The sequence below is a fragment of the Ylistrum balloti genome, unplaced genomic scaffold (genome assembly GCF_031769215.1).
Source record: "Ylistrum balloti isolate Yb309-2 unplaced genomic scaffold, AGI_CSIRO_Ybal_v1 Utg370894, whole genome shotgun sequence".
In the NCBI taxonomy this organism is placed as follows: Eukaryota; Metazoa; Mollusca; class Bivalvia; order Pectinida; family Pectinidae; genus Ylistrum; species Ylistrum balloti.
The window spans coordinates 40244-112332 of NW_026782508.1; the positions used below are offsets into that span (position 1 = coordinate 40244).

General features: G+C 34.4%; 5 protein-coding genes across 6 annotated transcripts; 3 read left to right on the forward strand and 2 right to left on the reverse strand.

Moving 5' to 3' along the window:
* Positions 1–921: 921 nt before the first annotated feature.
* On the reverse strand, positions 922–4157 carry LOC132559360 (small ribosomal subunit protein bS21m-like). The gene is made up of 2 exons (XM_060223970.1): positions 4069–4157; positions 922–1354 (listed from the first exon to the last, which is right to left on the reverse strand). Exons 1-2 carry the CDS (start codon positions 4155–4157, stop codon positions 1174–1176), a joined length of 270 nt encoding a protein of 89 aa, XP_060079953.1. The 3' UTR covers positions 922–1173.
* A 5041-nt stretch (positions 4158–9198) lies between these two features.
* Positions 9199–20367, reverse strand: LOC132559354 (serine-rich adhesin for platelets-like). Its single transcript, XM_060223963.1, has 3 exons — positions 20328–20367; positions 19820–19915; positions 9199–11501 (listed from the first exon to the last, which is right to left on the reverse strand). Exons 1-3 carry the CDS (start codon positions 20365–20367, stop codon positions 9199–9201), a joined length of 2439 nt encoding a protein of 812 aa, XP_060079946.1.
* Positions 20368–25404: 5037 nt separating this feature from the next.
* Positions 25405–34901, forward strand: LOC132559358 (integrator complex subunit 12-like). The gene is made up of 8 exons (XM_060223968.1): positions 25405–25446; positions 27569–27712; positions 28709–28816; positions 29362–29657; positions 29870–29936; positions 30416–30508; positions 32049–32234; positions 34159–34901. Exons 2-8 carry the CDS (start codon positions 27584–27586, stop codon positions 34630–34632), a joined length of 1353 nt encoding a protein of 450 aa, XP_060079951.1. The 5' UTR covers positions 25405–25446; positions 27569–27583; the 3' UTR covers positions 34633–34901.
* Positions 34902–36459: 1558 nt separating this feature from the next.
* On the forward strand, positions 36460–51260 carry LOC132559351 (uncharacterized). Of its 2 annotated transcripts, XM_060223960.1 has the most exons (7): positions 36460–36479; positions 44306–44327; positions 44809–45302; positions 47204–47251; positions 48230–48295; positions 49678–50336; positions 50969–51260. In XM_060223960.1, the coding sequence occupies exons 2-7, from the start codon at positions 44320–44322 to the stop codon at positions 51161–51163; spliced, it is 1470 nt and encodes a 489-aa protein (XP_060079943.1). In that variant the 5' UTR covers positions 36460–36479; positions 44306–44319; the 3' UTR covers positions 51164–51260. The 2 variants fall into 2 exon arrangements, with proteins under 2 accessions (XP_060079943.1, XP_060079944.1); XM_060223961.1 differs by lacking the exon at positions 47204–47251.
* A 9577-nt stretch (positions 51261–60837) lies between these two features.
* Positions 60838–62757, forward strand: LOC132559355 (uncharacterized protein K02A2.6-like). The gene is made up of 3 exons (XM_060223964.1): positions 60838–60940; positions 61016–61189; positions 61823–62757. Exons 1-3 carry the CDS (start codon positions 60838–60840, stop codon positions 62755–62757), a joined length of 1212 nt encoding a protein of 403 aa, XP_060079947.1.
* Positions 62758–72089: the final 9332 nt, after the last annotated feature.

A 72089-nucleotide genomic window follows, 5' to 3' on the forward strand; every position in this document is an offset into this window, starting at 1 on the left:
AAAAAATTTCAAATTCATGAGAAGGGAGATCATTCTAAGAATTAGCTGAAAATATATAGAAATCATCTAGTAATTAGTATATGGCTTAGTTCCCTACTTAACAGGAGGTAGCATTTTTTTTCCAATTATTACTTTACAAACAAATACTAATCATGGTTTATTGCTGATAGGTATAGGTTGATTATTACTGAATTATCTATTTTCATGAAGAAAAAGAAATATATACAAAAGTATTTTGAGACTTTAGAGTAAAAGGTATAATTCTATCCAAATATCTGTTGTCCTTATATCAGGTTAAACAAATCTTGCTTTCTTGTTCCAGGCACTGCATGGAGTATATTTTGGGTTTATTTTTTAGCACTAATAGCAGGCATGAATTTTCAATTTATTTTATCTGGGGTCAATGTATGTAACATTTTTGTTATCAGTGAATTCTGTCGCACAAATCTGACTTTTAAAGATACAATATAGACTGTCAACAGATAATCCCCAGGTTGTGTATAGGGGCGATTCCACTATCCAGACTATACAGTCATACATGTATACCTCTGTTGTATATTTTTAAGACGTATGCCAACCCAGAATGGATTTTTTTTATTATTATTATAATGTAGTATTTTATGATGTTTTTATACTTAAGGCCCACCTCCAGGGTCAAATTTGTCAATTAAAAGATAAGTGTTATTCAAATATTCTGTGTTCCTTTTTTTATTTATTTTTAATGGTTTTTAGCAGTTTTAAATGATTTCAACACCCATAGGAGGTAACACACAGGTTACAGGACATGCTATACACAAAAGTATTACATGAATGTATTAACTGAATAACAAGCCCATCAAGTAATGACTATTGATGTTATAAAGTTAATACAAAGATTATTTATTCATATCTTGGCTAAATAACAGAGAGAAATGTCTGAACTTTATTTCTAAATTTATTTTACACATTTCATCTACACAATCACCATACACGCATGTAATTCATTACTAGACAATATCCAATATATTTTTTGTCCTATCAGTTATTCTTCACAATTGTCCTGGCTCTTGATGTTACACCATACAATAATGCACTTCATTTCTCCCAAACACATGTGTCCATTGTTGATTTCACAAATCAAGCTAGACATTTCTTCTCCAGTTTGTCAAGTAGAAGTATAATGTTGATTTGGTGTCACCGTAGCCATGGATTTGGGCGATTCTTTTTTAATACAAGTTTTACTTTCCTCTCCATTTCTGCATTGTAAAGTCGCTTACATTTCTCATAGCTTAGTCTCTGTCGTTTCATACATGGTGGCTCGAAACCATTCTGCCTGTATCTGATCTGTTCCATCACTTTGTCCTCTCGCATTATCCTAAAACAAGAAGAAATTGAAAAAATTAATTTTTTATTTTTCATTTCCTGAAATAGAACCTTACTGTAATTTTTTTATATTGCATTTCCTAAGATTTTAAGAACAGAAAAATAGATTGTATTCATTGTTATCAAGTAAAGCACACATTTAAATATGTATCTGCGTCTTTGTGCAACATTTTAACAACAAATTGAGTAAAAAAAACAAAATAAAGAATACAAGTGATGAAGGAGTATATAATGAAGATTTCAGACGCACTGGTAGGAGACTTCAATAGAAAACAAAATTAGTCATAAAATATTTTATTGTACATATAACAAACTGCAGGTCCAAATTTAGCAATGATGATAAAAAAGTAAATCAATGTTTTATTTTCCTCAATAGTACTTAAACAATAACAGAAATAAGACCTGTCACAGTAAGGAGTGCAGGGTTTTCCATAATTTTGTTAGTAGTAGGCTGTGTAGTGAAAATAGGAGGCTGGCCTGCCGTGTACGTGTAGTCGTGTACAGAACATTATTAAGGAACTGGACTGGTGTAGACGGCCAAATGATCAAAGTAGCCGGTCAAATTGGCCGGCGACCGGCTCTTATGGAAAACCCTGGGAGGGATGTAGAAAAACTGGTACAAAAAGGAGAGATTTAGAAAAACTTGTACAGTAAGGAGAGATGTAGAAAAACTGGTACACTAAGGAGTGATGTAGTAAAACTGGTACAGTAAGGAGTGATGCAGAACTGTTACAGTAAAGAGTAATACAATGTGATTATTGAGGCATTACTGTTGTACATGTGTGAAACCAGAGATGAAAATGATATTGTACCAGCCAGGCCAACATAATATTGGTCTGTATGTGGCTAGCGGTATTGTAAAAGTAAAGTGACTTATCTCATACAACCATTGGAGAAAGAAAATGATAAAATTATCACCATAACTGAACATGAATGGGTGGACTGAATCACATACAGTTGTGTGACATATGATATGCAACTCTGATGATATCATTACCAGTACTACAAAGCTGACTCCGACAAATTTGACTGTCATCTGACTTTTTGGGGTGGTAACTTTATCAATACATTTACATACATTTAATATTCAAAGTTACTGCTGATAACCTTTGTAATGCCCTTTATCATTATACATGCTCATTCTTTTACACACTGAATATTTATGCATTTTAAAATGACTCTTTATTTTTTTATTGGTCCTTATGCCATTTTTTTCAAATTTTGAGTTTTTTTTAAACAGAATTTCAATAGAAAAAAACATAAGAATTTTGTACTTAGCAAATGATAAATGAATATTGAAAAAATTACTGAAGCAATAGGCTGTACCATGAAGCTAGTATGTAGGCAGACAAACTGAATATAGTTGTTACTTTTGTGTCTGTAAACTTTGAAATGGATAAGAAAAGCAACTGAATTTTTATAATGAAAAACTTCATATACAAGGATTTATTTTCTATTTTGTTTAGATAGTTAGGGATAGCGACAATTGAATTTAAATAAATTGAAAAACTGTCAAATGTAAAATTTACCGTAGTGCAATTTTAGTTATCACCCTGATAAACCTAAACAAAACAGAAAGCTAATCTTTAGACAAACTAAAACAAAGCAGAGATTGAAACATTGGCATTTCAACTTATTGTCTATGTACATTGTTAGTAGGTATTCTCTGATGTCATACTTTTAACAGGAGATAAACATGCAAATGATTTTCTGAAGTATACTGTTGACTTCATCTTATACACAACCTGTAACCTGACATGCTCAATATCCAAACATTATCAATAATCAGTAACTATTTTTAACAACTTATTTGTTACAGGTCAGTTCCAGTAAAATTCAAGGTTTAACATATTTGATAACTATATATTTCCAGAGTTATTTTTCCTTTGATTTTGATCAACATTGTACAATGTGTACATACTAGACCTAACAACCACTTGGATCAATGTTAACATTATTGTTTCATTCATTTATGAAACTGTTCCCATCTGGTTACAGCACCTGTTATATACCTCAATTTTGATCACCAAGCACTGTATGAAGTTGTATAAATATGTATTAATTTACTGTCAATACATTAAAAACTTTAAAAATATTCTAAGTTCAAGCATCTGGGTGACTGAGATTGATTTACCTCCCTTACATAAACACCTTGCTTTTCCTTGATTATGACAAGTTAAGAGTTACAACTTCATTAACAGATGTAAGAATCTTACATAATTTAAAGAATATTTTTATGGTTTACAGAATATATGAAGCCAATTTTGTTCCAAATCTGTAAAAGATTTTTAAACACTTCACGTGTTTTTTTTTTTTTTACTGAGAATGACCCTGCATTTAAGTAATTAACTGATTCCTCAAAGCAGTAACTATCCCTCAAATGCAGGACTTTTCTATTCCTGCACGTGTGAAATTAAAATATAGCACAGTATATTTCTATGCCCTGCGTCAATTTAATGCTTATGTTTCGGTAACCATCAAGTTCTTATTTAGGCGTTGCCTTTTTATATTATCATTATATTTCAATATTTATATAACTTTAGTGTTTAACGGCATGTGCAACATGCCTAAAGTGTAGGCTACAGTATTCTCACTGATGTACTGAAGTATCTTAAAATCATTTCTTTAACGGAAAGTTTTGTCTTTGCTGTTTAAAATTTTGTTTACGTCAAGTCAATTGCCTGAAATTAAATGTTATAGCCATACCTATGTAGAAGCAGTAAAGCAGTGTCTATGTCATTGTTTTTAACCAATACGGTCCTTGATATAAACTTGAAATGCTTTCCAGCCGACATGTTTGCTGTAACTCGGAATACATCTAAATTTTACTTCCTGCAGGGTCAGCTTTTAGGATTTATCGGTAGTTTCGTATTTTTACCTCGATTGCGCAGCTCACTTCCGTATGCAAAATTGATATGCCGCGAATTTTGAACCGAATGCAGTCAAATATTCTCTGTTGATGACCGTGGTAATGCATTTATTACAACGCTATGCTATTGCCAAATTCACGTTTTGCCTTATTTTATACACCTCATATTGTGTTTGATATTTTTCCACCAATGAAACGCGCCCACCCACATTTATTTGAATCTGGCATACATTTCGTCTTAGTTTTACCAGGGACGTATATACGTCTCTGGTTTTACTGTTTGACAGCACTGAAAATACATAGAATTTGGTTTCCATGAAAGGTGTTCTATACTGAACGTAATGGTATACCATACTGGAGCATGCCATTCTCACAATTTTCTACTTACTTGGTGTTTATCCACTTTAGCAGGTCGTTATTTTTTTCAGAATCTGATATACCCAACTTGTCCCAAGTCAGTGGTTTAGCATGCAAGTAAGTGACTCGATCAGTTTAGTCAAATGTAATCCTATTTAAGGTACTCTATCCACTTGTAAGATCGACACTTTGACTTAAAAATATTAAGAGAATGTTTTCTTGCATTGTATTTATTTCACCTTTTTTTGTTCGTCCTTAGACCTTATGTAACCCATGTGGTTTACGGAATCTGTATACATATTCCGGGCCTATACATACATCGTACCGATGTACCTGTGATGTCATAAAGTAATCGTGTCAAGTGATGTCCTGTGTACATGTGTATGTTTGGGAAATATATACGACGTAACCTATGACACTGACGACTAGTCATCACCAACGCACCCGGCATGCGTGTCACAGGCATTCCCGCCACTTATCCCCTAATACCACCCGGTCCCTAAACAACCTGTCGCTCGAGCTCTGACCATGCTAGCGAATGTGTTTACCATTGTATACCCCTGCAAAGGGAACTTGGATAGCGACTGCGGTGGGAGGTCTGGTAAGTGATATGTATGTGTGTGCTTGAACGTTGGGAGCGAGGTGCGTGAATCGATTTGGTGTGCCAGATGTTGTATGGTCCGTTTTGGTATCGTGATGTCTTTGTTTTGCCTTTGTAGGTTCCATCCTTATATATGATATAACGAACTGAAAACAAGAACCTCAGCGTGTGTTGTCTTTAACGACCCCGATGACATTTATTTCAGTTATCCATAGTGTTCATCCTGCCTGGAACCATCATGACCATGGATGACCATTTATTCTTTGGTAAAAAAAAAAAAAAAAACCACAATGGAAACAAACTTGTAGTAGTGTTATATCATTGTGACAAGTGAGCTGGCTGGTACCATTGACATGACTAAATTTATTAGAGATTCTGCATGGATAGCCTGATTGTGTGTATTTCATGTTTCTGTGTCACATATATATAATAATAATAAAATGGAGGAAACCCTATTTCATAACAATGGTATGTTAATTATATTCAAATTATTTTAGACACTCTACGATGTGTACATTCTATGTTATAAGGAAAGGGCATTATTAATACATACTTGTCTTTTGACAAGGAAATATTTAAACTGGAAAATGGAAAGGTCAACTGTGAAAAATTAAGATATCAAAGAATTTCTTAACTGCATTTTTGAGAATACATAGCAATCTTACACAATTCATGTATTTAATTAATAAAGATGCATAAACACTCTTATAAGTTCCATATTACCGACCACAGGTGTTGACATCCTGGGGTTAATAAGAGAGCCTATAAGACTTGCTCATGTCAAATATTTGTATACTTTTGCAAATAGAAGAGAAATTTTGAAAAGGTTTATATTTACTTTCCCTATAGTATTGGTCCCCAGCCGCCTGACTATTGATGGATGGATGGATGATTGACACTATGCCTTGGCACCAGATGAGCCAAATGTGTTAAAAATACATGTACTTTCACAATAGAAAATCTGCTTGTAAAAAGGGCCAACACATATATAACACATCAAAGCTACCTTAATTTTATAATCTTTATAACCATGCTACAAGTCCAATGTTTATGTTTTGAGTTTGAAAATAATCTTGAAACAATAAAACCATGTCCTAACAAATTGCTCTGGTAGACGTTTCTTTAAACTTAAATGTCAGTAGTTTAGTTGATATCAGGAAATTTATGAATTTATATATTTATATTTTAATGTACAGTCTCGGAGGATTTGCCTGCAGGCATCTGATTTTCAAGACCCGGATACGAATTCTGTTACAGCACCTTTGGTAAGATAACATTGTGTACTTGCATTAATAATTTAATAAAGCTGTCTTTAGGAATTCCAGTAGATACAATTTTGGATGAAATTGAAAATAACATTGGAAATATGGTGACAAGTACAAATGATATAAAATTTTATGCCCTCGGATCAAAAGAACGGGGGCATAGTTTTTGTGCTGTCTGTTGTAAGTTTTAATCTTAACTATTACTCTATAAAACGTAGGGTTTTCATATTCGGCATGTGTGTTTCTTGTGACTTTATGTTTACCGTGTGGCCTTAACCGAGATCATGTTTGAAGAGTTAATTTCGGAGTAAATAACAAAAATAAATAAATAAAATAAAAAAACAAATAATCTATGAGAGATGTTAAGTGTATGATTTAATATCTCATTGCATGTAAAAGTTTGCAGTATCGTCATAATAATAAACAGAGAAACAATAGCTATTTTTAACATTGCCATGGAAACAGGTAGATGTTAATGACGAAAGACCAAAAGGTATTTAATTTGTGTCCGATTGAGAAATATCACATATACTGCATCATACATCCTCGGACTCGACAGTGATGTTCAGGGCCTAAATTTTAAAACCAATACGGCATCTGAGGGCAACCAAAAATGATCGAAAGAAATATCAAAATCTAGATGGGGAGGTGTCTTAGCCCCATAATTCAAATTTTCAAAGTTATATGTCTTTACAAAAACTACCACTGTATTAACACAATTTTTAAATGTGAACCAGCTGTAAGAACTAGATCATCGAAAGTGAACGTCACTGTCTAAAATTTGATAGAATAGTACAAACGGTAAGGAAAACGCATTATGATAATAATTTCACATGAAACTAAATTAGCGTGGTTAAAGCTAATGATATATAAATGTTTACGTAATCTAACTTTTGAATATATTATACATTCTGTTTCTTTCAAAACGTTGTCGATAATAATGCTTATCTAGTAAAAGTTTATAATCCTAAAATAATTCGTAATGTCAACAAGTAAACATCAACAAAAATAACAACAAGGAAACAAGCAATGTAATTAAACAATATCACGAAACGGGTATACGTTGTTTTCTAACAAAATAAATCGAGAGATATGAAATGCTTAAACTCTTGTACATGATATTCAACATGGCATCCATATTAAATAAACAAACAACTAAGTGTAGAACAAACGGGAAAAGAAATAGTTACCGAGAAAAGTGTTGTTGTATATAGAACACTCCATGTCAAAATGCTATAAAAAGCCGTAAGACGTTTGAAAATAAGCATTCAGACAATATTAATAATGATGACATTGATATAATACAGATATATACTTAAAATGGTATTTATCAAACTACGATTGTAAATGAAAAACAACAAAAGTTAATTAAATATTTCTAGCAAGGTATCTAAACATTTATCACGGGGTATACCGACCATTTCCGTATTATCTAAGCATTTATCACGTATGTCACGAGCTACCTTTGTATGTTTATCTTAGTTTTACAATTCAGTCGTGGTAAGAAATAAAACCAAAATTTCGTTTCAACGTCGTGTCATTAATTCAGATTAGTTTGATTCAATTTTCCATTTGCTTGTTAGAAGATCCGGTGTGTACAAATTAATCCTTGATTATCAGTTTGTATTTGATAAATATATGAAAAAAGTTCTGCGACGTTAGCTCCACGCATCCATCAGAATTTATTTCCTGGAACAAATCCGACAGATTCTAACGTCATGCACAAATTCCGTTAACTGGCGTTGAAAGTAACGTATCAGAAATTATTTCCATCGAGGATACGTCATCCTAATTATCCAGAGTTACTGCCCTTCGTTTCACTCTGTATGGTTGACAGTCGATAGGAGCCGAGAATGGGGGGTAGTTTTTCCATGTATCCACCAGAATTTAGTTTCCGGAATGAATCCTTCAGATTCTAACTTAATGGACTTACACATACGAAAAAAGTTCTGTGACGTTAGTCCCACGCTTCCACCAGAATTCAATAAAATGACACTGAATGAATCTAACAGAAGTTAGCTCTATCGAGTGATGCTGGTAACATGTATTCGGAAACGGTTATCATTGTAGATTTGTCTATAGCCGAGAGAACGTCTTTGGGAACTCAGTGTTTTAGATGTTTTCTCTAATGTGTGTCATTTAAAATTAGTTTCACAATTTAGAATGAGAAGTATCCGACAGTTTAATAGTCCAGTACTTTGGTATCGTGACGTCATCAACCAGTTGGGAACCTTACCACTTCAACGCATACGTCAGCATCGCCATGGAAATCGATGTTACCATATGACGGACGAATACGAAGCTGCATAAGGGAGATGCTGTAACAAAGCAAACGATAAGAGTAAATGTTAAACCAAACACAGCATTAGAACTATTGTAGGTATTATAGTCATTTCTGTACGTATATAACAATCTCACAAAGATTGAATGAGTATCACGCCAGTGTTTTCCACTAAAGTTATAAAAAAATGCCTGCACCAGAGAAATAATGATGAAAGATTTACAATATATTGTCAGAAGAAAAGTTCGGAGATTAGAGGTTTATAGCATAATCTGTTTGAATAGTGTTTTTTAAACGGCACATGCAAGTAATTTGAGTACACATTTGTTTGAATATATCTCCTATTTCATAACCCTCGTCCCTTTTGCCGCTTCTTGTATTGTATTGCGAAACGTCTCGTGTTTTATCATCATTTCAGCATGATTTTTTTCCTTTGTTGTAACGTTACTTAATATTTCCCAGACTAGTTATGAGACGTACCTCCAGCTCCCAGCGAGTCATCTTGGAGGAAGCAACTTCCGCTACCGTTCACGCATGCGGTATTATCTACATTATCGATAGCGGTTGTTGTCGTTGGCGTTGTTGTTGTTGATGTTGTTGTTGTTGTTGTTGTTGCTTGCTGGTTTGTGGTCACAGAACTCGTTGTTGTTGCTTGTGATGACGTGGTAGAGTTGCTTACCAAAGTTGTTGAAGTCAACGTTGGTTGTGTGCTACTTCCGATAGAGCTTATTTGTGTGCTACCACTTGATGAACTTGAGCTAATTTGTTGGGCACTGCCGGTGGATTGAGTAGAGCCTATATATTGTGTACTACTGTCTGTAGATGTAGAGCCTATGTATTGTGTACTACTATCGGTCGAAGCAGAGCCGATGTATTGTGTACTACTGTCTGTTGACGAAGAACCCATGTATTGTGTACTACTGGCTGTTGACGAAGAACCCATGTATTGTGTACTGCTGTCTGTAGACGAAGAACTCGGGTCTTGTGTACTACTGTCTGTCGAAGCAGAGCTCGTGTATTGTGTACTACTGTCTGTCGAAGCAGAGCCCATGTATTGTGTACTACTGTCTGTCGAAGCAGAGCCCGTGTATTGTGTACTACTGTCTGTTGACGAAGAACCCATGTATTGTGTACTACTGTCTGTCGAAGCAGAACTCATGTATTGTGTACTACTGTCTGTCGAAGCAGAGCCCGTGTATTGTGTACTACTGTCTGTTGACGAAGAACCCATGTATTGTGTACTACTGTCTGTCGAAGCAGAGCCCGTGTATTGTGTACTACTGTCGGTCGAAGCAGAACTCATGTATTGTGCACTACTGTCTGTCGAAGCAGAGCCCGTGTATTGTGTACTGCTGTCTGTCGAAGCAGAGCCCATGTATTGTGTACTACTGTCAGTCGAAGCAGAGCCCGTGTATTGTGTACTACTGTCTGTCGAAGCAGAGCCCGTGTATTGTGTACTACTGTCAGTCGAAGCAGAGCCCGTGTATTGTGTACTACTGTCAGTCGAAGCAGAGCCCGGGTATTGTGTACTACTGTCTGTCGAAGCAGAGCCCGCGTATTGTGTACTACTGCCTGTCGAAGCAGAGCCCGCGTATTGTGTACTACTGTCAGTCGAAGCAGAGCCCGTGTATTGTGTACTACTGTCTGTCGAAGCAGAGCCCGTGTATTGTGTACTACTGTCAGTCGAAGCAGAGCCCGTGTATTGTGTACTACTGTCAGTCGAAGCAGAGCCCGTGTATTGTGTACTACTGTCAGTCGAAGCAGAGCCCGTGTATTGTGTACTAATGTCTGTCGAAGCAGAGCCCGTGTATTGTGTACTGCTATCTGTCGAAGCAGAGCCCGTGTATTGTGTACTGCTGTCTGTCGAAGCAGAGCCGATGTATTGTGTACTGCTGTCTGTCGAAGCAGAGCCCATGTATTGTGTACTACTGTCTGTTGACGAAGAACCCATGTATTGTGTACTACTGTCTGTCGAAGCAGAGCCCGTGTATTGTGTACTACTGTCTGTCGAAGCAGAGCCCGTGTATTGTGTACTATTTTCTGTCGAAGCAGAGCCCATGTATTGTGTACTACTGTCAGTCGAAGCAGAGCCCGTGTATTGTGTACTACTGTCTGTCGAAGCAGAGCTCGTGTATTGTGTACTACTGTCTGTCGAAGCAGAGCCCATATATTGTGTACTACTGTCAGTCGAAGCAGAGCCCGTGTATTGTGTACTGCTATCTGTCGAAGCAGAGCCCGTGTATTGTGTACTGCTGTCTGTCGAAGCAGAGCCCGTGTATTGTGTACTACTGTCTGTCGAAGCAGAGCCCGTGTATTGTGTACTACTGTCAGTCGAAGCAGAGCCCATGTATTGTGTACTACTGTCAGTCGAAGCAGAGCCCGTGTATTGTGTACTACTGTCAGTCGAAGCAGAGCCCGTGTATTGTGTACTACTGTCAGTCGAAGCAGAGCCCGTGTATTGTGTACTACTGTCTGTTGACGAAGAACCCATGTTTTGTGTACTACTGTCTGTCGAAGCAGAGCCCGTGTATTGTGTACTACTGTCAGTCGAAGCAGAGCCCGTGTATTGTGTACTACTGTCAGTCGAAGCAGAGCCCGTGTATTGTGTACTACTGTCAGTCGAAGCAGAGCCCGTGTATTGTGTACTACTGTCAGTCGAAGCAGAGCCCATGTATTGTGTACTGCTGTCAGTCGAAGCAGAGTCTATATATTGTGTGCTACTGTCAGTCGAAGCAGTGACTGATCCAGAAGTTGTAGAACCATAAACTAAAGTAAGAAAATATAAATATTATAGACGAAATTATACAGGAGAGAAAACAAACAGTTTATTGTTAAGGAAATGATACTTTGAAAAATCAATTTGTGGTAAAGTTGTATTGATAAAATACCAAATAACGAATTAATTTTTTTAACTGCCGAGATCAGATAACGACAAAGAATAACACGGTTTTCATGTCAGTAAGTCGTATTATGTTTTTCTTAACCACACAAACTAGTCGGAACAACTTACAGACATGTTAACAGAAAAGTGATTCAAACTTGAATATTTGCAAGAGCAGTGAAGAAGTATAAAGATAACAAATCTGAAAACAAAGGGTAACTGGGATCCTCCTCGTCGATGATACCTGACATGCCAGGTTAAAATAATGTCACGTTCTCAAAATAAGTACATGGAAATCCTGGAGAAGTATAAAGAAAACGAATTTAAAAGAAATGGAAAATGGTTTAATCGGAATAAAATCACATGCGTAGTGATTTACCAACAGTATCTTGATCTATGAACCAGTGATACCATATGTTTAGGTAAGTGGATATAACGGTGAAATCTACACTTATAATTACTATCCGTGAGAAATAATGGTGAAATCTACACTTATAATTAATATCCGTGAGAAATAATGGTGAAATATACACTTATTATTCATATCGGTGAGAAATAATGGTGAAATCTACACTTACAATTAATATCTGTGAGAAATAATGGTGAAATCTACACTTATAATTAATATCCGTGAGAAATAATGGTGATATCTACACTTATAATTAATATCCGTGAGAAATAATGGTGAAATCTACACTTATAATTAATATCCGTGAGAAATGATGGTGAAATCTACACTTATAATTAATATCCGTGAGAAATGATGGTGATATATACACTTATAATTAATATCCGTGAGAAATGATGGTGAAATCTACACTTATAATTAATATCTGTGAGAAATAATGGTGAAATCTGCACTTATAATTAATATCCGTGAGAAATAATGGTGAAATCTACACTTATAATTAATATCCGTGAGAAATAATGGTGAAATCTACACTTATAATTAATATCCGTGAGAAATAATAGTGAAATCTACACTTATAATTAATATCCGTGAGAAATAATGGTGAAATCTACACTTATTTATTCATATCGGTGAGAAATAATGGTGAAATCTACACTTATAATTTATATCTGTGAGAAGTAATGGTGAAATCTACATTTATGATTGATATCCCTGAGAAATAATGGTGATATCTACACTTATAATTTATATCTGTGAGAAATAATGGTGAAATCTACACTTATAATTAATATCCGTGAGAAATAATGGTGAAATCTACACTTATAATTAATATCCGTGAGAAATAATGGTGAAATCTACACTTATAATTTATATCTGTGAGAAGTAATGGTGAAATCTACATTTATGATTGATATCCCTGAGAAATAATGGTGATATCTACACTTATAATTTAGATCTGTGAGAAATAATGGTGAAATCTACACTTATAATTAATATCCGTGAGAAATAATGGTGAAATCTACACTTATAATTAATATCCGTGAGAAATAATGGTGAAATCTACACTTATAATTAATATCCGTGAGAAATAATGGTGAAATCTACACTTATAATTTATATCTGTGAGAAGTAATGGTGAAATCTACATTTATGATTGATATCCCTGAGAAATAATGGTGATATCTACACTTATAATTTAGATCTGTGAGAAATAATGGTGAAATCTACACTTATAATTAATATCCGTGAGAAATAATGGTGAAATCTACACTTATAATTAATATCCGTGAGAAATAATGGTGAAATCTACACTTATAATTTATATCTGTGAGAAGTAATGGTGAAATCTACACTTATAATTAATATCCGTGAGAAATAATGGTGATATCTACACTTATAATTTATATCTGTGAGAAATAATGGTGAAATCTACACTTATAATTAATATCCGTGAGAAATAATGGTGAAATCTACACTTATAATTAATATCCGTGAGAAATAATGGTGAAATCTACACTTATAATTTATATCTGTGAGAAGTAATGGTGAAATCTACATTTATGATTGATATCCCCGAGAAATAATGGTGATATCTACACTTATAATTAATATCCGTGAGAAATAATGGTGAAATCTACACTTATAATTTATATCTGTGAGAAGTAATGGTGAAATCTACATTTATGATTGATATCCCTGAGAAATAATGGTGATATCTACACTTATAATTTATATCTGTGAGAAATAATGGTGAAATCTACACTTATAATTAATATCCGTGAGAAATAATGGTGAAATCTACACTTATAATTAATATCCGTGAGAAATAATGGTGAAATCTACACTTATAATTTATATCTGTGAGAAGTAATGGTGAAATCTACACTTATAATTAATATCCGTGTGAACTAATGGTGAAATCTACACTTATAATTAATATCCGTGAGAAATAATGGTGAAATCTACACTTATAATTTATATCTGTGAGAAGTAATGGTGAAATCTACATTTATGATTGATATCCCTGAGAAATAATGGTGATATCTACACTTATAATTAATATCCGTGAGAAATAATGGTGAAATCTACACTTATAATTTATATCTGTGAGAAGTAATGGTGAAATCTACATTTATGATTGATATCCCAGAGAAATAATGGTGATATCTACACTTATAATTTATATCTGTGAGAAATAATGGTGAAATCTACACTTATAATTAATATCCGTGAGAAATAATGGTGAAATCTACACTTATAATTAATATCCGTGAGAAATAATGGTGAAATCTACACTTATAATTTATATCTGTGAGAAATAATGGTGAAATCTACACTTATAATTAATATCTGTGAGAAATAATGGTGAAATCTACACTTATAATTAATATCTGTGAGAAATAATGGTGAAATCTACATTTATAATTAATATCCGTGAGAAATAATGGTGAAATCTACACTTATAATTATATCTGTGAGAAATAATGGTGAAATCTACATTTATGATTGATATCCCTGAGAAATAATGGTGATATCTACACTTATAATTTATATCTGTGAGAAATAATGGTGAAATCTACACTTATAATTAATATCCGTGAGAAATAATGGTGAAATCTACACTTATAATTAATATCCGTGAGAAATAATGGTGAAATCTACACTTATAATTTATATCTGTGAGAAATAATGGTGAAATCTACACTTATAATTAATATCTGTGAGAAATAATGGTGAAATCTACACTTATAATTAATATCCGTGAGAAATAATGGTGAAATCTACATTTATAATTAATATCCGTGAGAAATAATGGTGATATCTACACTTATAATTAATATCCGTGAGAAATAATAGTGAAATTTACACTTATAATTGATATATGTAAGAAATAATGGTGACACGGTCACATGATTTTCATGCATGTGAGTTAAACACATATATAAATTCTGAAACGTATCGCTATTAAAATAATTGAGTTTCATTTAAAGTTTCATTTACTGCAACGAATGAAGAAAAAAAAATCAGTGAAGAGAAGTGAAATTTTATCTCCGTTATTCAGAACTTTGACCCGAGTTGCTTGACCTTTGTTGACATACTTTCTTGTTCAACTCTTAGCAACGTTCGTTCAGCATCATAACAACATAATCAGGAAATTAAGAAAACGAAAACTTAACATCCGTGACCTCAACTTCTGATCTGGCGACTGCAGTTTGATGATTCTCACATCACTGATCGGTTAATGCACAGTAATGTAATGAAGACACTATCACTACACAATGTCACAGAGAGCCGCCTTCTATAGGAAACCATATTCAATACAAAAGAAACAACTGCTTTTAAGTATTTACTACTTCATTCTCCATTCATTATCAGTGGACGACGATAAGTTTAGCTAGTTTTGAAGTTTACAGTGAGCACCCTATGTCACCCATTTTGAGTCATCCAACCTGTGTCATCCACCCAAGGGTCACGCAGTCAACATGAACATCCTGTGTCACCATGCCAACATGAACATCCTGTGTCACCATGCCAACATGAACATCCTGTGTCACCATGCCAACATAAACACTATGTGTCACCCAGCCGAAATTAACATGTGCCATCCACCTTGTATCCCTAAGCCAACATGAAGACCCTGTGTCAGCTAGTCAACATTATCACTCTGTGTCACCCAGCCAACATGATCACTCTGTCACCTAGCCAACATGATCACTCTATGTCACCTAGCCAACATGAACAACCTGTCACCTACCCAACCTTACAACCCTGTATCACCGTGCCAACATGAACACCCTGTGTCACCGCGCCCACATGAACAATCTGTGCCACCCCGCCCACATGAACAATCTGTGCCACCCAGTCGACATTAACACTAATTCAATATTAAATATATATCTATCTATATTTATATATATCCCTGCCTATCCTTGAAGGGTTGATACAAATACTTGATCTTGAATTGTAAATTATTGACATATATCACTTAGTAAGGTATTAAATACAACAAAGCACAACCTCACTACAATTAGTGATTTATGGTCAATGTTACGTTTCTCTGAGTATGACCAGCTTATTAAGTTAATAAAAAAATTTTTCGGTGTAAAATATATTTTATAATTCATGTTATTGATATATGAAGCACACAATTCTTTGTTCGTGTACAAATGAACATTTGAGCTGTAAGAACAACATCTCCAGACATACAACATGACGGTAAATATTCGAGGGGGCAATAGTAGGCTTAAGTTTATCCATGTTATGTCATAGCGCTTTGTAATCAGTTTTACAATATCGGTATGAAACGAAAATAACAAAGGAAAGAAAAAAACATTACTGTTCTTGACGAAAGAGTAGTAAATGACATTTTAAAACGTTTAAAAATCATTTGAAAGACACAGTTGATTTGATATTCAAGGGCTTGTATTATATCGACAGCTGACATACTAACTTACCATACAGAGTTCCAACAGATTATAGTTGATAGAGATATTACGGATCATGAAACCATAGGGAAATATTATATTTCATTTTGCATACGACGTAAGATATTCACAAGCGTGTCTGGAAGTTTCCTTTTTTCTCACTATTTTTGATATTAAACATACATACCTACTGTTGTAAAACCGGTTCTTATTGGAAACTAAGCATTGCATTTGAGGTTGACAAAGAGTGACATTCCGGCTCTCGTTGATGAAGCTGAAGACGCTTACATATCCGCAACACCTGGTCTTAATATCCTACTGTATTGGGCGTCTATGTAAATTTATCCTTTCTTCATAATTTCAAATTTTAATTTAGGTATTGTTTACATGTCTGAACACTATGTTTTCCTCCTGTCTTTAAAAAATTTAAATAATTTAGTCTTTTTGATCGAGTTCGTTCATTGTTCAAGATGGTTAATGATACGTAAATTACCCCGGTACACGACCAATATACTGTGCTTAACAACATACAAACTACCCCGGTACATGGTCAATATACTATGGTTAACAATATATTAACTACCCCGGTCCATGGTCAATATACTATGGTTAACAACACACAAACTACCCCGGTACATGGTCCATATACTATGGTTAACAATATACAAAACTGCCCGGTACATGGTCAATATACTATGGTTAACAACATACAAACTACCCCGGTACATGGTCAATATACTATGGTAAACAACATACAAACTACCCCGGTACATGGTCAATATACTATGGTTAACAATATACAAACTGCCCGGTACATGGTCAATATACTATGGTTAACAACATACAAACTACCCCGGTACATGGTCAATATACTATGGCTAACAATATACAAACTACCCCGGTACATGGTCAATATACTATGGCTAACAACATACAAACTGCCCCGGTACATGGTCAATATACTATAGTTAACAATATACAAACTACCCCGGTACATGGTCAACATACTATAGTTAACAACATGCAAACTACCCCGGTACATGGTCAATATATACAATATATACTATGGTTAACAACATACAAACTTCCTCGTTTAATTTCATAAATGCTATAACAAAACAGAGAATATGAACCATATGTTAGCAATCATAAATTTGATATTGATGAATATGAATCACCAACCAATCACCGTGTTTTAAATAAAACTATGTTCAATCACAGCTTTATTTCACCAATTGGTCTGACTATTGTATCAAAAGATAACATTACCAATTAATGAAAAATATTATTCGATTTAAAAAACAATTTAAAAAATCAAGAAAATAAAATACCAACATGTCAACATAAACATAATCCAAATCTTAATTCTATAAAACTATGGCAAAATATTTGCACGGAGATTCCTGAAAAAGTACGAGGAGGGTAAGACCAGGTGTTCTGGAAGAGTAAGAGTCATTTGCTTCATTGACAACAAGGTCTACAACAACAAGCACGTGTTTCGACAAAAGAGAATGACCCATCACCTATCCCAAGTTCGTAAGTAAAGAAATATGTACATAAATATGTAAACTTAGATTTTGATATCCGATTACGTTCATAAGATTAAAACTTACATTTCTTAGTGAAAATTATGTTAACTGCCATACCTTAAAAATGCGGGTTACCACATCTTAATTCCTGTGGAACATTTTAGATTGATATCTTAATGTAAGCCCACGCCTTCGCAGATATCCAGTGTGGGTGTTCAGGGGTGTGTGTTCCCATTTCGCCTTAGTTACATATTTTGGTATAAAGCAGGTGGGAATGTGCTAGGGCGAAATGGAAAATTTAGGAAAAGTGTGGAAAGATCAACGAACCTATTACATGCAGCGGTTGTTGTTTTTACAATAACTCATTCTACAGTTAATTATAATTGACCAAAGGCGGCATAGATGTAAGATATATATAATATAATAAATACTTGACTTCCTTAATTTGTATATACAATGTTCCATTTCACCGCAGCTGACTTCTTCCTACCTGCTTTTGGCACTAAGGCGAAATGGGAATAAATCCCAACCCACAACCCCCATATCGATCTGCCAGCAGTTTCACAAATCTTTAACTTAAGTAAATCTTAACTACTATAAAAATGCATTATGCAGTTAAGAAAAAAACCTAAATTTAAGGCAATCTCCTTAACTTATGTAATGCTTTCCTATAGGAAATTGAAAGTTAAGGAACACTTCCTTAAGTTAAGTAGGATTTGAAATGGGACTAAGAGTGGCATAAACCCAGATCTCTATATTATAGTCCATAGGACATCTGTCTTTATGTTGGATCCACTTAGGGTGTCAAATTAAGACTAAGTATATTTCTGTGTTAGTGATCAAAATGAATAATCTTAGACCTAAATAATCTGAGGCACTTACTTAACCTTAATAAGCTACCCTAAAACACTGACCAAGTTAAGACTGGTGTAAATGTTCATTTCCGGGATATTAAGTAAGTGGCTGTAGGCTGGGAAATGCATCTATGTAGAGAGTATAAATACATATATTGAAGGAATATTGGGATCGATGTAGCACAGTGTTTCTTAAACAGACAAACCAGGTGAAAATTGTTTCTTGGTAGAATGAAATGACCAAATAATTTCCCCGGAATGATAAAACCTTATATTTACAGCGATTGAAATGTGAGTGTATGGCTAACACGACAAAATATCGTGTAACATAAAGTTTAATTTTCTTCAATCGTTTCATTGAATAAAGTTTTCCTTAATAACAGGATACGAACAAAAAAAGTGACCTCGTGTGATTTCAAATGTTTTTTTCACAACCCAGATAATTAATTGACTTAAATAATCTTGGGAAACACACTGTCTAGTGTTGGAATTGGACACGTTCGAATCTGTGGTAGTACGTTGTTTTAATACCAGAAGACACATCTGTAAACAACTACATGGTATGTCCAGCAAATTATAAAATGCCTGAAGGCAACTGGTCATAATTAATTCTAGACAGTACCTCAACAATCCGATCCCTAAGCTGTCACTAATGTGCTTTATGTATAATTTGGGTTTCTTTTAGAAATATACGTAATATGGTCACAATAGTGTTCTATTTTATTGGTCATCGAACTCAAACATAGGGAAATAGTGTTCATAGAAGTGTTGAGTATAAAAATTTGTGGTATTGATCATGGATAAATTGGGTATTACAAATACAGTTGGTCTCCGCAAGGGGAAAAATCGAAAAAAAAAAAAACCACACACACACGCACACGCACACACACACACACACACACACAAATGTATAAATGTACAATTAACAGCAAAAGGGTCAAATTATGAATAATACAGCAAGGATTTCTCAAATCATAGACGTACCTGTGGCGAGATTCATCACACATAACAATGTGACGGCCACGCCTTTCAGGAACATGGTCATGACCAGTCCGATAGAAGAACAAGAACAACCGTGGTCTGCATATAAAGAAAAAAAATTACATTTAAACTTTGTAACAAACAGAAGATGTTTCTGTGTAAGTTTTATCAATTTAATGTTTATCTGTATTCGTGTTAAAAATTAAAAAAAAAAACCCACAAAATACATTTATTTATAGATTTAAAGATATTAGGAAACTTCTGTTTGACCGGAAGTAGGGCATAATTTGATGTAAATCAAATTCCATACGATCTCACGTTTTAATACACTATGTTACCAGTAGCACTTTTTTTCCAAACGCGGAGTAATATGACGTTCTGTAGATTTTTTCCTTGTGAACTATATTTTGTGAGGGCATGGTTGAAATCGTATTTTCCCGTTACCAGAGTTCACCTTTTGAGTATTATTCTGAAGTTTTGGTCAAAATTCAACTAACCTTGCCTAAATTACCTCCACTAATCAACTTTTTGAAATACTTGAACGTTAACATGCTGTGGATCACTTTCCTTGAATTTTAAGACCCGAAAATAAGTATCTCAGTCTGTTTCCTATTTTTTTTAGTTAAAAACACGTGGCTGAAAATTACCAATACGATGATGAAAAATAGTTATAAATATAATTCCCAAACTTTTCTTTAAAAACATAAAGTCTTGAAAATGATTATCAAATATAGGATTTAAACTTTTTTTCTTTAATTTATGTTTTGGAGATTTGCAGCTGTCAAAACATTTTCCCCCCTTTTTTCCCCAGTATTACTCTATTTCATTTTAATGAAAAAACAAAACTTGCTAGCAAAAGAGGTCACCTCGAAGATAACCAAGAGTGCTTTTTATTCAAGAGAAAATATATGATCCGTTGCTTTGTCTACTAGCATTATATAGGCTACCTAACACCTACGTCACCAGTGACGTCACAAGTCCATCAACCAAGTTATCTCCCACAAAATATACAGTCACTTAAGCGTGGGGAGGGACTGTCGTCTTGTAATAAATAGCAACAATTGCGTCAAAATATATTTATAAGAATTCGTGTCATTCTACAATGCGACAGATCTAGAGTATACCTATTGGGATAATTATTACAAAAAAAATAATAAATAATAGATTACACGAAAAGACATAAAATGAAAGCGAAAGCAATATGTTTCATCATTTCAAATTTGTGAGATGATTAACATGATAAATTCAATAATATGGAGACAACGGCAACTACATATGATGTGGAAAGTTCCATCAGAAGCGCGTTTATTCGTCCTGGTATCTATATTGAATTAAACATATTTTATTGCAAAAATTATTACAACAGGATTAGGTACAAGTTATTACAACTTATGAAACACCCTTTCCCCAATATATAACAAAATATAGTCAGACAACGCAATAGCCATATGGCAACAAATACACTAACTACATATTTTAGGAGAGAGAGAGAGAGAGAGAGAGAGAGAGAGAGAGAGAGAGAGAGAGAGAGAGAGAGAGAGAGAGAGAGAGAGAGAGAGAGAGAGAGAGAGGATTGAGGGGGTAGTTCAGGCGGATGACGTCAAGTGAACCTATTACTAGTTTTAATAAAGTTTTGGACATTCAACAAAATTTTCGAGTTTGTTTCAAAAGAAAGATCATTATTACCATACAATATCAAATCTAAATCACAATGTATGGGTAAATTTAAATCATCTAAATGTTGAAAAAGAACATTTCTTTGTAAATTATAATGACAACACATAAAGAAAAAATGATAAGAATTTTCACACAAATGTCCACAAGAACAACTGGGGGTATCCACAAGGTTTACCCTGAATAAATCATGATTTAAAGAACTGCACTGGTGTCTAAGTTTCGTTAGTATGATATTTAATTTACGGTCACCTATCCCATAATGAGAAGGTGGAGAAATGTGCTCGATAGGTTTTAAAGACTTTTTAAAAACACCTTAATGAGGATGACGACCTGATTGAGTTATCCAGATTATTCCAACCACAATTCTCAAGCGTATTCTTGAATGGGTGATATAAAAGTACGATAAATTCTTAAAAGCGCATCCCGTTTTAATACAAATTTCAATTTTCTCAAAACGTATTTTTTTTCATAACAGATGAGTAAATGACTTCAATATGATCCCCCCATTTAATACTTGAGTTGAGAATAACACCTAGATGTCTGTGACTATCAGTGAAATCTAAAATATTTCCATCAAATTCTAATTCTAATAAACCTTCTATTTCATTACTATTAGAGATGAAAAGTACATCCGTTTTGTCAGGATTAAAAGTTACAAGCCATGTTTTAGCCCATGAATTAAGAGATTCAAGGTCTTTGTTAAGGATAGTTTGAATTTCTTGATAGGAGGAAGAAGAACATTGGAGAGAAGTGTCATCTGCGAAAAGTTTTGAAGCTGAATCAAATACATCTGCTATATCATTAATATAAATTAGAAATAAAAGAGGGCCAAGAATAGAACCCTGTGGAACCCCAGCATCTATAAAACCTAATTTAGAAAATGACCCATTAACACATACTTTTTGATGTCTCTGATGTAAATAGTCCTTCAACCAAGCCAATAGCTCTCCGTCTATTCAATAGGATTTTAACTTAATAAACAAACCTTTATGCCAAACTCTATCAAAAGCCTTTGAGATGTCACAAAAGACGATACATGTATGTTTTTTTCTTCGAGTGCTAGACATATATTATATCTACACTTACGTGAATATCCGTCATGAAAAACGGTTCCTTGATGGTATTGTTTTTTTTTAGTCTGATTTGGAATGTTAATTTTTATCGAATGATGATCGCTGTGCCGAATTCAGTTTTGATCTCTAGATAATGTGTTGAACAGCAAATGGATTTTCAAGATTAGTAATCAATTATGGAACCCACTCCCCCTCAAAAAAATCAAAAGCAAAAAACCCACAAACACACACAAAAAAAAACAAAAACAAATAAACAAACATGCAAGTCCGGCAAACAACATTCTGTTTTCAAAACGATTAACTAATTATTGAATATGAGGATACAAATATGTAGTTACAATTTAAATCTTTAACTTGCAATATTTGTCTTTTTTTATAAACGGAGTTATTTTTTGTATAATATACACATTGTTCACGTCTGTTATAGAAAAACATTAAGAGGAATAACGCAGTAAAATGTATATAGAACTTACGACATATTGTAATGATGTAATGTCTTAAGCTATAGACGTAATTTAGCAGAATATTAATTTTTTACGTTAAACTTGCACCTGTTTATCAAGGAAGAAATTTTAAGAAATAAACGGAGTCTTATAACGAATGTAATCATCGAACCGTAACTAATAATTAATTATATATCGTTTCTGTTTAGTAAACTAAGAAAAAAATACTTACGCGCTAGTTTTACATGAGAATTCTTCACGGACAAAATTTATTCCCAACCTAGAGAACTCAAGTAAAGTGTAGGTTTTTACCTACATGCTAACTTAATCTTTACAGGCTTGTATCAATATTGTCATATCTTCTTTACTTATAATAACCTTTCCTTACTGATGTAGATATAGTTAGACTCTCGTGAAGTATAATAGACAGCAAATGTATAATGCATTGATTGATTGATAAGTTTGTATGTCAAATTTTCTGATAATGGCAAAACATGCAATATATTCTTTTAAACAGAATTTATTTTTCTGTGTCGTTAATAATTTTTCAAATCGACACAGAAAATGCCATTAATCTCTATAGTCAATAATGCGTGACTTGTCATGCTGTCAGTCCTTATTATACTTAGCTCAAGAATCTCTTTCTGTAAATACACAGAAAAAAATACAATACCTTTCTCTAATCTCGACCATGCTAGCTATTAGATCAATACTTACTTTCTATCTAACTGTAAATTATACAGCTAAGTACATAGACGTCATATACTTTTAAAATGTTTCGCCTTTTAAATGTAACGTGGCGGTTGTTCATGACACTTGGCATTTGGGAATACTCACATCTTTTGTCAAAAAGTCATAAGCAAATAAACATATAAAAACTTATAAAAATTCACTTTGGGGTAAAAGAATATATTCTTATCTTGGACTTCATAAAGAAAAAGTGCTGGATTTCGGGATACGCCTCGAAACAAAATAGCAGGTCATTTCATTGATTTGATATAAGTTACTATAGACTCTATTGTTTGATCCTATTCGGTCTCGGGTTGACCTAAATTTACGCTGATTTTATTTCATTTGCATGTTTTATGGGTCTCACTGCAAATATTTCTCCTCTTTTTTTTCTTTTCATTTTTCTTTTCTGTTATTTACTGTTTTGTTAAGGGTGCACACTATGTACTACTTTATTAACTTAGTATCGCCCAAAACAAATACAGAAACACACAAATGGTCTTTTGATACGAGTCAGCGAATTGATATATTGAGAAATTGTGATATTTGAACGAGCTCTTCCGTTAAAAACACAACGAAGCAAAAACCAACATATTAACGAAATCTTTCATTTAAACTCAAATTGAATCGAAATAAAACTACGGACAAATTTGCTTAGAACAAGGATTCGTTTCTTCTTGGAATAGTAACACAATGTTGTAATCATGTGAATAATGAAATTTTAATTATCATCAAACATTATATTTACAAAACTAGATGCCTCCACAAATCTGTAAACCTCAATACACTCATCAAAAAAAAGATAAAAGATCATTTCCTGGTTCAAAAATGTGTAAATAACAGTAGAAGTGAGCGGATCAAAGGATATTTTGAAAAAGGTTGGAGAAAATGAAAACCTCTCGTGGAATTATAATGATATAATCCAGAAAGTCTATTTTTTGTTTGATTTTTTTTATTATTATCAATATCAGCATTATTCGGATAGCTCTTATATATATACTGCTGATTTATGATTCCAGTTCTAGTTGGCTACTTTGAATACTTCTTCATGATCATTTTAACCTTGTTTTCGCCCGATTAGCTCACTGTTTTGGCCTCTTTTATATTTATATACCACGAAACCATGCCTGTGATCCTGTCTCTTACTTCTCTTTCCCTTCATTCCTTTGCTATACTTATCGCCACCTTTTGCTAAAATGTGCGTACATGTATGCGTGTTTGTATGTGTGAAGGTGTGTAAGTGTGTGGATGTGTGTGTAATATGAGTGACAACTATTGACATTATGGATGTGTATAATTTTGAAATGAAAACGAGGTAATCATACATACTGGTAATTACATAGTAGTATGAATGAGTGGATTAATGGTGGTGGTGGTGATGATGATGATGATGATGATGCAAGTTACATATCCTTATGTATGTGTATTATTTTGTGTGTGAAAGCAGGGACGTATACTGGTGAACGCGAGTATGCTGTCTGGTCTTTAATGTATGGAGTGACTTTGAAAAGTAAAAAAAAATCATATATATAATATATCTGTAAGGAGAGAGAAATCGATCAAAATAGCTTATCTCATGCCACATCAGAATCGTATTCCGGAAAAAGTTCTTTTCCGTGTCGTGTAGTAGGTGATCAATAGAGACCTCCGGTACACACTTTGTCGGTACCTGAAAAAATTACTCGAACGTTCAAGTCAAAATATTGTGGTTTGTATTTGTCTTCGGAATCAGACAGTAGCTTTAATTAATAACTTAGACATCCAATTTACACCGAGTAGCGTAGTATCAACGATAGAAGTCAAGTTTATGTAAATGAAAGTTGATCGCCACTGTGGCAGAGGACATACTAAAATTATTCCCTAAGCGATCTATGATTATGCTCCGATTTTTTTCAATAAGAACATTGGCAATTCGAAATGAACAGCCAATTTCACCAACATTAAAAGTTAAATAACTCCTTCAAAAATAAGCTGGATAATCACTGAAAAAAAACAAGAACTTTTCTTAAATTACAAAGCAACAATTTCATTTAGGACAGCAGTTTCCGTATATACGCCAGTTGGACTCTGACGAACGGGAAGAAGTATTTGAAAAATGTATTTATTTATGTATAGTGAATCAGGTATAGAAAACTCTGATAGTCTTAGAAATAGCTTATCTGAAAGCTTTGTGTTTGCCCCTGTCAGCATGTGACATGCATACTCAGAAGCTCAACTGTTCAGTTTTTCCTTTCACGTTTGATCTTTTGTCAGAAAAACACAGATGAGTGGATTCTTAAAATAGATTGAGGTATCTGTGCATAATTTTACTGTGGTTGCACATTGGATTACGCTGTGCAGAGTACAGTTTATTGAATCGCAAACAAATAAGACCACATATATTTGATTTATCTTTATATTTTTGTTAATTCCTCACAAATCCAAGGATATTAAGAACCTGTTAAAATCAGTATGAAATATTGATACTTTGTCAATAAGTTGCTACGAATTTAAACAGATGTATAAATGAATTGAAATGTGCTCATTTTATGACTAATTCAGTTAAGTGTACAAAAATATGAATATAAATATACATATATATATATATATATATATATATATTGACATAATTAGATACAATCCAAGACTCACTTGATGGAAAAGGGCAGGTAATTATATCAAATTAGGAAAAATGTTTTTGAAACTGAGGAGGGAAATGGGTAGTTAACAAAAAGCTGACCCAACACTGAGAGTTACAGACCAGTAGTATTTTAATAAAGTTTATACCCTACAATGATACAAATACAGTTTACCAGGCACATACATCTTATGTTACCTATTCAAATAGGACAGATACAATTGCATACTGACAATGAACACTTAAAAATACATATGTTTCACTGAAACTAATATAATAGCAATAAAGAGATTGGAAATAGATTATATGCTATTTTCTTATATATGAATAACAAAACCATTAGAACTCTACCCAGTTATGATATCTACCATAATATTTAACAAATAAATGGTTGTAAGATAACAATCACCTCATTGTGGCAGAAGGCATATTGAAACTGAATATTATATGTAGCTCAAATATAATGCAATATACCTGTAGTGGAACAAAGTATAAAAGATATAAAATCACAATGAGATCAGCCAGTGTATGATGACTGCTCAGGTATCTAGCATACACGCACATTCAAATTTTTATTTTAGATACTTTAAACCCATGCCAATAATAGATATACTACTCATAAAAATGACCATGTGCCAACAACATTTAAATACAGAAGGGACAAATTGCAAATAAATGGACAGAGAAGACAAGTTAGTTCATACCTCATATCACTGCCTCTTTCTCTCTCTCATCTGATTGTCAAGTGTTCATCATGATGTCACACTAATTACTTACTTATATGCAAAAACACACATCATAGTTGAATTTAAGATTTAACATTTGCACTTACATTCTTTGATGACTACTAAATCACAATGATGCTGAAGTCAGCCTGCAATGGCCTAGAAGTATAAAAAAAAATAAACAAGAAAAGAAATAATAAATTTTGCTTCTCATTCAAAATGATCTTTCCAAACACATTTTATATAGCTTTGATTATTGGAGACAATAATTTATATGGAGAGTTTTAGGAGTTTAAGACAGCATATTTTATTTCAATAATTGTTGAAATTAATGAAAAATTTATATAACTAAGTATGCTATATATTATAACTATATGTTATATACACATACAAAAGTTGTTAGGTTTAAATTTTTTGATTTTATGCACCATTGAAATTGTTTTCTCATGGAATTTGGTTGTCATTTTCAGTGAATCTTATTTTTTCAGGGAATCTGGTTAAAAATGGCTGCTGTTGAGCTTGATCCTGTGTTCGTAAAGGCACTAAAACTGTTACACTCTAAGAGCCGAGACTCAACTGATCAACTATGTCAATTACTTGATGATGCCATAGCTCAAAGGAAAGGCCAAAAGGTATTGATTACTAAGTATGTTAGAACAAAGTGTTGCATTTTCCCATTAATGGTTTAATAAGAACTAATCAAGACTTACTAAAGGCTGATGTTTAACAAATGATATAATGATTGATGATATACAACTTTTGTTTTTAAATCTGATTGTTTTTAAGTAATGGGAGACTTGAAGATTATACATGATGTCATTTAATTCTCAGTCATACATAACATCTATCAGTTGCTATCTTTTGATGCATAATATATGGTATTCTGAGTGAGCCAGGCGTACCCAAATGGTGTAATATGAGGAAAAGGAGGGTTGGTGGTCAGAAAAGCCTCTACTATCTAAAGGGGTCTGATGAGGGAGATTGCTGCGGATGCATTCTCCTGTGTTCTAGTGTCACTTTTCCTGGCCAGTTTAGAGAAACTCGCGTTTTTCTAAAGACTTACAAAAAAAAATTGTGATTTTGTTGGGATAGAGCAGTATATCACTAATCAGCACATTTACAATTTCTGAAGTTCCGTAACATTGCTACCCTGATTATTCAGAAGCAGATGTAAGATTTTAAACAAGTCGATATTGTTGATGATTTTGATACAGAGAAAATGTTATTTCATGATTTAAATGTCAATGTCCCATCAAAAAATACTACGAAATTGTGTATTTTTTGTGGAGCCGAAATTTTCTGATTTTTCAAAATAATACAAATTTGTTGGCACTGGATTTTGTGGATAAATCACATGCACAGAATTCAGTATTACTGAAAATTCATGGACATTTTTATTTGTTTATCATTTTGTAGATATGTAGATTTGTGGGTCAAGATCACCCACAAAATTGACAAAATAAAAACCCCAGGAAAATCAACAATTGTATAATATATAAGAAACACATCTAAAATATATATCAAAAGCTGTAACAACATTTAAACACTGTTAGTTTTGCTTTATTGTTTGTTACCTGCCTAATATTTAGTTGTGGGATACAGACTTTTGATACTTGGTATATTTACAGTCAGCATCAGTTACTTCAGATTCCAAGACTTCAAATAAATCATCGCAGAAACATCAAGAAGAAGAGAAGCTGAAGAAGAGAGAGTCTGAGAAAAGATCGCTGGACAAGGTATATGTTGCTTCAGTTGCCCTGTATTATAGGACACAGTTGCATTCTTTTGTTTCAGCTTTTTATACATATCGCAAGAATTGATCTTATTGGTTTAGTGATCAATAAAAATCTGTCACCAGTTACATCACAAGTCTATCAGTCTTATCGCACACAAAATATGCTGCTGGGTTATTGAGTGGTTTTCGTATGTTAGTCATCTTGGCGTGGGAAGGGATGGCATCTTGTGAATAATAAGCAACCATTGCCTGATATTAATAGTGTCTTATAAGTGTAGAGCAGTCAAAACAGTACAAGTAAATCTTTAAAGTATCCAAAATGGAATTCTGCAAGATATAATGAATGAGAGAAAGAGTTCAGAGAAAGGAGGCTGAGAAGGAAAGAGAGAAAGGGATTGAAAAGAGGATGGTGTTTGTAAAGAGTGAGAAGGAGGAGGAACGGGTAAGCATGAGCGATAAAATCAGAAAGAGGCTACTGGAGGGAGATGGAGAGAATTTTTACTAGAAATATACTATATCATCTTGATGTATCTTTTATGTTTTTAGCTTAAGAAGGAATTGTCAGAATTATCAGAGGAGGTACCTGTGAAAAAAGCTCGTCTTGACTCGCCTCAAACCGTCATCAAGGTGAAGGAGGAGGACACATCTCAGGAAATAAAAAAAGAGGAGAAGTCTTCTAAAGAACGTGACAAAGAGAGAAGAAAAGAAAATGAGAAAAAAGTGAAGGTAGAGAAAGAAGAGAAAGAACGACAGGAAAAATCAGATGACAGTGAGGATGAAGAGAAGAGTATTGATGCAGATGATTTTGCATTTGACCTAGGCATTGCCTGTGTTGTCTGCAAGTAAGTCAAATATTTCAATATTAAAGGTTTCTTCATTTTTTTTTTTCAGACTTAATACATGAACATTTTAATTACCAGATAAATTATTAGCAAAAGATGCAAGAAGGCAACTTAAATGATGTTTTTATTATTTGAACGTAAATCTTTCCAACGAATGGTGTTGCTAGATGGTGAGCCAATTTCATGGCATGATATGATTTTGATTGTTACAGAGGTTTTGATGTGACATCTGGAAATCAGCTGGTGGAATGTCAGGAATGCCATAACCTATACCATCAGGTTTGTAACTTCTGTTTGTTTTGCGGAGGTTTATGAGTGGGGAAAAACAATAGAAACACAATGTAGATACACTAGAAGTACTAACCTTATACCATGATGAAACATTTTATTTCATTTTGTTCAGTTAGTGTATATTGGATAGATAAAAATATTTGTGAGTGATGTTCCGATTATGACAATGTCACCTTCAGACAGATGTATTTGTCTGATGAATATGATAGTTGTGTATGTCTGATGAAGTTGAAAATTTAGTCATCAAAATAGGCAACACAAATTTTGTGATGGTTGTGATATGTGAAAACCTATTAACTATTCATATACTTGTTTAAAAAGAAATTCACTTTGCCCATCTTGAAAACGATTCACGATTTATAATAAAAACTACTCCAGTAAGAAATCAATATTAAACTATTTCCAATTCTAAACATTTCAACAGACCACTACATTGTATAATGGCCTTATTTCTTCCTTATTTCCAGGAATGCCACAAACCACCTGTGACTGAGCAGGATGTGAATGACCCTAGATTTGTGTGGTACTGTAGCAGATGTACCAAGACCATGAAAAAAATGGTAATTCTGGGGATGGCTAGTTGGCATTGGGATTGATTTCTACAAGTGCAGTTTGTACAAATTGTTATATGACTTTTTGTTTAGAAATCTGAACTCAACTAAAGTCAAGATAACAGATTGATAGAAGCATTTTATACAGGTAAAAGGGAATTGTAATTTCCAAATGCCTTTTGGAGGTACCAGTGATAGCATTTAGGTATATGACGGTGTCAGTTTGTGGTTTTAAGGTAAATTTGTATGTTTGGAGTGACAAAAACAATTTATCACACAATTGTCGTGTTATTCTATGAATATACCCGTGTAATGGTGAACTATTTTGATGTTTAGTTTAGAAAATGAAATCATGTCATAAACCGACAAGTAAATGGTGATGGAAACCACAAATATAGACCCAAAAAGTGTAAAAAAAAAATCCATTTTCTAAAATATTTGTTGAAATGATAACATGAGAAAATGAATCTTTGTTTCCATTGGATATGTGATTTACTGACTAAACTCCCCACAAATATATCAATTAAAAATTCTTAAGACGATGTAAATCACATCTCAAACGAAAACTTGTGTACAGTCTTATATCATTTCTGCATGTATGTTTTATAGTTATAGTTATGGGAAGGATATTAAAAGCTGTAAAGTTTTGTATCTGATATCGGTTGAATGTTTTGTTTTGGGAACTTATCCAGCCAAGTTATTTGTGTATGTAGTGGTAGGGTATTTCAGTGTTTTGTGTAAAAGCAGATTGTTCAAGTACAAAAGTATATTGTTATTTGCTATCGATTAAGGTGATGGGGACAAATTCAAAACTGTGTCATTAACTCAAATTCAAAACTCATTCTAACATGCAACAGTGTTGGATGATTCTTGTTTCAGTGACCTGGGCCCGCATTCATGAAACCGTTCTCATGCTCAAACATGAATTTTGTGCTCAAGCCTCATGTCTTGTTTAAGTTAAAAATTAATAAATAAGGCTGATTTTGCCAAAGATTTAAAAACAATTTTGAAAGGACTTCAAGCCAAAGCTATATTCAAGGTTTAGATTTGACATAAGTATAAACTATTTAGGTGAATTATAAAAAGTTTGCTTGAGCACAAAATCTATGCTTGAGCATGAGAGTGGTTTCATGAATACAGGCCCTGGTGTAAACACTGGTCAGATACTAATTTGAATTGCATTGTCTTTTTAAAGAAAACTCGCATGAATAACACTTGCATGATTGATGCAACTGTGGTTGTAAACTGTCAAAGAATACCACATTTTAATATGGGATATCTGAAAACATCTCTCCTAAGTAGAGGGCCTCTTCACAATTACTTTGACAAATCAAATATCATAGGTTTTTCGCCAATACTTTCAAGAGCAAATGGAATAATTTTTATGGAAACATTGAAATAAATGTTAATGGCTTTGTAAAATAAATTAAAACAAAAAGGGGAACCCATTGAATTATTTGGCATATTGTAAGTAAATATTCAGGACATTTAATTAAACCTACATTGAATGACTGATTTTCAGTACTTGCATTTTGTGTTTATCATCCAGGCATCTGCCTCCAAGTCAGTGAAGAGTAAATCATCATCTTCCTCCTCCTCGTCCACCTCCTCTACGTTGTCCTCCTCCAAGGAAACATCTAGTCTCACCACCTCCAGTAGTAGTAGCAGTTCCAACAGCAAGAACATTAAGTCTGACCCGTCAACACTATTCAGCTTCCGAAGGGTTGAGTCCAAGGTTAGTGTTGGTAGTTCTAGTATCAAAGAAATTTCTCAAAGGTTTGTTTTTAAGATTTCAGTTATGATATAAATTTGCAATTCCAGCTATGTTTAGTTATTAAGTAATGAGTTTCCTCTGCTCTAGAAAAAGAAGATAATGTCACATTGTTATATATATGTATTACACTGGAAAACCTAGCACTGAACTAAAATTGCACAGTGTTCCATATGTCTATTGATTAGCAAGGAATCAGAAAGGAAACTGGTTAAGTTAACATGTAGAATGTAAATTTTCTTCAGTAGAATGTTCAAATGTGGATTTTCAGCTTTTACTTGCTAATGGCAGAGAACACCTCCACATTCCATTGATTTGATGTCTCAGTTGTCAATCTTTCTGTCAATCTTTTAATCACTGATCCTTATCTGTCTTTATCCAGACCAAAGTTTGTCCACCAGGAAGTACAGATGATTGATAACTGCCATTACGGTCTAAAAATCAAGTCTGTGATACTGTATATTAGGATATATTCATGAAGTGCATTTTTTTTAGAAAATCCCAAAAATTTGTAATTTTCGAATGTTTAAGTTTTTTGTGATTTCTGTGTCTCAAATTTGAAATGCCTCTTTTTGAAGTATCTGAATACCTCAGAATGGGCATAGCTTATACTTCCCAGCGTAGGTTTTAACTTCAAATAGATATCTACCTGAGCAGTCATACTAAGGTATGAGATTCATTGATTATAGAAATATTCATGACGATAATGGGTCCAGGTGCATATAGGTATGTCAACTCTATATATGCATTACTCATGTGTTAATAATAAAAAAAGTAACATGCTCATTTCGCATTTTTGATATTTTTCGATTCTGAAAGGGTCGCTAAATTCACAAAAATCAGATAATCGCAAAAAAAATCCTGATAGACAATATTTCTCTCCCCTTGGTCCATAGTGGTGCCTGTTATATTCTTGGAATGATCAGGTGACCATTTTGAATTTTTGCAGTGAAACTTTGTTATCGCTATTTCTTGAACAATACTGGATGGATCTTTCTCAAATTTCATATGTAGATCCTCTTGGTCCTTAGTTGTGCCCTTTTGATTTTGCTATTGATTAGAAAAAAAAAAATGAAAGATAGGCGACCATCTCGGATTTGGCAGTTGAAGATTATTTTTTGCTAATAAAGAAAAAAAAGCAGAGGAAAGAAGAGAAAAGAAGGGAAAGATCCAGCTTTTAAAGATCAAACAATGGTTGGCACCAAGATCCCTCTTGGATCTTGTTTTGAATACCACATGTTTGAAAAGTATGGCCGACTAGTAATGTTTCTTTTATTCACAATATTGGTTAAAATACACTTTGAATATACTTTCTCCGACATGTTGAATACGCAATGTATTGAGGGATGTGTTATTCATTGAGAAATCTATAAATTTGCTGCTAACAATTTTAAAAGATGTAGTTTCAAAGGAAATGGCAAGAACGAGTGATACTGTAATTTTTGGCACCATATTAAAGTTCATTTGCTCTTGTTAACAAAGATTTTCTTTTATTGTAAAAGGCTACAGAACGAACCAATCTATGTTCCCCCAAACATATTTGTATAGCTGACAGTTGCCCGTGAGCTGGAGTAACACTGTGCTGAGGATATTTCTCCGGGTGCTTACATTGGCATAATTATCCATCAGCATTGGCCCTGTACACCAATACTTAAAAGCCTTTAAAAGTCCATATGTTAAGCTAACATACATATATTGGAGGACTTGACATGATGTGAGGTCAGTTTGGTGCTTATTTTTATTCTGTAACATATTTTTAAACTAGCATAAAAACTCACATCACAATATTTGGAATAAGTTTTTTGTAGGCTTTTTTCGAGCCCAAAAGAGTGTGTCACACCAACAAAAATGTTTAGCAAATGGTAACCATATTTTCTTTTTCATGCAGTCATCCAGTTCCAAAGACCAAAGTGGCAGCTCCGGGAATCGCCCCCTCAGTGGTCTGGCAAGTCTTGCAGCCAACCTCTCAGGGAAAGGTGATCAAATTAAGTCCAGTAGCAGTGGCAGTAGCAGTAGATCAGAGTCTTCTAAATCTTCAGTGAAATCAGAGTCATTTAAAAGTAGTTCTAAACATGACCACCAAGAGAAAACTTCGAGCAAGAGCAAGTCATCCGAGTCTGCTGCAAAGCCTGGTGGAATTAAACTTGGTGTAGACATATTTAAAAACTTACCAACAAAGGCTGAGCCTGTTAAATCCAGTTCTAAGTCTAGTTCCTCAAGTAGTGGTACAAGTAGTAGTAGTAGCAGCAGCAAGCAAAGCTCAGGAGGATCAACATCTGCTGTTAATGCTGACAAGAGATTACAGATGATGAAAAAGAAAGCCGCAGCTAAACTGCAAGAGAAACGCTCTTCTTTAAGATAAGATATACACATGATAGGACTGTTACAGAGGAATCAAAAATAGATATGCGACCTTCACTTACACTTTACATGAACAACATCACTTTCTCTGCTAAAATTCATAGAGATTTCCTGTCAAAAATCTGGATGTACGTCAATATCCTTTGTCCATACTTGACTCGAAGTGAAGTCATTGAGTTGAATCACTGTCGGAGCTTCACAAGCTATGTTGGTACAAGGAAAATGCAGATTTGATGTTATGTTAAATGTAATAAAGGACCACACACATTTTTCTATTGTTTGTTTTATTTTTCTGTTCATTGAGATGTTAAATCGAGACGGATGCAGTTTGGTGAAGGCTAAGGGGAAGTTTTGTGGTTGTCATAATGACCTCATTGGATGTATTGTATTTCCTTGAGCGATATGAATTTTGACTTCTTTGATGCTTGTTAGCATGCCTGATGGTTCGGTTAATGTTTACCTTGAACTCATTTGGGAACATGACAGTTCTCACATGAATTCACAAATATGTAGAGGACGCTTACTTTTCTGGAACACCTGGTCTTACTTTTTCAGTATTTTCAGTGTAAATTTTTTATATGTTTCATGATATGTTTCAAAAGAATCAGTATTAGAGGGCTTAGTAATTTTGAAATTGATTGTGCTAACTTTTGTGACAATTACTTTTGATATTTTGAAAAAACATGTTTATGCTATTTACAACTGAAACACCATCCTATGTTATGTACCACTTTCGACCTGAAATAAGAAAATCTTTGAATTGATGACATTAAAAAGCAGTGATTTTCTGACTGACACATGTAAATTTACGATTCATTATTTTTATATATTAGTATTACATTTGTTACAAAATTGAGTTTCACTTCTCACTGGACGACAAAATGGCACAAGTCAGGTAGGTCAGTGTTGAGTCCACACCAAGTACATCATTGATGCACAGGATCAGATTTTATAACAGCAGTAGGAAGAGGGGACTTCACCGCCTTACGGCTCGGTGAATAAACACAAAGTGAATGCCAGAGTAGTAGCCGCAGTCATTTACTTCCCTGAATCTTGTGAAATTCAGGATTCCAATAAAAATGAAGGTTTGTCTTGATAATTTTACTTACTAATCTGAGTGAATGGTAATAGTGAAGCATGATTAACCGGTATTTTGGGGTTTGGAAGAGTTCCCAAGAATGTAAGCCAGTGCAAGCCTCATTCTTTTCATATGCAGGAAATGGAATATTATTTTCAAACAAGGATAAAGCACATATTTGTATATTGGATTTCATACCTTTTATGAATCATTCATTGTGATTATGATATCAACCTGAAAGAATTCAAATGTATGTTTTGTTTTCTGTTTTTTATTTTATATAGCTAATTCTTTTAAGATTAAGTAAGCAATTTAATTGACTTTAATTCGCTCTAAAAATCTATCTAAAATGTATCTTGGAATTCACATTCCATTTAAGGCAAGTAGTTCCATGAAATTTCAGTCCAATTATGGAAAACTCTTGTTACTTAAGAATATGGACAATGCATATATCCCCAATGACTATGTGTCCAGCTGGAACAAATTAAACAAGAGAACATTGTAAAATAAAGGTAATTGGGTGGTTTTAAGGTTGTAAAATCAATTGGATCACCTAGAAAAAAAAAAGATATTTTTTAGGGGAAAAAAGAAATGATGGATAAAACAATTATATTGTTATCCTATCAGTTTGTTGGAATCCAAACCTTTCACCGGAAGTGTTCTGTCCTGATAATGTGACTTAAGCAAGTCTAGTTGTGTTAACACAGGAAGTGACAATAATTCTTGGAAAAACCCATCAATGTGAAAGAAGATTTTTATATCAGGCCAAGGTAAGTGTATACATATGTAAACCATGTATAAACGCACCAAGTCGTGTGTGTGAGAGATAGTAGATATTTCATAACTGTGTGTTTCTACATCTTTTCTGGACACGGTGTACCTGTATCATACTTTTGAATGCTACATTTGCTATGGGGCGACGTATGGGTAAGGTCGGGGACGTAGATCTGGTTAGGTCGTGTGTAGTATTAGGTATTATTACCTCAGCTTTTATACACAGTACATTAAAACCTTACATAAATTGTGAGGATCGATGAATAAGTTTCAGAATATGTATAAATACAGGATTTTTTTTAGTGGTTATGAGTATATTACTTTCGGTACACCTAATTGATAAACTAAAAAAATAAATTCCTAGTCAGAGAGATTCTGTTTAGGAGGGTCACTCCGTCGATCCCTGCCTTAATACTGCAAAGATGACACTAATACAAGATAGACCGGAAATTCCTATCTCTAAAATGATAATTTAATGTAAGTATTCACATTTATTATGCTGTCATTGGTATTTACATTTTAGAGACAGAACGGACGTTACCATAAAAGTTGTAGAAACGAATTCACTTTGAATGTAGTAAATTAAACAACGTGTCCAGACATAATGGGTTAATTTCAAAACAAAACAAGTTTATTTACCGAACTTACCTTCTGAGACCTTACAGTTTGCTATATTCAAGCCATTTCAGTGGTTTTGTTTACCTGTCCGCTTCGGCTTATAACTTCAGTGGCGTTGACACCAATTAATTGCATACAGGAATTCGAACCACTCGGAATAGCCCGAATGGACATTACCGGGCGGTATATGAAGTAAAATTGATCTTGTTACTGTACATTTAAGTAATATCACAATTCAAACAAAACCAAAGTTTAAGTGTACCCTTCACGGAAAAAGTATTTGTTTGAACATTTGTGAATGAAATATGCAAGAAATCACATTGACGATCTAAAAATAACAACATCTTTCTGTTAATTCAACACTGATTTATTGTACAAAATATCCAAGTTTCTCTGCAAAACCCGTTCACAATGAGCAAAAATATCATAAATGTTCCTCTCATAAATCCTACGGTCGTCCTTTTGGGCTTTTTAAACAAAGCAAAAGTATATGTTAGTGCATAATAACGTAAGAAAATCTCAAACAGTAAACTTTATATAATATAAACTTTATTTATTTTACAACAATTGCGAAACAAGTTATGTCAACTTATACTAATCACTATTGTTGGCCCGGATGTAAGCGCGCCAGGGGTCTTATTGTGGGAGGAAACCGGAGTACCCGGGGAAAACCCATGTGGTCAGGCAGGTGACCCCTTACCTTTTCACGTCCGTTCCGGGAATCGAACCCCGGTCGGCTAGGTGAAAGGCAAGTGCGTTAACACTGCGCCACCCGACCACCCTCAAACAATCACTTCGGTGTTGACAATATCTAAGTATATTGTCAGTGGTTTGAAGCAAGGTGCCTGAAAGAAAATCCGCATTTGGCCTCGTTACATTACGTTTCTTTTGCCGAGCTACAAAATGGTCTATAAATGATAATCAGTACTGAAAAAAAATTGTTATTCGTTATGACCCCAAATTTTCAGATTAATGTACACAGAGACGTATATAGACTCTGATGTACAATATATTTGGGCAAATTTTATGTAGAAAGTGTAATTTCACCAAAATTTTCAGTATATAAAATTACTTATGTAGTAGTGTGTATATGGGGTAGAATTGATCATGTTTCAATTCTTTTAAAAATATTGATATATCTATGTAAGTCAGAATAAAGATAACGTTTTTTCTTTATTTGCAGTTAAGATTAATCCATTAAAAAAGCGTTTTGTTGTATATCAAGGACATGCCTTGTAAGCACTGAAGTGCTATGAGATACCAAAACAAAACATTTCCCAGATGTTATTAACTACGATGAAAGCTTGCACGATCAAATACCAGGAAAACAAATTATGCTGACTTATAACATCTTTGTAGGATTGAGATTAAACATAACATCATATTCTGTCTATTTTGATGTAAAGTTTATTTTGAATTTTTGAAATGGATATTTCTCTCAAATAATTTACATACATGCATATTAAAGAGAAACCCGTATATAGTCTAAATAAAGTATAATACAATTTGACGAAGGTTCCAATTTCTGATCTAACGTCACGGCTTAGATTTTATAACTTCGATGCAATGGGAGTATAAGTCTCCTTATAGTCATTAGTGGGATTAGAAATAAAAATACCGGTACATAATGATGTCATTGGGAAATATTTTGCTTTTCCTTGTGCGATATAAAGCTGGGGATGTTTGATGCGCGTTAGTATGATTTACAGTTCTGTTGTAATTAACATTGTTCTCATTTTGGGAACATTACCTTCCTTTCTCTTGAATTGATCAAGATTTACACAGAGGGTTATACATATTTTTTTTTTGTAATTTTTTTTATTTTTCCAAGATTTTTCAGTACATGTACATAACACAAGAGACACACACACACAGACACACACACAGACAGACACACACACACTTAAGTCATGAGGATGATGACAAAATCATCATCATCCTCATCATCATCATCATCATCATCGTGATCATTATAATGCAATCATCATCATCTTCATTATTATCATCCTCATCATCATGAACATGTCTTTTTTATAACTGCAAACATCATCATCATTATCACCATCATTATTATTTTTCTTTTTTTTATGTTTTTTATTTTTACACTTAGACACCATTTACTTTCACAACATGACACATCCACAGGCGCTTTCGGTATATATTGTACACATATAATAAAATTTATCTTTTATGCTCACTCATACACCCTTACATTTCACTCATACACCCTTACATTTAACTCATACACCCTTACATTTAACTCATACACTTTTACACCTCATTCATACACTCTTACATCTCACTTGTACACACTTACACCTCACTCCCACTCTTACACTTTTATACCTCACTCAAATATATTTCACTGTACTGATACATTAAAAAGGAAATAAATAGGAACAACAGACTGACAGACTGAAAGACAGACAGACAGCTAGACAGACAGACAAACAGATAGATAGACAGATAGAAAAGGGATTTGAGAGGATAGATAAGAAAATGGAGGAAGGGAAAGGATGGTAGTTACTGTTAAGTTGTATATAGTGTGTGATAGTAGGAGATCAAAAAACTATACATGGAACTTTGTCAGAGACTGGCAATTTCTGAAATTCCTACATGCGTAAAAAATATCATTCTAAAATTTTAGTTAATTTTTCCCATTTTTTCCAACAATTAGAAAAATTTTCTTCAGCAGTCTGTTCCTTACTATGAATGATATATTTCTGGACCTTATAGCGGTCAAATATAGAATAAAGAAGTGCACTTATATTCAGGGACTTGTGCAGACACCTAGTTCTGTGCATATATTGTTTTATCACCAAAATGACTTGATTGTCTGCTTTGTATCAAGCATTATTGTTATTATTTATCTTGCCAAAAGGTATTGTTTGCTTATTTACCGTAAAGGGTATAAATAAAGCCTCCAAAACCCGATCTAGATTTTGAAATAAGTTTTGAACTTCATCACATTCCCAAAACAGATGCACTATAGATTCTCGATCAGAATTACAGAAGGAACAAAAAGGATTATTTACTAATCTTGCTTTAAACAAGAAAGAGTTTGTAGTTAATATACTGTGCAAGATTCTAAATTGCAACCACTGTAGTTTTGAGCTTTTAGTGACTAGATAAGGAAGTGAATAAATACAGAAGCACTCATCTTTACTTATATCAAACAGACCATCCCACTTTTCTTTGCCCTTTGCTTCAAGAGTGGTTTTACTGTTTAAAAAGTCATAAAATTGTTTTGACCCATTAATTTCTTTTATAAATAAAGAAATATTCACTGGTAAAACAGGTCTGGCTAGTTGATGGTCATGTGACTCATGGTTTGATAAACATTTTCTAATTGCTGAAACTAACCCATTATACTGCAACAAGTTAACATTGATATTATATTTATAAATAAATTCATTGTAAGTAAATAGAGCTTTTGTACTTGAATCTTTGACAAAGTCACCAATAACATAAATGCCCTTTTCATGCCAGTTTGGATAAAAAAAACTGCTTTACCACCAATAGTTATATCATTATTGTGCCAAACCGATACTAACAAAAGTGACTTCCTCTTTATTTTTTTCATATTTTCACAGCTCTCTAGTCTGGACCATGCCTGAAAGATATCTTTCCAAAAGATGTTTGTACAATTTTCCTGACTTACTTTTATATAACTGATTAGTCTTCTCAGATTTAATGATTTCTTCAAAAGAGTATTCCATCTACTACTAGACAGATATAGTCTACTTACCCAACTTAATTTTAGAGAATCAATAAAATTGCTGATATTGAGCGTTTTAATGCCATCAAAAGCATAATCATGGGTTGTAATCTCTCTTTTCACTTTATCAATCTTACTGTTCCACAAAAATTTATACAAAATTGTATTAATAGTCGTCAATGTTTTATTGTTTGCATTTGGTAGCGATATAAATAAGTGGTTAAACTGTGAGATAATTAATGATTTTATCAAATAAACTTTCCTAATAGGTGTTAATTTTCATCTGCTCCATGTATTGATAAGACTTTTTAGCTTAACTATTTTTTTTATCAAAATTAAGCTTTACCAATTCATGGAGATTTACACTAAACTCAATCCCTAATAAACAAAATTGTTCTTTTCCACATTGTAAATTTATATCTGGTAGGAATTTGTCTTGGCTATAATTTTTACTCCCAATCCATATGATTTCTGTTTTATCAATATTCATCTTTAAGCCTGAGATATTTTCAAAAGTATGAAGCTCATTTATTGATTCTCTTAAAGACTGTTCAGTACCATCTAATGTCAAGTAAGTGTCATCTGCATATTGGGATAGTAAAATCATTTCACCATCAACCTCTACTCCTTTTATAATTTTGTTATATCTGAATCTAATTGCAAGAACTTCTGGACATGGAATAAAAATATATGGTGCTATTGGATCCCCTTGTCGACAACCTCTTTTGATATCAAGAAACGAAGAAAGATTCCCCCCTTGATTTACAGATGCACCTACATTTTTATGAAAAAGCTTCACCCAATCTAAAATATCATTACCAAAGCCAAAGAAAATCAATACCTTTTCTATAAATATCCATGAGACTGAATCAACCGCTTTTTCAATGTCTACCATTAATAACATACCTGGAATATTATTTTCTTCTGTATAACTCATAACATCGAATAAAAGTCTTATATTTTCACCTATATACCTACCTGCTAGAAACCCAGTCTGATCCTTACTTATAATTTTGCCAAGCACAGATTTAATCCTATTAGCAATTACCCCATATGCTATTAAACAATATTTGATAAAGTTATAGGCCTCCAGTTTTTTATAAAGTGACGTGATTTGTCTTTTTTAGGAATACAAGTAATAATGCCATGACACTGTGTAATTGACAGTTCCCCTTTTGTATATCCTAAGTTTAACAACCGAACAATAAAATTACTAAGTTGTTTCCAGAAGTGTTTAAAAAATTCAACTGTATAGCCGTAACACATTCTCTAATTCTCCTTGTAATTTTTAGCTTACCTGGCCCAAAGGACCAAGTGAGCTTATGGCATAGTGCGGCGTCCGTCTGGCATCCATCATTTTTTTATTGAAGCAACTTCTTCTGAAATACCAAAAGGTGTAGAGTTATCTTATTTGGCTGGAAGGTTCCTTTGATGAAGCCAAACAAAGTTTGCAAAAAGAAATGACCTTGACCCATATTCAAGGCCACAGAGGTCAAATGTGTTAAAACCTTTAAACGACTTCTTCCAAAATACCAGGTGGCCTAGAATCATTATATTTGGCTGGAAGGTTCCAATGATGAAGTCCAACAAAGTTTGCAAAAAAAGTAACCTTGTCCCATATTCAAGGTCACAGGAGTCCATTGTGTTAAAACCTTTAAACAACTTCTTCCAAAATACCGGAAGGCCTAGAATCATTACATTTGGTTTGAAGGTTCTTTTGATGAAGCCCAACAAAGTTTGCTAAAAGATATGACCTTGACCCATATTCAAGCTCACAAAGGTCAAATGTGTTAAAACTTTAAATGACTTCTGCCAAAATACTAGAAGGCCTAGAATCATTATATTTTGCTGGAAGGTTCCTTTGATGAAGTCCAACAAAAGTTTACAAAAAAAAAAAAAAAACCTTGACCCATATTCAAGGTCACAGAGGTCAAATGTGTTAAAACCTTTAAACGACTTCTTCCAAAATACCAGAAGGCCTTGAATCATTATATTTGGCTGGAAGGTTCCTTTGATGAAGTCCAACAAAGTTTGCAAAAAAAATAACCTTGATCCATATTCAAGGTCACAGAGGTCAAATGTGTTAAAACATTTCAACAACTTCTTCCAAAATACTGGAAGGCATAGAATCATTATATTTGGCTGGATAGTTCCTTTGATGAAGCCCAACAAAGTTTGCGAAAGAAAAAATGTTTACCATTATTCAAGGTCGGAGAGGTCAAATGTGTTCAAAAAATTTAAGCGACTTCTTTCAAAATACCGGAAGGCCTAGAATCATTATATTAGGCTACTATGTTCCTCTTATGGTGTCCTTCAAAGTTTGCTAAAAGAAATGACCTTGACCAATCTTCAAGGTCACAGGAGTCAAATGTGTTAAAACATTTAAACAATTTCTTCTGAATTATCGAAAAGCCTAGAATCATTATATTTGGCCAGTATGTTCCTTTTATGAAGTCCAAGAAAGTAAAAGAAGTGACTTCAAATGTGTTAAACTTGGAACATATGTACAGATATAGTAATGTTGGTCATAAAGATCCAGTTGAGCGATATACAGGCCCTCTGGGCCTCTTGTTCATTTGCCTCCACGTTCATTAAACAGAGTTTGAAGTAAAATTTTGTTGAAATATCATTATTGTTGTATGTTCTGTGTCGACATGCCAAGTTCAGTAATGTTGTTTCAAGTAAAATGGAAATTTTACTTATATGAACAAACGTATTAGAGTAATGTCATTTAAAATGTCCACAAACTGCGATTTGGTTTTCGAATTTTCATTCAACCTCAATTTGTTAAATGCTGAAAAACTTTATTTGTACTACATTACATAAACAGTTATATGGCAACAGGTTGAGGCAACTAAATTCAGGAAAGCTTGGTCAAGAACAAAAGAGACGAGATAGAGGAAATAAACCCCATTGTCAGGGCGTATTTTCACGTTATTTAATGTCTTTTTAAAGTCCGTTTTAATACTTATATATATCTAAGTGGATCCCTAATCTCATCATAAATATTTTGAAGTAAATACCTGTGTGGCTTTTCATAGTTATTTATGCTGAATGTTACAACCACACATGTGTTCGTGAAACTGCTGCTACAATAATCAAACCAAATCACAAAGAAATGGTGATACTTCATGTAGCCTGGCGGAATGGTTTTTATTCGGAAGAACGGACAAGAATTTTTTGTCAATCCAGATTATAAAAAAAAACCAAAATTGAAGAAGAACAATATTACAGGTAACATATCTGCTGTTAAATTTGTACTTCTCTCCTACAGAAAATAAAAAACAAACACCTTAATTACATTCTGAAGTTAATGTGATATTTTGAAAAGAACAATGTCTGAAATAGATTTTGCCAGAATTAAGACCATGCTTAAGTGTTCAGCTGATATTTACTTAATTAGTTTTATAATTAATGCTTCAGAATGCTATAGATTAACATACGCATCTGTTCCACATCATAACTTTTCTTCTCTTTCTTTAACAGGCATCATACAAGGAATGGCAAAGTAAGTATTTCCAATTTAAGATAAGATTATTAAAATAATTTATTATCTCAGTGTTAAAGGTTCTAGCTCCAGTCATTAGGCCACAATGCATTCAAATACATATCTTGTTTAGTTTTACTAGTAATACTATATTGAAATATAGTATCATTGGAAGGGCTTCATTTAAAAAAAAATCATTTAATGATATCTGGAATGGCATCATCTGAAAGTACTCCTTAGTTTGCCGGTTGTTTCTGTTCTTGTAGACATTGTTCTCACTTGAGAACGTGACATTAATTGGATTGACCAAGTTTACACGACGCGTGTCGGTGGTGAAGCAAAAGATGGGTACACTACTGGAACACCTGGAATTATTCTTTTTGGCCTTTTTTAGGAGTCTTCGTGTAAATCCTTTGTTCATGCCCTAGTTTGATTGAAATTGAGTTTGGATTATGATTATGTCGGCATTTTTAGTATTTTCTTGTTTGTTTATTTTGCCCAGGCCATCATCATTGTCTCTAACAGATGAAGAAAAAATATGCTTGGAACGTACTGAAACCTGTTGTGCGGACATTTTGAGAGAAGTAATCACTTGTAAAGTCGGCAGCACACAATGTCCTGTGTTTTGTAGGAAGTTATCAAAGGAATGTAAATCATTTACGGTTCCTCAATGTGAGTTACTTCGTTGTGGAGATACTGGTAATTTCGATGCAGCGTTGTGTATAAAAGTGATTAGGAAGATCAAAGTGATTAATCCTCGGAATGAACAATGGAAGTCCCAGACATCGCATGACGATCATTCTCTCTTTGCCTCTATAAAAAGAATTTTCCGGTTCCTTAAGGAAGCAGTTTACAGTCCAGATGAGACCAACTTGAGTTTTAAGGAACTTTGCGGTCAGATAGAAACTGCTTTTCAGGATATCCAAGAGGAGTTACATTTGGAACGTAATTTTGCACAAGATCTGAATACCATACTAGCACAATTGCCTCGACCAGGTGAGCATGTTGGAATGATTCAAGACTATGTCTAACACACATTTGTACAAAAATATGTATGGTATGCCTGTCAATATACATAGATGTTAATTGTCACTAGACTCACTATACGTTGAATATTGAAGTGATAAAACACTAAGGCTAAGGAAATAGTACCCGCGGAATAGAAACGTCCTAGAAAGACAAGGGTAATCTGATTCGTCCACAACGCCCGTCTTATAAAATCTCTGTCAATCCAGATTAGAACAAGGAAATTGATATAAAACAAGATGTACTCTACACTACTGAATAAAACAGAATATATATCAAAATTACTAGAAGACAAAGACCTGTCAACGAAATCGTCATTGTGAGACGATAAAACCAGGTCAACATATGAAAATGTTCAAACGGTAAATCAGGAAAATAGCACCAAGTACTCTTGAAGGCAACAATAAGTTTAACCCACTAGTAATTTTAGGTCAAACAAATTAATGTAACGTTATGGAAACGAGAACTGGGGAAAATTAACAAAATAACACCAAGAATATTAATGAGCACTGAATGATAGTTTCAGAATACATCATGTATTTCCAAAATGAAATCGTTATGACTATCACAAGGTTTTTGTCTTAGAATTCAACCTTCATCTCTCAGAAATCTTCGCCACAATTTTCTCTGTTAGATGTTGAAACCTATCAAGAAATTGTAATATTTGGAACTAGCCATAGACTGATATCCTTAACATAGATATAAAAAAAAATGATATCATTGTGTTTAAACAGATGTTCTTTTATCATAACTAATAAGAAAACGTGTAATGATTTTATGGCAACAATATCACCTTCATCAGAAAAAATGACCAGTGTGAAGCATATTAGCACTGAGGCATACAGTGTTCAAGAGGATAATAAATAACAGGCCTTTTGGTTGTAGTATAATCTTGAGTGAGATGTGATTATCATGTAGAAAAGAAAAATTGGTGACCTTTCATGTATACTTGAGGTGGTAACAATGCACTGTACCATAAAAGTTTTTGACGTTTTGTTTAAAATCTGGCAATAGAAGTGCACGAGACCATGGCCCTCTCGTCAAAGTACATTTCATCACATCCTCATATAAAATGTCAGTTTTTTATAAGGCAGTAACGTACTATTGTTCGGTGTCGTCCGTTTGTCCGCCCCTTTGTCCATCACAAACTTACATTTGTCTAGATGTCTTCTCCCACAGTTTTCAGCCGATCGTTTGGTAGACTTAAACATCATTATATAAAAAAGTACATTCTTGAACAGTAATTTGGTTCAGCACTATTTGTAAGAGTTACTGCCCCTCGTTTTCATAATAGCAGTCTTGTCTAGAAATCACCTTTCTCAGGTTTCCACTGATTGTTTTCCAAACTTGATACGCTGAATCACCGTACCATCAAATTGTGTTTTCTTGAACGACAGTGTGGTTCGACTGTCTTCCTGAACGGTAGTTTGGTTCAGTGGTATGTGGAAGAGTTACTGCCCTTCGTTGTGTTCACAATGGTAATTTTGTCTGGAAACAAGCTCTCTCAGTTTTCCGTCGATTTCTTATAAGATAATATTACCTCACATTTTCGAAGAATGCGTCAGTTTCTTTGAAATTATGATGAAGTATATTTTATTGTTGGTTAGTAATAAAAGTACGAAAATCCTGTACAATGTATATCTTGCTTTCCAATTTGCAAAGTTTCATTCACTTTTAATCTTTACTTATTGCTTTCCAGTATTGAGATAGTAACACCCGTTTTGAGGGTAGGTCTTTTGTTGTAAATACAACAAAGTGTAAAGGTAGAGTGTAACTTTTGATTAATCTAAGCCATCGCACTGACCTTGAGTATAAATTCAAATAGTTTTACTTATGAAGCTGAAAGAATAATGTGAGGTTTTTGGTTACAGCTGGAACTGATGTCACAGTAGAACATCCAGTCAATGACAGTGATAATGGTAAGAGTATTTTTCAGCTTGTTATTTAAAGAAAAACCGCAAGTTTTAATTTCTCGTTTTTAAGAATCTTCGGATGCGAATCTGACGTTGGCAACCTTGTGCTAGTGTTGGTGACGCCTATCATCAGGTTTAAATATTTAAGCTCTTTGTTCTGTTAGTGTTTCGCGTCACTGTCAGATAACCATCTGCATTTGGTCGTCGCTTGAATGACCAAAGTAATTAATTTAGCAGCAGCAAAGCAGACCTGTAGAACCCCCGTCCACCTTCTCTAGTAAATGTGCTTTGAAAACACTATTCCCGGTTGCAACAAAATTCTAAAGTGGGGTATTATAACTGTACTATGTAAGGCATGTGCTAATTGCATGCACACTTTCTGTCTTCATTGTGATAATGGATTTTTTATTTTCAAATATATGTTAAAGGTCAAGGTAACATTGTCAAAAATTTTTGTACCACCGGAAAGGTCTTGTCACAAGCAAAACTCATGCCATATATGAAAGTCAGCCTTCTTATCGTGCAATGGTTATGGACATAGTTAGAATTGACAAGCAGACAACATAAAAGCAATATGCCCCTGATCCAAAAAAATGATTGGACTGTGTACATAAATGAGGGGTGCCATTTTCTGTTATGCAACAACCTCTCAGTGAGAGGACGGCATCTTTGGTCAGCTGCATCGAACAGTATACCAAGTAAGATATTGAAGTTTATTTGGCTCTCTGAAAAAATAAAGTCAAAATTGGGGATGGGTTAAGGTTGGAAAACGACTTTAAAAACTTAAAACAAAAAAGCAATTCATGCTTTCCGTTTTGTCAAGTTTCAATCACTGTTAATCTTTGCTTATGGTCCTCCAGTATCAAGATAGTAACACCGAAAAAATTTGCTGAGCAATCGAACTAATAATACTTGGTTATGAAATTCAAATAGTTTCACTTTCTTACGGAAATAAAAGAATAATGTGGATGTTTTTGTTTACAGCTAGCATAATTTATGATCGGTTGGCGTCCCAAGTGGAAACTGATGCAGTAGCAGATAATGATATTGGTAAGATTTTTTTTTATTTTTAGATGTACTGGTGGATCTCTCTCAAATTTCCTATGTAGGTTCCCCCTTTTTCTCTAGTTTTGCACATCTAATTTTGAGACTGGTCAGAAAAAGAGAATGGCCGACAGATGGCCATCTTAGATTTTGACTTAGCACGATTGTTATCACTATTTCCTAAGATGTACGGGATGGATCTCTCTCAAATTTCTTGTGTACAATGTAGGTTATACATTGTCCCAAGTTGTGCCCATTTAATTTTGGGACAAAATTTGGATTTTGATTTTGTAGGTGTGTAATCGCTATTTCTTCAGAAGTACACTATGTATCTTTCTCAATTTTTATTTGGATGTTTTCCTTGTTCCCAAGATGTGCCAGGATAATTTTGGTACTGATCAGGCAAAGTAAATGACCAAGAGATGACCATCTTCGATTTTGACTTCGATAGTTGCTTATAGCTATTTCTTGAGAACTGCAGCATAGAATTCTCTCAAATTTCAGATGTATGCTCCTGTTGAGCCCTTGTTGTACTTGATTGATTTTGGGATTGATCAGTAAAAAAAAATGGCCAACAGGCGGCCATCTTTGATTTTGAAAGTTTGTTATTGCTACTTCTTGAGAAATACTGCATGAATGTTTCTCAAATTTTATGTAAATGTTCCTCTTGTTCCTTAACTGTGCCTGTTTGATTTTGCGACTGACCCCTAAAAATAATGGCTGACAGGCAGCCATCTTGGATTTCGTCGGGTAAAGGTTGTTTTCTCTATTTCTTAAGTACTGAATGATTCTTTCTCAAATTCCATATGTATATTCCCTTTGGCCTGTGCCTGTGCCATTTGATATTGGGATTGATAAGAAAAAACAAAATGGCTGCCAGGCGACAATCTTGGATTTGGCAGGTAAAAATTATCATCGTTATTTCTGAAAGGAATTTTCAAATTTCTTATCTCTTAGAACAAAAACAGAGAAAAGAAGGGAGGAAATCCAATTTTCATAGATCATATAAAGAGCAAACAATAATGGGCACCAAGATACCTACAGAATCTCTTGTTGTTCATAAGTATGATTTGATCACGTATAGTGGAAACGATCATAGGATGGATGTTGAATGTTTAAAAGATACTTTGCAAAATGTCGATAGGATCATAAATATGTTGAGTATATATTATTATTCCCTTTTGATTGTAATTATTGTTGTCAGTTTCCATTTCTGTGCAGTTTTAATAAAGGTAAAAATACGTATTGCTTCTTTGAACTGTTTGGTTTTAAAAGTAAGCCCATTTCGATGCAAGATTTTGTCTATTTAAACCCATGTATATGTGTGCACCGTAGACATATCAACAAACGCCAATAACCTGAGATTTATTGTTGTTTTAATCAACTAGATCCAGCTGAATACAGTTTTCTGTATCGTTTTACACCCACCGATTACGTAAGAGCTGTTGAAAAGATACGTTTGATCAGAAAATACAAAGACAGATTCCATCCCAATCTTAAGGCTCCTCAAAGTGATGTTATGGTGGTGTATGCCAAGCAGAACAAAGATGCCGTCGAGACATTCCGAAGGAGTATAGATGGTCATCCTTTTCGCCTAAACGGAAATAATGTTAAAGCAAGGGCAGTCTTATTTGACGATGAGCGGTTTGAGGGGACCGCTTTGGGATCACTTGAGGAGGCTTATAACAGGAGTACGTTTGCTTTCTTGTATTTGACAAAGGAGTTTATTAAAAATGACTATCGCAGACTTGTTGCAGATTCATTACTCATGGACTCCATAAACAATGAACACAAAAAATGGAGGGTTGTACCATTTCATACAGCAACTCGCGAAAGTAACTCATACAAAGTACCATTAGGTATCAACACCTTGAAGAGCGAATGTGTTTTTGAGCAGGATGAATTCTATTGGAATCGGATGGAGGAAGTTCTAGGAAACAAAATTCACGAGAGAGAAGACCGAGAACTTGAGATGCTTGAAGAGGAATACCAGGAAGCTGTTAGAATTCAAAACACTGATGAAAGACACAGACGTGGTTTGGAGAAAGTATGTATAATCCAAGTTGAATTTGATGAACATGTTCTGTAATGCATCCATTTGAGTAGATTATTTATTTGTAGTAACAGAATGTTGATTTCAACCTTTTTGATCAGATCTATTTATTCATCCGTGACGATATAAATTACCTTAATCCACTCGCTTTGTCCCTCTTCACGCCGATCTTCATGTGGTCTGGTTGTTGCAAGAACATTTCATACCATAAAAACAAAAATGCGCGTTTGTCTTATGATTTGAATTGTTTTTCAATATCACCAAAGGTTATTGTAATCATCTAACTTCTAGACGAAACAGGCATTATGACGTCACGAAATCAAAAGTCAGGAAGCCAAATTATTTCGCATTAGATATATGCTTGGCAAGGTGCACTTTAAATATACATGTAGATAGAAACTTGTATAAGTGAATAAACAGAAATGGCACAATTAAGATTTGAATTAAAACAGCCTGGCGACCTGAACAGCTTTTCGATACCTTAAGTCATGTTATGGAATTGGCCAAGAATGATCCTGAAAGAAAAAAGAGTGATGTTTGTTTGTTTTATTTTTAGTTTGTGTTTCATTATATACGTCATGTAAACTGATTTTACACATTACTATTTTTTCTTTTAATTTGTTCAGTTAAGCTTGCAAGATGAACAATTACCACATCATCGTCTTGGTAAGTATTTGTACAACCAGGGGAAAACAAAGACACTATTAAACAACTGTATTTTAAAAGATGAATTAAGTAAGTACTGTTTGAGTTTGATCACATTTCTTGTCATGTTTATATTATTAGTTAAACATTTACCGGTACTTTTAACAAGCAAATAAGTCCAAATCTTGTGATAAACATTTAAGCAAAGCCCCATTTGTACACCCTCGCATGATAGCAAAGAGGCTTTAACCATTTGCCTCAATCCGTGTGTCATTACGTCCATCTAAAACATGCAGTTGATTTTCCCCAGGAATTGTAGATGAATACATCTTGTAACTTGAAATTTGGATTCATCTCGGGCAGTACTAAACTGTTGTGTTATGAATTGGTCACCATGACGTATATTTCAGATTTGCTTAAAAGTTTTATTTAGCATTAGGTTTAGACTTTATTTTCTCGTCTGTTGCTTTGAAATTGTATATCAATCAGTCTCGACTTCACATGTGCATATATCATGAGCAGCGCTACATTGCTGTGTTATTTGTAGGTCACAGTGTCAAGTTATTAAACTTGGTTTGACTTAATATTCACAACATGACGGAGGAGCATATGCATGTTTCACAACATTCTCAATTTATATATAAGTTCGTCGCCAATGTTCTTTTACGGGGGGAATTGCATGGTTAACAAATGTCCATACTTCTTAATTTTGTATTACGTTTTCTGCATTGATTTGTAAATCTGAAGAGAAGTTTACAAAATTACCATTTATTAAATTTCGAAAAAGGGAAAAGACAACCTCATATGCTGACGCTCAGTATCATTACTAAATGTAATAACAGGCAAAGTCATAGAGACGGAACACCAGTAACTGGTTACCAATCAGATATTGATGTAACGTCTTAGCACTTCAAGCATTCAATTATCATTGATTTTAAGAGGCATTTTCAGGTAATAACAGTAGTAAAACCATTCATCAGATGACAATGCCTTCTGTACAGGATGTGAGAATCGCAATGATTCTCATGTTAGCTCACCTGGTCTTAAGGACCAGTAAGCTTACTCTTTGGGGCGGCGTCCGCCTGTCAATTTCCCCCCTAAAACAGCTACCTGTCATGCATGATTCAATCAATTTTGACCAAATTTTGTTCAAAGCATCCTGAGGAGAAAGGGAACTAACTTACGTATAAATATCGAGTCTGGCCCCTAGGGAACATTTGGGGCGGTATCCAATACGGGAAATAAAGCAAATGCTTTAACGTCATAGTTCGGAAGAACTGTAAGGATATTAGCCTGATTTGGTGTGAAGCATATTTGGCTGAAGGGGCATCAATTTTGAATAAACTGGGATATTGTACCCCTTAGACGGAAGAGGCGAGGTACCAATAGTGGGAATAGAACAACTTTTATAAAATCTTGCTTCTGTAAAGATGATAGTATTCCAATCCTATTTGGATGGAAGTATCCTATGGAGCAAATTACTCGGCTTTGTATAAATGATGGGTTTGACTCCTGTCGACAGATGGGCAGGGTCGAGAAGGTGAATCGGTCTTCCTCTGTTACGATGAAGGTCTATTTTAAGCAAATTTTGTCTGAAGGATATTTTAATCTAGAGGATGTAATTTTTTATAAATCCCCTGAAGAAGATATTCAAAGTTCTTCCCTTCACTTAGGATCTTGCAATTGTGTCCAAAGTATATAAAGAGAGCGACACAAGTCCCATAGACCTTTTGTTGTAATGTACTGTGTAGCTTTTATTTGGTTGTTACTCGACTTATTTGATATTCTTCACTACAGTAGAAGTGGTACATCCTATGCCAAAGGCTGAGGATTCTGAATCTCCGCGTGATGATAAATCAACGACACAATATTATGTATGCTAGTATCTCACAAAGTCGTAAGTATTAAGTTTTCATTTTTCAACATTCAACATGAAAAATATATTTATTTTCCAATAGTTTGGCAAAACTGTTTTGAAAGTGAATATGACTATATTATATATGTAATATAAATTTTGGTTATTTTATAAGAATTGCAAAACAAGTTCTATAAATTTGTGATATCAATCTTGATGGCGTGGATGGCAGCATGCAATGAGTAATAATTGAGAGAAAGCCATGAGCATAGTTCATAAGAACAGTTTTACAATCAATCATGGTGTAATGTATATACATGATTACCCACACATATAATTCTTTGTGTGCTGATTACAGACCATAAGTAAATGTGTAAGAATATCCAAATAAGGAGGATTTAAAAAAATGCAAATTTAAATACATTCAGATGCACTTATATGAAGTAACTCTATTGGTTTAGTTTTCTTGAAACATAAATCCAGCCTGAATGTCTTATTACGCTTACATTACTCGTTAATCCAAGTAGCATCTACAAGAGATTAACGGGAATTAGGCCATGGGTGTTCTGTTAGTATATTAATTCAAAACTTGCCTGTAAGGAAACAGCGAGTACTAGAATTAATCTTTGGTCGCATGATGTGATATGAGGGGTATCTTCAGGTAATCAGTAAGTATGACCTATTTAATTTAAGTTATATATATATATGTAAATATCTTTATAGTATGTATATGTAAACGCTCTAATCTATAATGTTACAAAGTACTACTGTTCACTACTACTACACATGTACATGTAGAGTCGAACCGCGTTTTCTCGAAGTCGGCGGGACCGTGAGAAACTCGACTTATCCGAGTGTTTGATTTAAGTAAGTTGAAATGTTTAGTGTAAAATTTTGCAGACGAAAAACTTTGAATTATGCAAGGTCTTCGAATTATAAGAGTTCGAGCTAATTAGGTTCAACCGTATCTCCGAAAGGTGTGAACATATTGCTGACATCTGTGGTTTATGGCTCAGTGAACAAATATTACGTTTGTTTGATTTTATGTGTAGGTATACTTGATATGGTGATATACTGGACATATCGGGAATATTCATTCATTTAATGGAACACGATGTTCAAAAGTGCAAATGTCGATGTTTCTGTAACATGCACGTGTCTTATCAAAACTACAATATGTTTTATCGCAATGTCACTCGTATATAAAAGAGTCCCTACACTTTACCGTAATTATTTAAATATTTTGATATTTTAAGAAAGTTTAATTTTGTTTGTTTGTTATCATTACTTTTTTCATTTCAGATAAGGACAAGGCTGGTTCTTGTTCTCTGACATAAGCACATCTACAATCTTAGCAAACATCAAGTATATGTATATACCAAAAGAGACCTACCAACAGCATAGAAAAGGAATGACTTAATTAATTGCTGCTGTCTTCCTTTGTCAACTCAAGTGCGAAATGAGAGTTTGTCAAAAGTGATATTGGACCCCAAACTAATTTACAATTCCACAACCCTACTACTAGTGGGTAAAGAGAGGATACATATACATGATAATCATTCTATATCAAAACTTGATCATGTATTCGGACAATGCCTTCATAACATTTACAGGCAGAGAAGAGTGAAAGTATTGTACTCATTCTTGTCACGTGATACGGAGGATATGACAAAATATCGGATATCTAATATCTAATGTTATATCTCCATTGACACTGTTTACTTTTGGCCTTCATATGATGAGTGTTCGCCACTTCCGGTGAGGAGGACATACCGAAGTCTAAAAAATGGTACTTACTTACTTTTGTCGCTGTCAGTATAATGTGACAGTAGCCGAAGGACCTTCGACAGTATACTTTAGTGTGGTAATACAAGACGCAAAGCAATATGAAACCATCTAAAAATAGCGTCCATCTGCAAGAACCAGATTTATGTCTGGGATACCTGTTATTTCCCCTGAATTTAAAAGTTCGACTTGATGACCAAGGCAGCGATTTTGTAACATGACTGCACAGTAATTTTCCCGAATAAGACTTAAACTTATGCCTAGATATTAATATACATTCGAACAGTGTTATTCACCTCTATTTAGATCATCTGGCGTGGTGCTTCGTCCGTCGTCTGGCGTCAAATGTGTTTCCTTTAAATAACTTCATGTGAACATGTGTAATGTACCAAATCTTTTATATTTAGTTCGTGTGTTCCTAGGGTGAAGCCTGGCAAAGTTTGAAAAAAAATGATCTAGGTCACAGGGCTCAAAATTTTTAAAAAGATTTAAATGACTTCTTCTCATTAACGCAAATACCCAAAGGCATGGTATTTGACTGGTGTGATCCTAGGATGAAGCCTGACGATTCAAGTCATAAGGCTCAATTTTCAAAAATCATTTAGATGACTTCTAATTAATTAAAAGGTCGAGAGGCATGAAATTTGACTTTTATATATGTACAAGGTGAACGTTGAAGGCCCGTTTAGTCACTTGTTTCATTAGAGTTCCCTCTCTATTTCTGAAATTCCACGACATATTCACATCATTATATAAATGACACTTCCATTTTTTTTTACTTAATGTTTTAATTAATTTGAAAAAAAAAACCATATCAACTATTAAACTGTAAAAGTGTTTTATAGTGCAGCTCAAAACAACGTTTTAGGTCACTTGGGCCTCATTTGGACCTGTTGAGATAGCATTTTGTCCGGCGTTGTGCGTCCGCAAACTTTAACACTTTCGACTCCTCAAAAGTTCCTGAACCATTTTCAATGATTTTGCTGAAACCTTAAGATAAAATTAATTATATGCTCCCAAGGGCTTAAAACTCTCACTTAAGTCTTACCATCATTAAGATCGAATTTCTGTTTCGTGACACTTGAAAACGCTTTACCCTATAGCCTTTGTATTCAATATCGTTGACCTCAGATGGTCGTAAGGGCCACTAGGCCTCTTGTTGTAACACATTGCAGACTGAAAAGCTGTATAAAATGAATACATTGAACAGAAATCGTTAAATCTCTATTACTCAAATGAGTCCACGCCAATGTGTCTTATAACCTTCAGCTTCCAGCATTTTATAATGAACAGATGGATGTAGGAAAATTTGTTATTGTGAATTACGTTTTGCTATTATTCACACGAAATGAAAACAACAATATATTTTAATGTTTCAGGAATGATATATATTTCACTCGAATGTACATTTACTTTTCTGTCTGACTTGCTTTGCGTTCTTTTAAATACACCAAAAAGAATATAGAACTGCTGATGACATTACATAATTTATTTTTTTAAAAAATGACTAATTATGGCACTTATAATAAAGAGCCTTAATTACAAAATGAGAATTGTTGTCTTCGTTTTTGAAAATAATCCATAGAGAAATATTATTTCTATTTGAATTAAATATATTCTTTTAGAAAAAAAAACTATAAACAGTCCTAATATTGGAGTTTTTGTGTTGTTTAATAGGCAGAGGATAACAAGGAAAAATGAATTACGGTAATTATTGGAAAACTAGAAATCGGTGTCATATCATCCTTTACCTCAGTGAATGTATATTGTATACAAGTGAACTGTACTTAACGTTATTTTTAAACATTTATTAGGTCACGGAATTTACTGAATTATTGAGTTATGGCACATCTCCATTGAGATTCCTACTTTTCTCCGGTTCACTTGGTGAAGTCGCGCTCTCGGCTCCACAAACAAGTCCTAGAAGGACGATTCAGCTGTACAATGCAGTTTAATTCGTTGTTAACTAGCCCAATAATTCCATAGAATTAATAATTTTCATTTATCAGAAAAAAAAAAAAAAATTCAGTACAGTACATCAACCAACAATTACCAAATACTTCAACAGATTGCAATTCTGGACAGAAGAAAAACCTGACTTGTCACTCTGATCTTAAGACTTGCTCAAAATCGATCAACCGAAGGCAATACAAGATATGTTTTACAAGGACACCACTGAAAAAGCAATTGTCCTCTGCTTCATCGGTGATACCCGCGAAGAAAATCATCTGTATTGTAGGTCAATTATGAGAACAAAGTTGACAGTAATGGAATCACTCAGCATATCGATGAGTTTCGAATACGGTCATCTTCATATAGCGGAAGTAAGTAGGCTATTTTTCAAAGACATCCTTGTGCCGAACATCAAAGTTTTCCCCAATAAATTCGTCTGTGAACATCGTTAGCATCCCACTGATGTAAGTCCTTGATCGTTGTTGACATCTCGCAAAGAAATTGGTGATTTCGGAAACAAACCCTTGAATATCGGATCAAACGCAACACGTCAATGTCATAAATTTGGAAATCAGACATGTTAGTGTACATGTCCTTGAACGTTACCCTGTGTATGTATCGAGCTGTTGAAGAAATAGTGTCTTTCATATTCTAACAATGTATCTGTGCCAATCCACTATAATCCAGGTAAAACGAGGGGGGTGTCCACTGAAAACGTCGTCAGTGCCTATTCACTTTCACGTGACCTCTTCTGGTCACATGTTTGTCGATACTTAAATGAATTTCGAGCCTCCAGTAAAGAAAAGGAAGTATCCATTTCGTGAACAATCCCAGACTTTTCCTCGTGAGGCACTTCCACTCAATATAAATCTGCCGCCATTGTTTCCTTGCATTACCGAAATAGGAACAGGACAATTTCACTTTTTACACTTTTCAAGATCGATGAATCAATTACGTCAGAATCACTGATGAGTTCTGAATGGACGAAACGTTCTGTATAACGTAGGTTAATCTATTATCTGACTATGTACGTAATACTAATTGTAGTGAAAAGTGCAACAAATTTGAGTGTTTTTTTTATACAGCTGAAATAATTGCTTCGAAATGAATATATCAGGTTCCTAATTTAAAAAGTGAATTGAAAAAACTTAATCCATTTCGATGGGAAGACAGGTGTCTAACAAAATATGAAACATGCGTTTTAAATATCATACTTCAATTTTTCTTTGATGTTTGGAATCCCATAGACATGTAGCAAAAATGAACATAATTTAAAAACAAGGATGAGTATCGTAATGTTCATCTTCGACGGCATCTTTAAATCCAACTTCCAAGAAGAACATAATTCATATGTAAATGAGGTAGTGTTGCCAACGCTTACGAAAATAATCGAAAAATCTCGTGATGATGTTACAATAGGAGAGGTGGTGGCTCTTTCTCAGGAATATAGCTGGTAAGTTACAAAGGACATATCGATACTACACACTTAATTGTCTCCCTTGATATATTTTTCCTATCACCCTACTTGGATGGTATCTACAGGATCAAAGAAGGGAATATCATTGTATCGGTGACTATAAATGGCGACAGATTGATAGAGCTACCCACTATGACTTAATTCACTTTACTGTCTAGATTTAGGAGAAATCAAATATCAAAAGATACAAGAAAATTAAGTATAGATCCATTCAGTCGACTGCAGTCGAAGTCTTAATAAATCTACATTGTTCTATGTACATTATGTATTCGAAGATGGAAGAGTGAAAGTAGTTTTACTATTGAATTAAACTCTGAAAATCGTATCAAAATCACTGATCAATATAATTACAACATATCTTTCATACCTTAAGCCTTCGGATCAGCATACAAGCTTGGCGATATCGTTAACAGATGTTTATTTTTCAAAGTTAACACGCGTGGCGATATCGTTAACAGATGTTTATTTTTCAAAGTTAACAGGCGTGGCGATATCGTTAACAGATGTTTATTTTTCATAGTTAACACGAGTGGGCGATATCGTTAACAGATGTATATTTTTGATAGTTAACATGCGTGGCGATATCATTAACAGATGTTTATTTTTGATAGTTAACACGCGTGGCGATATCGTTAACAGATGTTTATTTTTCAAAGTTAACACGCGTGGCGATATCGTTAACATGTTAATTTTTCATAGTTAACACGAGTGGGCGATATCGTTAACAGATGTACATTTTTCATAGTTAACACGCGTGGCGATATCGTTAACAGATGTTTATTTTTCATAGTTAACACGCGTGGTGATATCGTTAACAGATGTTTATTTTTCAAAGTTAACACACGTGGCGATATCGTTAACAGATGTTTATTTTTCATAGTTAACATGCGTGGCGATATCGTTAACAGATGTTTATTTTTCAAAGTTAACACGCGTGGCGATATCGTTAACAGATGTTTATTTTTCATAGTTAACATGCGTGGGCGATATCGTTAACAGATGTATGTTTTTGATAGTTAACACGCGTGGCGATATCGTTAACAGATGTTTATTTTTCATAGTTAACACGCGTGGCGATATCGTTAACAGATGTATGCTTTTCGTATTTAACACGGGGGGCAATATCGTTAACAGATGTTTATTTTTGATAGTTAACATGCGTGGCGATATCGTTAACAGATGTATGCTTTTCATATTTAATACGGGTGGCAATATCGTTAACAGATGTTTATTTTTGATAGTTAACATGCGTGGCGATATCGTTAACAGATGTATGCTTTTCATATTTAATACGGGTGGCGATATCGTTAACAGATGTATATTTTTCATAGTTAACACGCGTGGCGATATCGTTAACATGTTTATTTTTCATAGTTAACACGCGTGGCGATATCGTTAACAGATGTTTATTTTTCAAAGTTAACACGCGTGGCGATATCGTTAACAGATGTATGCTTTCATAGTTAACACGCATGGCGATATCGTTAACAGATGTTTATTTTTCATAGTTAACACGCGTGGCGATATCGTTAACAGATGTTTATTTTTCATAGTTTACACGCGTGGTGATATCGTTAACAGATGTATATTTTTGATAGTGAACACGCGTGGCAATATCGTTAACAGATGTATGCTTTTCATATTTAACACGGGTGGCGATATCGTTAACAGATGTATATTTTTCATAGTTAACATGGGTGGCGATGTCGTTAACAGGTGTATATTTTTCAAAGTTAACACGCGCGGCGATGTCGTTAACAGGTGTATATTTTTCAAAGTTAACACGCGGGGCGATATCGTTAACAGGTGTTTATTTTTCATAGATATAGTTTCATTGTTGGTGCCATAGATCATAAGCTGGAAGGGGCTGTCGTGTATAAGTCTATCAATATACTAGACAGCCACCACAGGTGCGTTAGGTGTGTGAGAGTTACTCCCCTTGTCTCGTAATATGTATCTGTGTACAATGTGTTCTACGTCATGAATAAGGGGTTCTCCTCGAGGATAGCAGCGTATGTCGTCCATGATATCACATGGTGTCAGAAGAAACTAGAAAATGGACAGGTTAAGACCTCCCAATGAACTGCAATTTACTGGCAATTTGTCAGAGAACTGGCGAAGGTTCAAGCAGGCCTACGAAATATACGAGGTAGCCGCGAAAATTGACACAGAAGATGATAAGGTGCGTGCTTACAATTTTCTGCACGTTGCTGGTCCTGCCGCACACGATGTCTTCAATACGTTTGTCTTTGACCATGATGACGACAAGAAAGACATTGATAAGATATACGAGAAGTTTCAATCATATTGTATTCCAAGAAAGAACATTACATATGAACGTCACGTATTCTTCACTCGTAACATGAAAGAGGGTGAAAAGATAGATGCTTACGTCACAGACTTGAAAACGAAAGCAAAAAACTGTGAATTCTCCACACTCGGAGACAATATTATTTTCGGGATACGAAATATCCATTTGCGTGAACGGCTTTTACGAGAAACTGCCTTGACATTGGACAAATGTGTAGAATTTTGTCGTGCTTTAGAAGCCAGTGAGATGCAAATAAAAGATTCTCTGGGTGCAAAGGCATACATGGTATAAAACAAAAACATCCATCTTCTAAAACTAAGTTGAACAGAAAGCTGCGCCACAAACCCCCAAACCTGAATAAAAGAAAAAGTTCAAGTGTAAAAAATGTGGTTTCAAACATCCGCCGAGAAATTGTCCTCCGTATGGAAAGTCTTGTCTAAACAAGGCAGTGAAACGGGAACATTTTCCGATGAAAACCGTGGAGGAAGTTGCTGCAAAACTACAGGATGCAAAGTTATTTACAAAACTGGATGCGTCACAAGGTTTCTTTCACATCAAGTTGGCCGAAGAAAGTACGTGGCTGACGACGTTCAACACTCCTTTTGGCCATTTTAAATTTGAGTGATTACCATTCGGTATAAACTCAGCCAGTGAAGTATTTCAGAAAGAAACCAGTCAGATCTTTGAGAATGTATCTGGTAGTGAAGTGATAATTGACGACATACTCATCTGGGGAAAGGATGAAGATGAGCTCAACACGCGTTTAGAAACTGTTCTACAAAAAGCAGAAGATGTTGATCTACGATTCAACAGTGAGAAATGTAAGTTTAACCAGGACGAGGTTGACTACGTTGGGCATACATTTGGGTCAGATGGTCTGAAGCCGAATCAAGCAAGAGTTGAGGCAATATTGAAAATGCCAGAGCCCAATGACGCAAAAGTTTACAGAGACTGCTAGGTATGGTGAATTATCTTCAAACATTTATTCCTGATCTAGCTACGGTGAACACTCCACTACATGAGCTCCCAAAGAAAAATGTAGCGTGACACTGGGATGAGAGTGTCCAACAGGCATTTCAGCGTTTGAAGGGCCTGATATCAAATGCACCAGTTCTCCAGTATTACAATCAGTCGGAGGAGGTGACAGTGTCAGTAGATGCGTCGTCTACAGGTCTGGGCGCATGTCTGATGCAGAATGGCAAACCAATTGCCTTTTCATCAAGGTCACTAAATTCTGCCGAAAGGAACTATGCACAAATCGGAAAAAGAGATGCTAGCAATAGTTTTCGGTACAACAAAGTTTCATCAATATATCTACGGGAAAGATACAGTGAATGTACAAACGGATCACAAGCCGTTGGAAAGTTTGTTCAAGAAATCTCTTATCCAGGCTCCACAGCGAATTCAAAAAATGATGCTAAAAGTTCAAAATTACAATCTGTGTGTGAAATAAGTTCCGGGAAAAGAGCTTTACATCGCGGACGCGTTAAGTCATGCACCGTTACAAGATTCACCAAAAGCCGAGGAATTCGAAAAACACGGATTAGCGAGCATATCAGCTGGTAAAACCGACGATCCGATATTGTCGAAAGTGAAACAACACGTGCAATACAGATGGCCGGACAACAGGAGTGAGATTCCAAATGATCTTGATGTATATTGGAACATTCGCGACGAGCTCAATTTGTGTGATGGTCTTCTCATGAAGGGAGATAGAATTATAACACTCCTGTCACTACAAAATGAAATGTTAGAGAAGGTCCATGCTAGCCATCTTGGAATTGTGAAATGTCTTGAGCTAGCAAAATCAAGCTTATTCTGGGTCGGAATGTCAAAAGACATAAAGAGCAAAGTGGAAAATTGTCCGATATGTCAAAAACACCGAATTTATCAGCAGAAGGAACCGATCATTCAGGAGGAAATTCCAAATAGGCCGTGGCAAAAGTTAGCAAGTGATATATTCTATATGGGTAGTGAGAAATATATGATTCTAGCTGATTACTCTTCCAAATATTTTGAAATATCAAATATTCCGAATGTGACAAGTTCAACTGTGATTCAGCACATGAAATCGCATTTCGCCCGTCATGGTATTCCAGAAGTTTTGAGAACGGATAACAGTCCCGAATACGCGTCGGCTGAATTTCAAGTGTTCATGAATGAATACAGCATCAGACATGTAACATCTTCACCTAAATACCCACACAGCAACGGTTTTGCGGAAAGGACCGTACAAACGGCAAAAAAGCTGCTGAAAAAAGCAAAGGAGGACAACCGCGATCCAGAAAATTGCATTGTTAGAGCTGCGAATCACACCAATTCACGGTGTGGATCTATCACCAGTAGAAATGTTAATGGGACGCAAAACGAGATCATTCATTCCCATTAAGAAATCGTTATTGAAACCGAGAGATGGATCTCATAAACTGATTTGTAAAGGTGTGGAGAAAAACCAAGTAATGCAAAAGGAGTACTACAATGTAGGAGTGAAACAAATGCCGAACGTTAAACTCAATGAACATGTCAGGATTCACACTGGAAAAACCTGGACACCAGCGAAGTGTGTTGGTTATGATGACACTCCAAAGTCACATATTCTGCAAAGTGAAGGTCGAACCTACAGGAGGAACAGGAGAGACATTCTCAAATCGCGCGAGAACTTTAGTGATGAACAATTCTACCAACAACCATACGCGTATGCAAATTTACCTGTTGCACAAACTCCATCTCCAGCAGTGCAAATCGAGGTGTTACCACAGGAACGCGCCGAAACCCGACATGAACAATTATTGCCAAAATCTAACCCGGTAACCAAGGACACAGGTGTTGCTATGGAAAAACCTGTATCCAAGCAACCAACAAATGTCGTGCCAGAACGGATAAATAGTGTGAGTGGTAGAACAATACACAAACCAAAACGTTTCGATGACTAGTAAGTGCCAAGACAATGAAACCGGTTTATTTCGAACAATAATTCGATGATATTAATATCATTCTATAATGATATTGTGTCGAACATATTAGTATCCATTCGCAAACATAGAGTTCCTTTTAATTTTTTTTAAGTAAGTGAGGTAACTATAAGAACATTGGTTTTAAAATCACAACATTCGTTCATATTATTTTGTTTTATAAATTTGTGAAATGTAAAGTATAAATGTTTGAAAGTGTGTGTGTGGGAAAGATAATACAATGTAAATAATATAAAGAGACACAATTTAGGCTTAATGCTAAATTACCATCTCAGTATTTCATTCCTATTATAAGAATGTATTATTCATGTTTATTTCTTGAATTTGCAAGTGAATACAAATTAGTTTACATGTTCCAGCCAGTTTCTTTTAAAAGTATTACCATGATGTGATTTAAGAAGGGAGATGCCGTGTATAAGTCTATCAATATACTAGACAGCCACCACAGGTGCGTTAGGTGTGTGAGAGTTACTCCTGTTGTCTCGTAATATGTATCTGTGTACAATGTGTTCTACGTCATGAATAAGGGGTTCTTCTCGAGGATAGCAGCGTATGTCGTCCATGATATCACCAGGGCCGCGATAGTTTAGTGGCTAGTGCGTCTCACCGTCTTTATCACTAGCCCTTTACTTCTGGATTGCTGGTTCGAGGCGTTCATGGGTACTGATCGCACAGGATGGTTTTTCTCCGGCTTTCCGCCACCATCCAGACTTGACACGTCCTTTAATGACCTTTGCTGTTAACAGGACGTAAAGCAACATTAAACCCGCATGGAAGCTGGGACAGAGAAACCTTAGCCAAAGGGCAATACTGCTGTACCTTTAAGCTATTTCGTTTTGAAATATTGACGCATCACAGATTAGAAGAGCCGTTCTTGTGCTTTAAACCCTTAGTGTTACTGAGGAGTCCTGACAAGACGGTACAACAGTGTGACATAGTTTAAAGCATTATTCGGACTACATATAATCTGGTTTGGCAAATGTCTAGACCCTTATAAAGGAGCAAGGTTACTACGTAAATACAAAATGCTAACACTATTGGAAAATACAGATGACACTAGGCCAGATTTGATTATTATCATGTTAACCTATGTACGATGGTATCATAAAGCTTTTCTAAATGAAGAAATCAGCGTGAAATAACAGAATACCCCTAGTGGAAGTAGCGTTAGACACATTTCCCGACCGAAGTTTACACAAATTGATACCCATCTGTTATTATAACGAAAGATTATATACTCAGATGTCTACAGACTACGTTCAATAGAAGCAGCGGTAAACAAATTCAGACCGAAGTTTACACAAAAACGACGAATTGATATTAAAACGAAAGACTATCTTGGCGTTTCAGACTATTCTATCGAGTCTGAATTCTTTTCACAGATGTCTTGAAAATCCCATCGAGCCCCACAATGTTTTACTCCGATGTCTTGACGTTTCAAACTCTCCCATCGAGTCTGAATAAATAAGAGTTCGAACGTTTAGGGTCGACATTGCCCAAAATAATGAAAAGTAAGTGAAGCAAACTAGAGAGGTTTTCGAACTATTAATAGACAGAAAATTATTGCTTTTATTGATAAAACTCACGTGTTCGAACTAAAGTTAAAAAAGAAACATATTTCACTTCCTGTTCATGTTCACAATCTAAGCGTACTTTATGCCCTGGGATATTAAGTGGATATCAAATTTATATAATGTATATTAAGGTCTCAACTCTAGCAGCAGATTGATGTGTATTGGTCCGAATTGATTTTAACAGGATTACTTTAACACAATTAACTAATGATACCGTTGTGAAGAAGGGTATATCTCTGTCATTACACGGACAGATGATGTCACCAATTTGGCGGGACATCTGTCGACTTGAGCATTAGACGAGGTAAGCAGATTTGACAGAACCTCAGGGGCAATCACGTCACTTACGTCAGTTTTAGAAAAACACCAACACCACAGTTGGAGGGAACTACAATCCTATAGACATATCGGAAGGAAAGCAACACCGTAGTTGGAGGGAACTACAATCCTATAGACATATCGGAAGGAAAGCAACACCACAGTTGGAGGGAACTACAATCCTATAGACATATCGGGGGGAAACCAACATCGCAGTTGGAGGAGGGTGGGGAGGGGGGACAACACTCCCAATTAATGATCCAATATTATATACTGGCCCCCTTAGCTTATTTCAGGATAAATACAGTATTTAAAGTTGTCTGTTGCTTACAATTTGTTGTTACCTTTTCGCTCATGGCTTATACTATAGCGATATGATAATTATGTAAATATTGCCCCTCACGTTAACTTAAGATTAAAGTACAAAAAAGGAAATGTCACTTTATTTGATTTTTCCTACAGACGAAAAAGACCAAAAGTTGAATTGGATGGTGAGGTGATTTTCGACAGCGACAAATCTGTTACAAAGGAATTAGCAACACTAGATCACAGCTACCATATTCCTGACTGTGGGGATAATGTTGAAGTACAGACAGTAAAAGTGAAATCAGGTATTTATGAATTATAGTGCTTTCAAGTCCATCTAAACTTTCGTTTTAGATGAGTAGCAAAGAATGGAGTTTTTAGTGCAAATTTATATGTACCAAGAATATAAAGCCAATGATTTTTTTTCAAAGTTCAAGACTTGGAAGAGGAGGATGCTTCCTTCGAAAAAAGAAGTAGAGATGCTTAAACTGAAAAAACCAAGAACGAAAATACAGGACATCATTCATGACACAGACAAGGTTAACCTTTAAGTAATTATTTTATGCTAGATTCCTCCATACCTGAAATTTTAGTATTTTAAAGCATAATGTTTTGTTACTTGGCAACATGAAAGATATTATTTCGCTTTTGGTTTCCATAATATGTTAGGACTAAAGTATATGCAGCACATGTCTACCATTTGAAATATTTGGATGTTGGCCAAGTGACCTTACGGGATACCACAGCATCCATCATCTGCCAATTTATCCTATAACTCCCTTCTTCTCTTGAACCACAAAATCAATTTCCACCAAAATTGTTAAGAAGCATCCTTGGCTAAAGGGGATAAAATTTTGTATAAAGAAGGGTCTGGGCCCTTTATAGGAAATTTAGCCAATTCTCTAAAATCTTACTTGTTTGGAAGAATATGGTCATCCCAAAAGTAAGTCACTGTAACCTTGACTTCGACCTTTGACTTCCATAAAAGTACGCCAGGTGGGGGACTGTAATTCTTGAATTATCTTCTTTGTTTTGGATATTCACTGACATGTTTTGTTCTGCTTTGCGGTACTCTTATCATTTATATTGACAGATGTTGCTGTATACTTCACTTCAAGCTGATGTATTTAATGTGTTAGCCGACTTGCTGAGAAGAATGTCACCATTTAACTACTATGCAGGATGGACTGTCAATTGCTTTAGCATAGAAGACCAGCTGTTTATGACTCTCATGAAATTAAGGCTCAACTGTAGGGATTTAGATTTAGCAGAGAGATTTAACACAAGCCGTGCAACTGTTTCAAATATCATGAATACTTACATTCCTGCTCTACATGGAATTTTATGTGATGGTGCCTTGAAAGCTGTCGGTATACCTAGCCAGTTAAAATGTAAGTGGTCTATGCCAAAGTCTTTTAAAGAATAACAATGGATGCTACAGAAGTTATTCAAGATGTTCCATCAGACATGATTTGTCAATCTCTTTCCTATAGTAACTATAAAAGTAGGCATACTGTCAAAGCTGTAACATGTGTAGCTCCAAATGCAGCATTGGTATATTGTTCTGATTTGTACCCTGGTTCAACTTCTGATGCAGCCATTGTAGAACGTTCCAGGTTGCTTGATAAGCTAAAACCAGGGGACATGATACTGGCTGATAAGGGTTTCAATATTTTTGATAAACTACCTGCTGTTGTTTCCTTAAATATCCCTCCTTTCCTGTCAAACAAAGGTCATTTTACCAAAGAGGAGGCACAACTTTGTTTTAGGATTGGAAGAAGTAGGATCCATGTTGAGCGAGCAAATGAAAGAATAAAGAATTATGAGATTTTAAATCACATACCAGCACAATACAGGCATTTATCAACAAAACTTTTTCAAGTTTGCTTCTGTCTTGTCCAGTCTTGAAATGTCAGGTGTAGACCAGTCAGTTTTTCTATTTATAATTTAATATTTCTTGCACATTCTACTATATTCTCAGTTGTAAATCTTGAGCTCAGCTATTAAAAGGACATGCAAGCTATTATTTTCATACCAGCATTTGTGATAGGTTATCACTGGGTTCAGGTTTTTGCTTGCTGTTCTTAAAGCATTAAGCATAAAAAGAATTCACTTAAAACTGTTTTCTCATGAAATACTGAAGACTTTAAAATTTAACTTCACACATGAGTTTGAGACCACATGGTACTTTATACATGTACCACTGTTAAGACCTATACAATAAGTCATGACAATCATTAAATAATTTCTTGTACATTCGAAGTAATAACTATTTATTGTTTCATAATACTTTCACTGGGACATCTTAACTTACTGATCATTTATCTGTTGCTCTGTAGATGTACATTATGTACATTTATCTGTAGATGTACAATATCATGATCATTATCTGTAGATGTAAAGAATTTGTTGAGATATTATCTATAGATGTAAAAATATGTTGCAAATAGAGCTGTAGTACAATTTGACATTTTAAAACATTAAACTGTTTTAATTACAATGATGGCAAGAACGTGTTGAAATAAAAATCAATCAGAACAGAAATATTTGGTGTCCACAGTTGATCTTTTGTTATCCTTATCACCTGAAAGTCTTTTGTTGTCCAGACAGCAAGGTCACAACACTGAGCCTCTGTCAGGTACAGCTGGCCCTGTATCTGGTGCCAGTAGTCATGTGACTGTTTTAGCACAATCTTTCCATCATCTGACATTTCTGAAACAGTACACCTATTGGACTTAAAACTAAATAACAAATATTGGAATTATAAATACACTGATCTGAGTAATCTCCATCATGTATCACATATGCATGGTCATATACAGGCTAATATACACAGCCTATGAATCAAATCAATATAAACTTTTGTTAGAAACAGTTGAAAACAGCTGGGAATGTTTCGAGTACCGGGTAGTCGTCTTTAGAACATGAATTACCTCGGCAAAAGGGAGTTATATATCTGTAACTTGACAGAAATTCAACATGTCAATCTGATACACATCTTTTAAGTGGTTTCAGTCTGAATATCTCCTTGAAATGAACAATTTAGTCTGACTGTTAGCAAAGTCACAGAGCTTTTAAAGAAGTTCTTAGTTACTTCTTACCCAGGAAAATATCTTTGATAGATTCACACACCTCTAATATTGTCATGTCTCTGGCTGTGTATGGGCATTTCACCTCAACTATGTCTGGTGATGAAGTTAAGTGGTTTCTACACTGATGATGGATACTCCCATCATTCTTAAACTTTCCCTGTACAAATCCACCTGTATATAAGAAAAGCATGATCAAATAAGTAATTCGGGTACAATTTTATGCCTAGCAAATATTGTGATTAGTGAAAAACATATTTCAAAAAGAAACCTTCTACTTTCTGCCAGTTAAGTTTAAAGTCCAATTCTTTTCATGAGCTACACCCCACTGGATAGGTGTTCGTTTCTCCAAATTGTATGCACTAAGAAGTCTTTTCTTCAATGAAATTGATAACCTGGAAGTATGTTACTGACATATTAAGTAAACATGAAATATAGCTACATTGACATGTTTTTGCTCTTCAAAACAGCTCTACGGTTACAGTGCATTACAACAGGCATAGCTGCAAACTGTGTGAAATAAATGTTAGTAGTGATTCTTCTGAAAAATGTCTTAAAACTATTATTTGTTGAACATGATAATGACACAACATTTTACATGATTAATCTTTCAGTTAGTTACTTTCATACAACACGAATCATTCAGAAAAGAATAAAAATATATCTATATAGTGAATTGTTTTACCTATTTCGATTTGCTGCAACAAGATTTTGTCCAAAATTGGATGCAGTGAAGTGCAATTTCCTGACTGCTGCCCAAAGGGAATATTCTCTTTGGCCAATGGTGGAATAGGCCGTCTCTTTCACCGTTTTCTGCGATACAACCAAATGTTGCCTCAACTATACTGTGGTGTACTTAGCTGAGAGGTAGTTAGAGTTCATCAGCCAGTTATCCATTAGGGGAACTGGTACTTCCTGAACCCCTGTATCATCAGCCAAAATCCCATGTAAAGCTGCAGCAAAATACTTATATATAAACATAATTAATGAAAGCATTAAAAAGCTTGCAACAAATGTGTTTCAATGTCTTTCCCAAATATTGCCTTCATGATGTATAGATTTCTCAGGTATACATGAGATTAACACTCAATAATCGTATATAATCCCACCATGGACAACTTCTCAACAAGATGTATGATAAGCGATATGATTTCAATATCCCTATAGTGAATTTTTAAATTCTGGAAAACAACATCACTACATCCCCAAAATTTGGAGTTTACATGCTGCAGGGGATTTGAAAATTGAGAGTATATGTTCCAAAAATATCACAATTCGAGCAAGATGTTGACAACCACAGACAAACACAGATTTTAAAAGGAAGTTGGTTGATAAAAAATATGGGAAGGTTTTTACAGTTGTTATAGCGATCTCATTGAGAAATATTCTATTTTTTTGTGTGTGATATAAAGCTGGAAATATTTGATGCTCGTTAGTTTCTTGTTGGTTACATTTATATGCCTAGTTTCCATATGGGAATGAGATTATACTCGCTTAGATTGACCAAGATTTACATTTTAGAAATCTTTGCGTTTATTATTGAAATTGAGTTTGAATTATGGTTCTGTTCACATGTTGGTTTTTTAATGTTGTTTCTTCAGCATCGAAATAACGACAATGCTTTGAAATACAGGTAAGCATACGAACGTTTTAGACAAAAATCTTATCATCAAATTTCTCCATTCTGAGGATTCATTATAAACCATATAAGGTAGCTCAGCAGTCATATAAATCTTCATTTCTTTGATTCGGAATAATTGCATCGATATTTCATAAGCATTTTTTTTTATATGTATATATATATAAATGATGCTTCATGAAATTATACTTATTAAACTATCCATCAAACTGTACAATGTAACAATTTTATTTATCAACGTTATTACAATGTTTATGATACAGCAGTTTTTTTTATGAAAAAGATGACAAGGGCAGCATTATCATATCTCAAATCTTATTTTTCCTCATCATGGTGTGATATACAGATTTAAAACAATATACAGAACTTCTGCATTATACACACATCTGCTTTTTAGGCCATCTGACCCTAAGACGATGTAAAGTGTTCCAAATTCAGGGCATATAAACAAATATATACAAGCCCGTAATCTTTTTCATCATCGCGACTCCACATTTAGTCTTTACCCGAGATTAACAAATATGTGGTATTGAAACGAGGTTCTGAGTTATACTTAAACATTCGGAATATTGTGCATATTTGGTGTGAAGCATGTTCAAACAAAGTCCACACATCCTACATTATTACTTATTTCGATGTAAAAATATAGTTTGATAGAGCTTATACAAAATTTAAATTATCCCATTTCTTCTTTATACCTGTGTGTCATATAGTACAAAGGGTAGAACGATGAAATCTTTTGTTGAATGAAAGTCGTTTCAGGAACGTTCACGTCCAAGTCATGTCAGAATTGAAATTTTTAAATTGCTAGAACCGCAAATAATGCTGGTATTTGTGGAATTGCCGACGTCGTATTTTCCCATCGATATTGAGGTGTAATTTATAACACCATAGGAGATTTCCACAATACCTATTCAATTGAATTCTTTGCTTCCGTACACATATACAACTATGCACGTTTCACATTTTCCCGTCAACATCTGCTGGGTCAAGAGCAGAAAACAGTTATCAAATAGAAGACAACACAGCAATATTAAGTAAACTGTTATTTTATTATTTTGATATTTTTTGTATGTTGGATTTTGATATTTTTTGTATATTGGCTGATATTGGCCATGGCTTCAACAGCTAGAATTGAATGGAAACTGGGATAAGAAAATTCCACTAATAACTGCTGTTGCTGTTTGGAACACTGTATATGTAAAAGTCAATTTGAAAAACCGAGTTAAAATCTGCCAAATGACAATATGAAGTTAAAAAGAATGTTGTCACAGCCACAGCAGAAAGCGTACAAGTGCTGAAAAATGTCTAGTAAGGCAAAATGCATGTTTGAGGAGCCCACACAAATAGAGCTGATAAACAATTGGAAGCCAAACTGTCCTATCCGTGATTTAAAAAAGGCTAAAGGGACAAATGTCAAAAGTTTTACAAAAATCATGGGCACAAACCCAGCTGGAAGCAACGGGACAAACCCGTCAAAACAGCCTGCATCAAAAACAAGGCGAGGATCACCGACCCAACAACATGGGCGTAGTATGGCGACCTCCGAAATCCAGCAGCCATCTTATCGTCCCAACAGGAAAAACAAATATCAAGGGAACATCCCATTCAAAACGTGCCATCAGATAAACCGAAATAAAAATTGCAATGTGCTTGTCCAGACTAGACATTTTTCATATCAAGTAAACCGCCACGGGCCAAGTTCTCCGAACCGTTGGGACATGCTCTCATCACTAGTCAAATATACTTGCAGCCCCTGCTGTAATCGGTACAGGAATAAATCGTTCCCTAAAGGGGACAAATGTACGTCATCAGCAAATAAA

Excerpts from the sequence above, each read along its gene's own strand:
- LOC132559351 (XM_060223960.1), top strand. Across the intron at positions 47,252-48,229 it reads AGTCAATGACAGTGATAATG|CTAGCATAATTTATGATCGG; the intron begins GTAAGAGTATTT and ends TTTTGTTTACAG. Across the intron at positions 50,337-50,968 it reads ACAGACGTGGTTTGGAGAAA|TTAAGCTTGCAAGATGAACA; the intron begins GTATGTATAATC and ends TAATTTGTTCAG.
- LOC132559354 (XM_060223963.1), bottom strand. The coding sequence starts at position 20,367 with ATGTTAACGTTCAAGTATTTCAAAAAGTTGATTAGTGGAG. Across the intron at positions 19,916-20,327 it reads CAAAAAGTTGATTAGTGGAG|ACCACGGTTGTTCTTGTTCT; the intron begins GTAATTTAGGCA and ends CTTTATATGCAG. Across the intron at positions 11,502-19,819 it reads TGTGATGAATCTCGCCACAG|TTTATGGTTCTACAACTTCT; the intron begins GTACGTCTATGA and ends TTCTTACTTTAG.
- LOC132559355 (XM_060223964.1), top strand. The coding sequence starts at position 60,838 with ATGAAAACCGTGGAGGAAGTTGCTGCAAAACTACAGGATGCAAAGTTA. Across the intron at positions 60,941-61,015 it reads CATCAAGTTGGCCGAAGAAA|CCAGTGAAGTATTTCAGAAA; the intron begins GTACGTGGCTGA and ends GTATAAACTCAG. Across the intron at positions 61,190-61,822 it reads ACGATTCAACAGTGAGAAAT|TTCCGGGAAAAGAGCTTTAC; the intron begins GTAAGTTTAACC and ends GTGTGAAATAAG.
- LOC132559360 (XM_060223970.1), bottom strand. The coding sequence starts at position 4,157 with ATGTCGGCTGGAAAGCATTTCAAGTTTATATCAAGGACCGTATTGGTT. Across the intron at positions 1,355-4,068 it reads GCTTTACTGCTTCTACATAG|GATAATGCGAGAGGACAAAG; the intron begins GTATGGCTATAA and ends TTCTTGTTTTAG.
- LOC132559358 (XM_060223968.1), top strand. The coding sequence starts at position 27,584 with ATGGCTGCTGTTGAGCTTGATCCTGTGTTCGTAAAGGCACTAAAACTG. Across the intron at positions 27,713-28,708 it reads CTCAAAGGAAAGGCCAAAAG|TCAGCATCAGTTACTTCAGA; the intron begins GTATTGATTACT and ends GTATATTTACAG. Across the intron at positions 28,817-29,361 it reads AGAAAAGATCGCTGGACAAG|CTTAAGAAGGAATTGTCAGA; the intron begins GTATATGTTGCT and ends TTATGTTTTTAG.